The sequence below is a fragment of the Rhea americana genome, unplaced genomic scaffold (genome assembly GCF_003343005.1).
Source record: "Rhea americana isolate MKP2758 unplaced genomic scaffold, rheAme1 scaffold_5, whole genome shotgun sequence".
NCBI classification, from domain to species: domain Eukaryota; kingdom Metazoa; phylum Chordata; class Aves; order Rheiformes; family Rheidae; genus Rhea; species Rhea americana.
The window spans coordinates 5668713-5740801 of NW_028186645.1; the positions used below are offsets into that span (position 1 = coordinate 5668713).

A 72089-nucleotide genomic window follows, 5' to 3' on the forward strand; every position below is an offset into this window, starting at 1 on the left:
AAACAGTTTAAATATGCTAATTTGTGTTGTCTCCATCATAGTGTAGTGAGTGCTAGTGCATTTTTCCCAACTCAGTTTTAGTTTTTTTTCTAGGAGTGTAGTTTTAAAAAGTATTTGAATGTTTGTTCTCTGAAAATCTCACATGGTATGAATCAATGCCACACACTGACATTATGTTCTTAATCTGCGACCAGAAGAAAGAGAAAAACTCAGATTTTTAATCTCATTAATTTATTAGGGCTAGTTTGTTAGCTGGACTCTACAGAAGTCAATGAAACTAGAATAGTTTGTTTCAAATGAGGAGATGGATACAAAACCTTCATAATACTTGCAGAGCAGGTAAGGACAGGAGTTTCTACATCATCACATCACTGCTAGGAGGAGTCTATATTTACCTTAAGCTTAAAACAATGGTGTCTAGTGGTATATTCTGTTCCTAGTTACTGTCTCCCAGGCTGGATGCTTTCAGCATAGTCAACTATCTCTTGGTCTCACTTTTAATGTACTAGCTTTTACTCTTTCTTTTACACTTGACATTGATTTTCAGGATGTTCAACAAAAGCTAGGTAAAGCAAAAATTTTTTATATTACTTCATATCAGGACAGGGAAAAAATCTTTTTTCAGCTTTTAGCAGAAGATGATTTTAAAAATRGTGGGACTTTCCTCCTGTAAGGTATAATATATATATGCTTTTTCAATACTCTCAAAGAAAAGAATTTTGAAGCTATTGTTATGTTAATGAAACCTCACAGTTAATTAGAGATAGCATTTCTTCAGATTTTGTTCAATTCAAACCATAATTCATTACTTAYTGCCACAGGTTCTGATTTAGCAAAGATATTGTTTATCTTTAGTGTGACTACTCACACACTACTCATATGTCTAGAATTACATAACACTTGCACATCTTGTGCAATCAGGTGTCGTATTCGAAAACAATTCCTAGGGCCTGTGTTTTTTCTTGTATACATTAAACAACATACTTGAATGKATCTTGAAATGAATGCTAAGTTCCCCGGCTTGTGTCTGTATCACTAGGCTAAAGTGTCATGTACCCTACGAGTTGATCTTTCTCCAGTCCAATGAAGGTATATGTGTGTTTATATTCATAAATATTGTACATGTGCTTCATAAGTAGATAAAAAGGCACACATTTATATAAATATCTCTTTTATTATTTTTTATTATTTTTTTAAGCAGAATATCCACAGAAGGAAGGCARGAAAATGTGTTTCCCTCCCTTTCTCATCAGCCTTTTGCACCCTGAAGAGTTGATGTTCTCCAACAAAGTGGATGATTCTGGATGGTCTGGTTCTATCAGGTTGAAGCGTGTGCAAGACCTGCGAGTCTCATATCTGTATCAAGTGCTCCTGTGACTAGGTAAGTAAACAAAAGGTTGGTACGTCTGAGTTTAWCAACAAAGCGGTGTGCCCTGTTTTGGTCCTTGAATGAGACAAATATGCCTTATGAGACAAATATGGGACAAAAGTCTTCCTTGCTTTGAAATTGAGGGGAAGATACAATTTGCTTTTTGGTGTTGCCTACAGATGGTGCAGGCAGCACCCCTTCAGCCTGTTCCCATTTGGAGGCATCTGACGCCTCGTGTGTAGTGTTTCGACGCCTGACGTAGCTGCTCCAGGAGCCGGACGCTTGGGAGCCTGAGCAGACTCAGGCTTCTGCACTGGCCTGCCACTGCTTTCCTCCATGTGGTGCAGCAGTTCTCCCTCCAAAAACAGTTTCCCTTATGTGCTAATGCACATAAGCATTGATAATTTAGCATTGATTTACTGGCCAGAGACCAGAGTATTTCCCGGCATTACAGCTCCAGCTATGCCACGCCTTTCGCGGAACAGCACTGGCAGAGGTAGATGGTGAAATTCTTCACAAATACACTCAGAAAAAATAATTATCTTTATCATTTACACTATACTTCTTTTGAAGCTTATATTTGATAAGAACCCCTGCAAGTTGACATTCTCCTGTGGGTAGTTTAGCAATAATTAACAAAGCAAAGACGTGTGCAGGCCACATCCCCCTGACAAGATCCTTTGTGCTTTGTGTTGAATTTTTCTGAAATTTTTTATTTTAACATTCAATTATCTAGATTTGTTTATGAAGAATGAATCTCTKGAGAACAGAGGAAGCAAAGCCTGCAGGAAGGAATGGGCGCATATGGGCTCCCTGTTGGAGAAATTCCTGTTAAAATAGAGACCAGATTTAATGGAAAATGAGAAGCAGCTTTTAGCCTGGTCCTTTAGGAGAACTTACTGTGAACAGGACCAATTAGTGCCATTCAAGGAAACTGTATAAGGCATTGTCAGTATTAATAACTCAAAATTTAACATCTCTGAGAAAATGTAGTCTGTGTTTTCCAGCACATTTTTAACTAACATGAAAAAATCTCCCACTGTCCAATACCTTGACAAGAAAAAAATACTTACAAAAAATGAAGTAAAAGGTAGGACTATAAAAGCAAAACGTCCTGAAACCAGAACAGAACAAATGTTGAATGTCCTGAAAGTTAAGGAAGGAATTATATGCATTATCTTTGCTATATCTAGTTTTTCTGGAATAGTGGAACCAGGAAAATGAAGTGCTCTCTCTGGCTGTATTAGTAACTTGCTGGGCATCATGGCATCCTTGAATTTATATCATGGCATCACTGAATTGTTAGTCCCTGATAGCCAAGTTACAAATTGCACTGAATGGTTTTCTGCTACTGCAATGATACGAACCTTTTCTCCCTCCTTTATTCTTTTTTAGATAATGCCAGAAGATAGCTTGAAACAGATACAACTTCTAGAATCTCTGAGGCTGATAAATGTATTTTTGGTTATAAGATGCAAAAAAAAAAAACAACGAAAAAGGAGCAAAGTTAAAAAAAAAAAAAAATGATTCTCAGCAAAGATTATAGTTACCCATATACCAGGCATGTGTTAGTCTGTTCCAGCCTCTCCCCAACGAGCTGGCTTGATCAGTTCACCTGGATCTCTTCTACTATGTATTTTACAACTTAAATAAATGTCTCTTCCTAAGTTCCTTCCTAGGTTTGTCCTCATAAGTTAAAGCCGCAAGTTTTTACTCAAATTCAGGTGAAAATTCATTTCTGACAAATTTTTTCAAGACTGTGGCTTAAGTGGCCGTAGTTCTCCACAGGGTGACCTGTGTATATTACTAYATGTACATTCTTATCCATTAAATGCTTCTTTAAACATATCTGTGTTTCATGGTGAAACTACCAGTTCKTTGGCTCAGATAATTTAGCGTTGATTTACTGGCCAGGAACTAGAGTATTTCCTGGCATTACAGTTCCAGCTGTCCCATGCCTTTCGCGGAACAGCACCAGCAGAGGTGAATTTCCTGCCAGGTCCCTTTTCCCTGCACACTTTTCTTCTCCCTTTTTCCACTCCACCCCCACACCGCCAAGAGCTACGGGAAGACTTCACCAACTCCCAGAATACCTAGTCACGGGTGGGGGCTGGCAGTAATGAGTCAACAGCTGTATTGGCTGGAAATTGTCTCATTAGGGTGCTAATGCCACGTTTTCGGTTGCTGTTATCGATTAAAGAAACCTGGAAACCGTTTATCAATGAAATACAGTCTGTTCCTCCTAAAATAAAGAAAAGGACACTTAARCGTGGTGTCAAAGGGCGTAATTGTGAAATATGGTAAGGCAGGACGGCTTTATAAATCAGAAGGTGGCTTACCACGTTTAAAGCCCTGACAGAGAGGCTTCGGCTCTGGCCGTGTCCCTGGGCTGCTTATCGAGACGAGCCACGGAGGACGCCTGGCAGGGCGCCGCGCTCCCTCCCCATGCCTGTGCCTGAAGCTTTGTCTCCCGGGCTTGKGCCCGGTAGCGGGTGGCTTTCACTGGCCTTGACGGTGTTCAGCTCCAGTCACCCAGGGTATGGCTCTCCTCGCAGATAGGCACAGCAGGCTTTTGATGTGAATACCAAGCACCACTCCTCTATGCTGATAAGGCTGCATGTCGCGTGGGGCTACTTTTGATTCAGCCCTGGAGCTGCTACGCTCCCAGCTTTGTAAAGGCAGGAAAAAARTGGGGAGAGTTTAGTCAGCCAATACCAATAACGTCTGCAGCTTCCAGCCCCTGTCCCAGGAGGACACACTGAGGAGAATAGATGCTTCAAGGTACAAGTCCTCTAGCTCCAGCTGAGCCCCAGTCACATGCTGTGGCAAGCAGGGAAGTGTCTGCAAACATGGAAACTGTAAAGTACAGACTCAGTTCTTCCCCACTGTCTAGCAGTATTAGTTTGCTTGGGTTGGACAAACTGTCCAGAAAATCTAGTGTCATTACTGTTTGCTGTTCATYCTCACCGGTAGTTTCTGTCTGAATTCATTAATGATTAATGGGTACATGCTGCTTAATCCTGTTTAATGGTCCCAACTAGAACAAGGAGCGGTCAAGAGCAGATGGACGCTGCAGGCTCCTTTTCGTTGCACTGTGAGTACCCTTCTAGTTTTCTCTTGGATCATTTATGCGTTGCTTTTTGGGGAATTACGTTGTTGTCTGGGAAGCGTGCCTTTCAGCATGTAAACAAGGTGATATATCTATTATGCAAAATATCAGGGCATGCCAGGAAGCAGCAAAAACTGGCTGCTAGTAAAGAAGACTCTTTACATAGCTAAATAAATTTTTTTTCAGAAACAATAGAGATCCCTACAGAGAGTTTGCTGCCACAGTGGTCAAATAGTTTATCTTTGAGGAAATTGTACAAGTATTTTGTAATTTTGGCCCTAGACACTATGATCTGTGTTTATATCACATTTTTGTTTAACAGTTTTAACCCTCTAGTTATTTGATCAAGTGATGAAGACTTACAGGGCTGAAGTAGCTCTCATGCAGTGCCAAGTACAAAAACAACATTCACCAGTTTCTCAACTTTTACTGGGAAAAAATGCATAAGCTCCCAGTTATTTGAAAACTTTAAAAAATTCAGTCTTATGCTATTCTTATGTGTTAATATGATTAAAATTACTTCTTTTGAAAGAGCACATATTATACAAATAATTTATCATGAAACAGTTTTCCGGGAATCACTGGCATCAGGAACATGAAATATAAAAATGAGAATTTTCTTGAGCACAGYGTATGTTTTGATAGTGTCATTTTACTCGGCTGGAGTACACACAGATGAAGAAATTAATTTCCATGCTATGTTCTTCTGTATGTCTTCCAGAAACGATTTAACAGAAAATGAAGCCTACTTTGTGTTTTTTGCTGGCTGGACTGTATATTGTTGCCCATTGTAATCAGCGCTCTTATCACCCCAATAAGCAGGATGATCCTAAAGGGACATATTACCCAGGACATCGTTCTCATAGTGAAGGAGTTTATCCAGTTAAAAATAAAAGCTTCTTCAAACTAGCTCCTAGCAATGCTGATTTTGCATTTGCGTTTTACAAGTTGGTCACATCTGAGGCAACCGATCAAAATATTTTCTTTTCACCCATAAGTATCTCTGCTTCCTTTGCAATGCTGGCGCTTGGCGCCAAAGCAACGACACTGATGCAGGTTCTGGAAGGACTTGCCTTTAACCTGAAAAAAACTCAAGAGCAGGAAATACATGAAGGCTTTTGCCAGCTCCTCCACATGCTGAACCGCCCAGAAAGTGAGCTCCAGCTGAGCCTGGGCAGCGCCCTTTTTATAGAAGAGACGCTAAAACCACTACAGAAATTCTTGGATGACGTCAAACGCTTTTATGAATCTGAAGTCTTTTCTATTGACTTTAACAACTCTTCTGGTGCTGTGAATCAGATCAACAGCTATATCAAGGAAAAAACAAATGGGAAAGTTGTTAAGTTACTAGAAGATCTTGATCCTCTCACTGCCATGGTTCTTGTTAACTATGTGTTCTTCAAAGGTGAGAAATGTAGAGTGTGAAGGTTATAACTTAGATACTTACTGCTTATTATTGGGAGTGAAAACCTAAGAGAGAAAAACTGCAGTTCAAATATTTTAAATGGAGAAACCCATGTTCAGTATTTGCAAAATATCCCTGCAAAAGATTCCCATCTATATGTGTTGGCAGTTTCAATGTCTGTGTCCTCCCCTCRTTGAGAAAAAAATAAGATTTTTAGCAAAAAAAAAAACCCTGAATAAATTCTTTAACATGATGATAGGCTCATGCTTAAGTTAAAGATGGTATTTTTGGTTTTATCTCTTTGTGAAGGTCCTTAAGCACCTGAAAAAACAGCTGCCATGCCGTAACACCTGAGGATGTGGTAACTTGAAAAAAAATACTTACTGTAACAAAAGGAAGGTTGTGGAACTAGACCTGTCTTATTCACAATGACATTTACAATTGTATTTAACTGAATTGTATTTCCTTCTGTCATCAGCCCATTGGGAAAAACCCTTCAGTACTTCACATACAGAACAGGAGGACTTTTTTGTGAACAAGAATACATCTGTAAAAGTTGACATGATGTATCAGAAGGGTTACTACAGAAATTACTATGATGAAGAGCTATCCTGTTGGCTGGTACAGATAGCTTACAATGGAAATGCTGCAGCATTATTTATTTTGCCTGATGAAGGGAAGATGAAGCAGGTGGAAGATGCTCTCTTGAGAAGAACTGTGTCTCGATGGGAAAAGTTGCTCCAAGTCAGGTAAGAGGTTTTGCTAAGGTGAGAAATGATCATGTGAAGAGCATTTATCTCACCAAGGCAAAACATTAAAGGTCTGCTTTTTGTGCAGAAGCCCATTCATTTACTGGTCCCTCTCAGTCCAGGGCTTCCTTTTCCTTAGTTGAATGATTAAAAAGAGCAGTGKGTAGTGAATAAATAGGGCACTGAATGTGGGATTCATCTTGAATTAAATCCCTGGCTCAGCCACAAGTCTCTTAGCACCAAGGTGAAGTTAGCACACCCTTGTCTCATAYGGGCATTGTGAAACTAGAGTGGAGCAGCTATTTTTGAAGCATTGGGTATGAGAGTGTTTAAAAGCCAGACRGGATTTACCACATTGTATGCAAAAGAGGAAATTTTACTTTTTCACCAATACAGGGATGACTTCCATGGTAACCTCAGCCTAGTTTATATGAGAGCAGCCATAAGACTGCTGGATATGTTCTTTTGAAGCACACCTGCTACCTGGCAGTAGTGAGTCTCCTTTTGTCCTAGAGTAGGTTTATTTATGTCTTCCTGTCTTTTCCTGCACTTTTGAATACCTCCCCCCCAGCACCGTGGACACATAGAAACAGGGGTGAGCATAGGCTGATAGTGCTCCAACCTTCTACTGCAGATAGCTGTACTGGTCAAACGTGCTGCCAAGCCTGTGAAAGAAGAYTCCTAACATTTAGGAAAGTAAAGGGGAAGTGTCACTAGCCTGAAGCTACTCAGCAGCATTACATGGATGACAATTTGTGTTATTTCTTTGTTACAGAAAAATACATCTGCATATTCCTAGATTTTCTATTTCTGGTACCTATGATGTGAAAAAGATAGCCAAACAAGTGGGTATGATTGATCTATTCACTGAACAAGCTGATCTGTCAGGAATTACTGAGGAGCCTGGACTGATGGTTTCAAAAGTAAGTCAGTACATGCAATGCAGYGTTCACACTGCGTATTTGTCAGTTCCTGAGAACGTGGCACTGATACCATGTAAAAAGTTTATCCCAGTCCCTCTGAAGCAGTAATCAGACATCAACAGATGCCAGTCTGAAGGCAGAGGAAGCCTTATCTTTCCTAAAGATGAAGCTAAGCATACTTACCCTTCCACTTAAAAGGGGTTATACATGCATGCATRGTTTGAGGACAAGTAGGAAGACAAACACATAATTAAATGTTCTTCTGGCTACTAAACAAAATTATCTAAAGGTAGCACATTAATTTTGGTAAAATATCCTCTAATTAACCCTACAGAGGGTAAGAGACTGTTATTCCTGCCCTTCTAGCGCCCTCAAAAAGTTACTTTTCTTTCATTTAGATGATAGGGTTGATTCATGATAATACACAAAGTTGCCAAAGGCAAAACTAAGTCTGGACTAAATTGCAAGGTTTGTTTACTTCCAGAGTTTCCATCAGTCATCCTGAATGCTTCTTGGCTATGTGCTCTTGGAGGGTTGTTCTCTGTGTAATGTTAATACCAGTGGGCAGAGGTGATGTGACAACGTGATTGTGCTGTGGTGTGAAGAGGAGGTGATGGCCCTCCCGAGGCTCACACTGCCACGTCTCACATCAAGCACGCTCACTAGACAGGAGCAAAGAGGGGACCAGCTTACTCTCCTCCTGCTGCAGTACCCTAGGAAAGCCCATGCGGATCCTGATCCAGCAGCCACAAGGTTCATGCTAAAGTAGAATAGCTGCTCTTTTCTTGCCAGGATGATAGGTAGAGGCTGTTTCACTTTGTCTCCTTGCAGGTGATCCATAAAGCCATGCTAAATGTTCATGAGAATGGCACTGAAGCAGCAGGAGTCACGGTGAAGGAAATTATATGGAGATCTGGGGAATTTCCTGCTCCGGGTCGAGTCAGATTCAACAGGCCCTTTCTCGTGATGATTCTGGATAAATTCACCCGCACCATCCTCTTCATAGGGAAAATCATAAACCCTCTGGACTGATTGGCCAGAGGACATGCTGTAGCGCTTGCGCACGGTGCTGGCTCAGTTCCTGTGATCTAGCAAAACATTTACACATACGCCCCGTTAGGTACTAGTGCATTTCTTTCAACCATTATCATTATATATGTTTCTAACCCCTTAAAACACAAACACTGTTTTTCATTACCCAAAAGCTACCGGTATTTCCTCCCTGTCTACAGYTGTGTATAGCCTGTAGTGTTTTAAAAAACATAAGCCACTTTTCCTGTGTTGTAAGAAGCCCTTTCTGCCATGCTCTGGTGGGGTATTGGAGATGATCGAAGGCTCTCGGATGATCTGCCTTGCACTGCGCACTCAGTGTGTGCAGGGAAGGGCAGGGAAAGGGGATCAGGGAGAAGGAAGTGGGAGGCTGCAAGTCCTGTCTGTTCAATCTGCTGACTTTTGACAACTCGTCTCGAACGCAGATTCTGTTAATATTGGAGTGAATTCCCATTCCTTTCTTCGATTTTTTTTTGCCAAGTATGGTGTGAAGGTTCACTGCCTGGGACGTTGTAGGACACCCCARGAAGTGGTTGTCAGTACAGCTCTTCTAGCCTGCCTCCCTCTGCCTCCTCCTCTAGGAAACCCTCCTCAGCAACAAGCTTGTTTTGCCTTGCAAGTGATGTTTCTTCTAAAAACAAAAGAAGCAATACCAGCAAAAAGACTTTTGTTTGTTTTTGTTTTATTTTGCGAATGTAGCTGTGTCAATGCCAGGACTTTTCACTGAGATAAAAGTACGGTGAAGCAGTCCATGCAATAGTACCAGTTTCCTTTTATAGATTTCTTGTCACTGTCATTTGTTATTTCTCCTACTGAGGCTGCCTTCACTATCACATGTTCCAGCTAGGCTGTCAGACTTTGGTAAAACAGAGGAGGAATGAAAAATTATAACTCCAGAACGTTTGTAYTTCCTCCATAGGAAAAACAGAGCTTTCTTAGGGACTGCTAAGATGCTTAAACTCAGAAGATTACCACAGGCACACATACAAAATGCAAGTAATATTTGAAAAGTCACCTTTCAAAATATCAGCCATGGATTATTGCTATGGAATAAAAACATGTTGTGATTAGAAATTTTGGACTTTTTCAGTCCAATTTATTGCTATTGCATTATGTTGTTTTACAGAGACTCTCAGCTGATACCATTTTAAAATACTAGCCACACTAGGCTGTTTTAGGGTTAGGAATGGGAAGAAACACAAATCAATAAATATTTAAATTATTTTATTCTTTTTTTTTCTTTCATTTTGTAAAAGAATGTTCTTAATATATCTTCATAAAATATAGAAAGCCAGTTAAAGCATTTAAATTACTGATTGGTTAGATCATCTTGCTATAGAATAACTAGAATTGGTCAAAAGTAGCAAATTATAAATGGTAGCTTCTTTAATTTTAGGATCTTAAAATGTTTGTGAAAAAAATATAATTTTACAGTGATGATTATTTCTCAAATATAATTATCTTGATTGATTAGGTTCTTACTTTTCTTTGACAGATTAAATTAATATTACTAATATTACCAAACTGTAACTGTAGRTGTCCTTATAAGGAATGTATGATCCTGTCCATGTCTAGCTGCCAGCTTGGTGGCACTAGACATTCATTCTCAGCACCCTCCTCAAAGTCATGTAAACCAAAAGCAATGACAAAACTTCTGTACTGATAACTGCATTTGGTCTGTTTGATGTTTAGTAGTGAATAGTTGACTTCATACCATTAAACATATAAGGACTAGATCTCGGTGTAATACAGATAAACTGATTCTATAGACGGTCACATAAAAGTTAGTGGTGATCCTAGGTCTACTTCAGGATAGTATGTCAAAGTCCAGCTCTATGATGATAAAAGAGTGAATGCCAGGAGACTTTGTTTGTTGTCCCTCAGGGACCCCAGATCAATAGTCTCTGTTTGTTAGTAGGGAAAAAATAAACAACTTTTGCCAATCAGAACTCCCTTTGAGAGGTAAGCTTGGTGCTAAACTTATTTGCAAGTGGGTGGAAAAAATCAAGGTGCATGTAAGAGCATGAGCCAACCTATGTATTGACCTTGACATTTGAAAAAATACTAAGAGCTATTTTGYGAAACTGTAATGGAGTGGGCCCCTTTCCACTATGTTATCTTCACAAGCAAAGATACTTCATATATAAGATACTGAATATGAAATGGCATATAAGTGTATTGTTCTATAAACTACATTATGTATTTTATTGAATTCAGAAAGGCGTATCTCTATCCTCCTCCAGTAAAAAGTGTAATCTTGAAATAGATGTAACCTATTTTCCATATCAGTTAGTTCTTAAATAATGACATGAGTTAGGTACTATGTTATCTCATTCATGACCTAATTAAACTTCACCATAAAATCAAGTTTTTTGGTTTTATCCCTGCTATTTTGATAGTTAGAAACCTTCCTCTAATTTCCAACTTCAGGTTGTTTCAACCCAGTGTTAAATCTAGCATTTCTTATGTCTGTATAGTTTGTATCTGAAATAACTCTTTTTTATTTTTCTGATGTTTATCTCTCTGTAGATGCAGATTTCATMCTTATCTTCCCTTAGGCTATGCTTTTCTATACTTAACAATCCTAGGTGTTGTTCAGCTTCTCATACACGCATGTTCTGAATATCACTTTTTTGCACTTGTTCCAGCTTGAACATATTTTCCTTGAATAAAGAAGGCCAGAATGTTCCAGTCACTTCATATARTACTTTCAATACTTACAGTTCTACYCGTATGTCCTAACAGCATATTTTCCCCCTCAAAGCTCAATTCTTTAATGTTTATGGGCCATTTATTCCACTCTCAGAATCCTTAAAATACTTTAAAATGCCATCTGTCCACATGTACTGGACTCTGTCTTACTCAGGTTTTGAGTTTCGTGTCTCGCTTTCTAGAAATACTAGGCCAGCTTTCAAGACTGGACATAAAAGGTAACCAAAATCCAAATCCTGAACAAACGTATGTCTTGATCATGTTTTATTCTTGGAAAGTATAGCCTCTGAAACTAAAACAGACTTTTGTAAAGCTCTGCCCCACTATCATTATCTTCAGTATTAAATTATTACTGGACTAATAATTAACTGATAAATATCAAAAAACTCTTGTCAGTGGAGAATCATCTTCAAATGGGAATAGGGGCCTTGGTGCGCTCTCTGTTTTGACAAAGATCAAAATGTGCCCCTTATCAAAATGCGCAGCATTTTGATAAGTGGTAATGAGTACTAATGAGTATGGGAGGGTCACAGAGGAGATCAAAGATGGGTCAGCCTTGAGGCTGTCACAAAGCCAGCACAGTCATGGTTTGCTCAGGATAGTGTTTCCTCTTTCGACCTGCTGTTTCATTCCTTCTTCTTTGGGATTTTTGTTTGCTTTCTGTGACTGTGAATTGGTGAATAAGATGTCTCAGTACAGCAGGGCAAAGAGTTTTCTTCCAACTGCTTTCTGCTGTGGTGGTGAAGCCTGGTGGCAGGGCAATGCTGCCTAGCCATGTCCTGTGGGACAGTGTGGCTGCCCCACGTGCCCCTGCAGACTGGCCAGGACCTTCTTAGCCCATGCCAAACTTGTGCTCAGGTGGCCTCCAGAATCCACGTCTGCAACTGCAGAGGATCCTGTAAAGCTGCRGCTGGAAAACTGTCTTTCTGAAAGGCTGGTTTTGAGCAACAGCTGTGGAAGATGAGCTGCCAGTCCAGCAGAAGCAGCACAGACTGAATGTCTATCTGCAGTAAGAGAAGGGATTTGCATTGCAGGAATAACAATAAACTGTATATCTGTTTTCATTACTAGGAAAGAATTATCCATAAAAGTGATCCAAAGAGTAAAGGCATGAATAAGGAACTCAGAAACCAGGATTAATCCATGGAGGAGAAAAATTTAACTTCAATTTACAAACTGCATGAAGTTAAAAGGCGTTGGAAGAGAACCAGCAGCTGCTGTGAGTAATGCTAAAGATCATAAAAGAAGGAGTAAGCAWGAAGGAACAAAATGTATCTTGGTGTGGGGGCACAGAGAAATAATATACTTGAAGTAAATCAAGGAAAATAACATATATCAAGCAGTCAGTGGTCAGTGCCAATGTGCAGGTCCATCSTTCCCAGGGCTGTGCAGCATCAGCTAGGAAAAAACTAAAGGTATGTAACGTAACAACAGCCTTAAACGTCATGTTTTACTATATGCCAATGCACAGCAAAAATAGTATTTCCTTTGTTCCTGAAAATTAAACAGAGTGGGGTAAATTTTTAAAGTTGGAGACATGAAGGTTAGGGGCACCCTTGGCTGCAGTGACCAYGAGATGGTGGATCCTGTTCAAGATCCTGTGTGGCTGCAGTGACCATGAGATGGTGGATCCTGTTCAAGATCCTGTGTGGAGGAAGCAAGGCAATAAGTAGGATCACAACCCTGGACATGAGGARAGCAAACTTTGGCCTCTTCAGGGACCTGCTTGGAAGAATCACATGGGTTAGCACACTATAAGGAAGGCRGGGTCCAAGACAGCTGGTTATTATTGATGCATCACTTTCTCCAAGCTCAAAAGTGGTGCATCCTTATGAGTAAGAARTCAAGCAAAAGGGGCAGGAAACCTGCATGGATGAGCAAGGAGCTCCTGGCAAAATTCAAATAGAAGAAGAAAATATACAGAATATGGAAAAAGGGACAAGCCACTTGGGAGGAATATGAGAATGTTGTCAAAGTGTACAGGGATGCAACGAGGAAGGCTGAGGCCCATTTGGTATTAAATCTGTCAAGGAATGTCAACGACAACAAGAAAGGCTTCAAATATCCAGTAGCAAAAGGAAGACAAGGGAAAATGTGGGCCTGCTGCTGAATGGAGTGGGTGCCCTGGTGAGGAAGGATACAGAGAAGGCAAGTTAATGAATGCCTTCTACTGCCAAGGCCAGTCCTCAGGAATCCCTGACCATGGAGACAGGAGAGAAAGTCTGGAGAAAGGAAGACTTTCCCCTGGTCGAGGAGGATCAGGTTAGAGATCTTTTAKGCAAAAGCTGACACCCCTAAATCTGTGGGTCCTGATGGGATGCACCCATGAGTGCTGAGGGTGCTGGCGGATGTTGTTGCCAAGCTGATCTCCACCATCTCTGAAAGGTCATAGAGAACAGGGGAGGTGCCTCAGGACTGAAAGAAAGCCAGTGTCACTCCAGTCTTCAAAAAGGGCAAGAAGGAGGACCCAGGCAACTATAGGCTGGTCAGCCTCACCTCCATCCCTGGAAAGATGATGCAATAACTCATCCTGGATGTCATCTCCAAGCATGTGGAGGAAAAGAAGGTGATCAGGAGTAGTCAGCATGGATTCACAAAGGGGAAATCATGCTTAACCAGTCTGAGAACCTTCTCTGATAGAATGACTGGCTGGGTAGATGAGGGGAGAGCAGTGGATGTTGTCTACCTTGACTTCRGCAAGGCTTTTGACCATGTTTCCCATAACATTGTCATAGGTAAGCTCAGGAAGTGTGGGCTGGCTGAGTGGACAGTGAGGTGGATTGAGAACTRGCTGAAAGGCAGAGCTCAGAGGGTTGTCATCAGTGGTGCAGTCTAATTGGAGGCTGTAGCTAGTGCTGTCCCCTAAGGGTCAGTATTATGTCCAGTCTTGTTCAATTTATTCATCAGCAACGTGGATGAAGGGACAGRGTGCAACCTCAGCAAGTGTGCTGATGATACCATGCTGGGAGGAGTGGCTGATACACCAGAAGGCTGTGCTGCCATTCAGAGAGACCTGGACAGGCTGGAGATTTGGGTGGAAGGGAACTTCATGAAGTTCAACAAAGGCAAGTGCAGGGTCCTGCACCTAGGGAAGAATAACTCCATTTAACCAGTACAGGCTGGGAGTTAACTTTCTGGAAAGCAGATCTGCAGAGAAGGACCTGGGAGTGCTGGTGGATGACAAGTWGTCCATAAACCAGCAATGTGCACTTGTAACGAAGAAGGCCAATGRTGTCCTGGAGTGTGTTAGAAACGAGTGTTGCCAGAGGTCRAGAGGAGGTGATCCTGCCCCTCTACTCAGCCCTGGGGAGGCCTCATCTYGAGTACTGTGTCCAGTTCTGGGCTCCCCAYGGCAARAGAGACATGGAGAGGAACTGCTGCAAGAACTGGGCCTGTTTCGCCTGGAGAAGAGAAGACTGAGAGGGGATCTTATCAATGTGTACAAATATCTTGAGGGGGGATGGAGATGGGCCAAACTCTTTTCAGTGGTACTATGTGGCAGGACAAGAGACAACAGGCACAAGCTGAAACACAGGAAATTCTACCTGAATATGAGGAAAAGCTTCTTTCCTGTGAGAGTGACAGAGCACTAGAACAGGTTGCCCRGAGAGGTTGTGAAGTTTCCTTCTCTGGAGTYATTCAAAACCCAGCTGGACATAATCCTGTACAACATGCTCTAGGTGACCCTGCTTGAGYRGGGAGGTTGGACTAGATGATCTCCGGAGGTCCCTTCCAACCTYAACCATTCTGTGATTCTGTGATCACCTGCTARTCTTACTAATCCTCAGAAAGCCCTTGTAAGTGATATTTTGTTGAATGCAATGCACTAAGGCAGACTTCACAAAGCACAGGTAACTCAAAATATCAATACATAACTCTGGCATATGCCAGAGCAACCAGCTGCATGATTGCCTTATGTGAGGTATGCTTGGAGAACCATCAGCTCAGAATGGGAGGGCCTGAATGCAGCAAGTTTCATTATTACCACGGACCTTCAAAATGGTTTCTGAAGGSAATTAACTTTAATTGTAGCACTGGCTGCTAAAAGACTGGGAAAGTCAGAACAAAACCTGTCCTTCAGTACGGTGCAAATTGTCCTTCAGCAGTACAAATGAATGATCACACTAATGTTTCCAACTCTTTTTAATGTAAAGCCATAAGGTTAATTGAGTAATTTTGTTATGGGTCAGATTCCTGGCTAGTACTCTGTCATTTGACCAGGAGAAAAAATGTCTGCATGGCAGGATAGAGGGTTTGTGGTTATTCGACTCCTGCAGAGGCTTGGCAAAGAGTTGTATTTCTCTACTTCAAATATAACATGGTTTAGTAATTTTAATCTTATATGTAGCATGATACTTCTTCCCTATTAGGAAAATTTATATGAAGATAACAGTACAGTATTATGATAACTATATATTGATGTACATAGGCAGGTCAAGCACTGGAAATATGATTGCCTTTTACTCTTTTCCTCTCTTGTTTGAAACTTTCCTTCTGTTCATGCTGAAGTTTACCTCGTCCCAGGCTTTGGCTGCAGCTTTTTTCCAAATACAGATTCATGGGAAGCTTTTCCTGAAGATTTGTTTGCTTTCTGAGAACTACTTTGAGTTTATCACCTTAAAGGTTGAAATTATAGAGCTGTCAGAATATCTCACTAACCCTTCCTATTTCACCTTTCCAGGGAAAGCAATATGCTTCAACCTCCAGAAATCAAATGTAGCTGTAAACCGTAAGTCATAAACAAGCTCAGTCAGAAACTATTTCAGTCAGGGAAAAAGGGCTAGTGAAAAACTGAATTTAAAGTGTCCATCAGAAGGAGAAGGCCCTGGAAGCAAACCATTCTTTAGCTAGAGCTGTTGGCTTTCCACTACATTCTTACCATCTCTCATTCCTCAAAAGTAGTTGGTGTTGGCATTTCTTATGAGGTTTCTCTTGTTTAAATGGAAATGTTCTTTACAGATTAAAGAAATGTGTGTCAGACTTTTAACATAATTTCTGCAAAAGCATCTACTGCTGGATACCTGGAATAAAATACTAAAAAAAGAAAAAAGAAAAGAGAGATAGAGAGAGAAAAGAGCTTTCTCAGAAGCAGATTTACAGTGCCCACAACAGTTTTTACCTCTCTACTTAGTTGCCTTGTATTTTATGGGGGGCAAGTAGTAGAACGAAAAGCGGAAGATGAAAATTTGACTCAACAGGCTTCTTTAGACCTCTGTGAGTTTGAGCTAATGCTTGTGCTAGAGCCATTTTTACCTGTGTTAATTATGGTAAAGTTTCTTATTTCACYTGTGCAGAAGGATGGCTTTGACGATGGTAAAGAGAATCACCTTTCTGAAGAGGTGTTCTGTAGGGAGCAGGAAAAATATTTGCCTTTGTGGAGTGGTACGCAAATGGAAATGTCTTGGAGTTTCTGTGAAGAAATATGCCATGTCTTGAAGAGCATGGCTCTTCCCTGGAAAGAAGCAGAAGACTGTGAATTTACTTGCCGGGTCCAGAGCAGTCCTGGGRAGCAGGTGGGAAGAAGAGGGTGTCACCAAGCTGGCCAAAATGTCYTCCGTGCACTGCGAGGTCCAGAGACACAGGCTGAGGTCTCTCCTGCATCTGGCATGAGGCAGTATGTTCCACGGGGACGTAGGAAACGGAGGGCAACCTGGCAGCATGCCTATTTAGCTCATCTGTCTGGGCAAGCCATCGTGCCATGAAGACTGCTAGTCTTTCTAAGGCTTGATTGGAACTTAATTAGTAGATGTTAAAGCTTTTGGTATAAATAAGCCAGAAAATGATGCCAAAGGAAGAATCAAAGGAAGTGATTGCAGGGGAGAAGATTTAACACTGTGCACTTTTCACCTCTGCCAGTTGGATGTCCTTTAATTACAAGGTACAAGCTTAGACCAGTTAGCTGCAGTTTGTCTCAAAGTAGCAGAGCTGGCATATTCAGCCTGCCAGTCGCACTAACACGAGATCCTGCCCTGTGATGATCTGGTGGCAAGGGGAGTGCCATGAGAAGATGCTCACACCAAGATTCCCATTTGCACTTGCAACCACACTGTTGCTTCTCCATTGATGAGTCTCCAAAGGCTAGAAGGGGTTTTTCTCTCACAGGCTGGCCACATAAATTCCTTAAAGCTTTTAACTTTAGGAATAAAGATTCTGGCCCTTCCACTAACTTTCTGAATTTGTATTCCTGTCTCATTTTTATGTGACATTTTCATGCACATTATCTTTTGTTTGTGTATCATATAGCACATCTAAGATCTTGATTTCAAGCTTTTGTCTRTATTTTTGGTATATCCTTGAACCTTTAGGGCAGACTTTCTGAAAGTGTTTCTCAAAGGCAAGTTTGTGCATAGCAGTTAGCAGCTGGTATGACATAACCACTTCTTGTTCCTTCTTTCTTATTTTGGAAGTACATGGGGCTTTCGCTGCACCAAGCTGCAACTTTTGAGCACAGTGGCAAATCTATGTTCTCTTTTGAGACATTAATTATAACTGCTCTAACTGCCAGCAATGCCACCTCAATATCTGCTCAAGAACTACTCTTTGCCAAGCTCTAGGAGGTGATGGCTACCTCTCTCTTTTTGATTTTGTAAATCTGGTATAGTGCAGTTAAACTCAGTTTTTCATTTAGACCCACTTGCATCCAACTAATTCAATAAAGTTCTGTGAATCATAAAATGAAATTCAGAGCTGTTCCAATCTGAGATGACTCATGTTTTGGCCAGTTTTTGGATAGTGTAATGTGGAGGTTGCTTAAAAAAGACAGTTGGGGCTAACATACAGCTTTGATTCTTACGTTTCTTTCAGAAAAAAAAATCCTTTTTGTAGTTGCATTGCTGTACAAACTAAGGTGTAGCACGGGTATACATCTTCATTTAATTCYGCATAGCAAAATGAAAAGAGAAAATCAGTTCAGAGGTGGTAAGGAGTGTCTGGTATGTCCYATCTTTCCATTTTTTTTAACAGTAAAGACTGTATTTGTCCTGTTTTGGTTTTTTAACTGATATTGATCCCCAACTTGGTTCTTCCTRTGATCCCCCAAGAATTCCAGCTCTGTTTTCTTTCCAAAACACTCCAGTTGGATGTGACATGTATGCTTTGGATAGAGGTGGAATTTGGAAGGAGGAAGATGATGAAAGGTCAAGAGAAGTTTAAGGAGAAAACAGCCTCTCTAAACACTTCAGTATTCATGGACTTTGGCAACACTAAACTAACCACTGAGACTTAAGCCTTGTATCTCATTTCTGTGGGCAAAAGTGAAGAATTATTTTTGGCACTGTATGGATTTAATGGGTGTTCCAGTCTTTCTTTAGAAACTACTTCAAAGGCATTAATTAAGCCCCTTGTCTCTCATTGTTTGCTTGCTGGGCTTTGAGCTCAGGCATAGATCTGTACTAGCATAAAATTAACCTCTGTAACAAAATATTGATGGCACTCTGTGGAGGGAAGGGTAATTTTCATTATGAATTCCTATTGAGATGGMAGTTTCATTCGTCTTTGACATTGTAAATGGCAGCCAAGCCAACAAAAGTCCACTATGTGATTATGTTTCACCTTCATGTACTAACTGGTCACCAGTGATTAGTTCAGCTTCAGCGCTGTAAATTGTTTAAACATTTCCCTGGAAAGCAACGAAGTAGTTGAAACTTGGCTCATCTCAAGGTAGCCCTCAGCAACATTGACTTCACATTAGATTTTTACAAGCAGGTCATGGTAGAGGCAGGTRCTGTCAAGAACATTTTCTTCTCTCCTCTGAGCCTCCCCATCGCCTTTGCAATGCTCTCCCTGGGCCCAAAGCAGCCATGCAGAGCTGCACAAAAGCCTCACGTTTAACCTGACAGACCAAGCAGCAGGAGATCTATGAAGCTCTTCCTCCTTTTGAGATGGAAAAGCAAATATTGAAAAGCAGATTAATGCACGGTTCAAATAAGGGAAATTCAGATTAGGAAAAAAATTCTACTGTTAGGGTGGTCAGTTGCCCAGAGAGGCTGTGAAACCTCCACCCTTGGAGGGATGTCCTCAGCAACCTGGTCTGAGTAGGTCTGTTTTGAGCAGAGGATTGAACTAGACAACCTTTTGAGGTCTTCTTCCAGCTTAAATTATGATAATATGATTCTACTGCACAGAGACAAAAATCCTTGGATTTTGTGAACTATATTTTCTTTAAAGGTAAGATATATCATATAGAAGGACATAGTTCCACAAATAGAATGTCTTACTGCCTGACTTTGATCCTCAAATTTTAGTCTTTCTCTGACACATTGATTGATTTGAATGATCCTTCAAGAAACTATTGAAGAATAAAACTGCACAATTTTTTAGTAAGTTTTTTATTAATGAAAAGATACAGGTGTGTTGTTTTAGGAGCACAAGAGTTCTTCCTCCTTTTTTTTCCTTTCTACTTAAAGTCCTTTCCGGCATTCCCAGGTCTCTGTTTCATACTCTCCACAAGGTCTGTTTCCTGTCCTGAGATTGGGTTTCCTCCCATGCATTTTCTCCAGGGAGCCACCCCCTCACTAACCTCCCTTCACACCACCAACATCTAATTCCTGTTCCTATGAAGTTTGCCTCCTTTTTTTTGCAGGATGTTCATAAATCTCTGATGAGTTTTGGTGGGAAACACAAAGAGGCTGCACTAGCCAGTACTGCTGAATATAGGTTTTATTTTTGTCCTCTCACTCTTCAGAGGTCGTCACTGTGTGACTTTAGATTAAACTGTCCATAGCATCTTATCCAGGGAGCAAATAGCAACAAATTCATGTTATAGGACTTTTGCATTGAGATGTCTCTCTTCTCTTCATCATGAGGATGCCCTAAAACTTAGGCACCCTGATCAAACCCTAAATGACATTGCCATGCAATTCAAATAGAAATTTCRAGTTCCAGGAGAATCTGCTATTTCCTTCTACACTAAGAAGCTGTCAATATGAGGATGAAGTTTATGCTGCCATCAGTCTTCACTGAGTTTCCCTCACTGGGCCTCTGAAACTATAGTGAATGTTCCTTGGTGCACACTGGAGCTCTGCTTGCGGGTGTCCTGGTAGGTTGTATCCATCCCTCCCCTCCCTGTTCCGCAGCAGAGCAGGAGGCCTCTCCCCTGCCTTGTCCCCTGATGCAGCAGRCACATGCTCCTCCATGACACCAACAGCAGGGGCCACTGCTTCAATCTAACCCACAGTGGAAAAAATGGGAAACTTTGACTCAGAATTTGAAAATCTCTGTGCAAGGCAATATCTTGCCCTTGTTCTATTACCATCCACGTGAGAACAACAACAACTAAAAATTCAATTCCAAGCTATAAATGAAGTTACTGTAAATTTATACCTGCGGCTGTCTCTGTGCCTTGAGAAGTTTGCTCTCTGCTGCACCCAGGGCTTTTGTACTCTGACACAATGATCTATGCTGGCGATATTATGGGCTTGGCCGTATTGTCCGTGGTTTCTCGGATGATACGAACTTTGACGTACTCAGACAACRAGAATATGAATTTGGTATAGGCATTGCCAATGCTAAGCTTAAAAATAGCCTCTGTCAAAAGTCAAAACAAAGAACATGCTATTCTCATTAACTAGAACCTGCTCTTTAAAATTGGAGGAGGTGGGAATTATATGAGAAAACAACTTGAAAATGAAGATTCTACCACATAATCCTTGAAAAACAAGGAAAACTTGCAAGGAGAGATCTTTATTTCATATGCATACACACATGACATTTACCAGCTGTACTAACAGATACTGTGCCAGCAGCAAACTGTCAGATTAGATTGGGCTAATAAAACATTATTACTTTGTTAGGCATGGCTCATTGAACAGCCACTGCGGTTGCTGTAAAAAAGTCTCTTTTCAGCAAATTATTACCACTCAAAAAACAAGTTAAAGAAGAGTTATTTAGGGTCAGTAAGACTTTCTGGCAGATAAACTTTCTGCTAGCATAACCGTAGTTTTCAAAGTTTTAAAATTGGATTTTTAAAATTACAGTCCTTCTTTAAACCTTGGCAGTTTACCTCAATAAAAAAATGACTTGGCCAGCAAAATATCAAGCAATTCAGTATTTCTTCCAGGTAGCTGCCACGTGTAAGCATGGAGAGCAGATTATTAAGACTTTTTTTCAGATGCATAAACATGGATTTAGAATCCTATTTCCAGCCATTCCAGTGTAAGAAGTTTGCTTTCCATATGAGACAGAAATCTCTAGAAAGTAATAAATTCCACAGTTATTCTCCAATCAATAGATACTGTGCATGCACAGGAAACTTTTAAGAGGCTAATGAATGGAATAAATTGAATTATATCCTTTCTTTACTGAGGTTTTAGAGTTGAAGTATTGTCTTTAAAGCTTTGCAATATCAAAATGGCGACAGAAACTGAGCTCCTGCTTTTTCGTATCTGACATATGAATTTCAGTACTATCTAGATTCAGTGACCTAAGTCACTCTGGATATAGCTAATCTACTCGGGCGTTCATAAAGCTAATTTGCATGTCTATGTTTATATATGCAGTTTATACATAATTCATTTATGGCTTCTCATCCTTGTGCACTTCAGAGCGCTATCACAGAAGTTAGGATTTAGTCTACATCGCTGTGTGTTCTCGTCAGCCTAAGAGTCATTGTGAGGGGAAAAGGCTCCACCATAGCATGAGCCATCAAATCCTTGAGGAAAATCAGAAGTACAGATGTGCAGGTTCCTTCTCTCCCTCTTTGAGTATTTGAGGAACCATCACTAGGATGAGGCTCTGCATCCCTTTAAAGTGGGATTTTGTGGCTTTTTTCTGAAGCCCTACATGGAGTACACTGGCCAGCATATGTATCTCCTCACTACACCAGAGCATGTGTGCATAGGAAACAGAGCTGGGCTCGCTCCTAACTCCAGGGTAAGAGCTGACATACAACCAAACACAGTGATCCAGCTTTCCAGATAACCTCGCTTCAAAAGTGGCTTGTAGCTGATGTCCAGGAACTAGCTAAACAGGTTAAACACACTGCACCAGGATACTTTTCGTTTCCCCATAGACTTTTAGCTCAAAGGCTGTCTGAAACAGAGAATGTATTTATATTTATAAATTCTTTGTGGATTTTCCTTCGGTGACTTCATCCAGTTGCTAGCAGAAGCCGTATCATCCTTTACTCTTTGTAATGCCCCCAGCAAGGACTTGTGTGAAATTCTGTTTTTTTTTTTTTTTTTTTTTAAATATGATACACTTGTCATTAGGTGCTTTTCAGAGTTATGTTGGAAAATGGTGCTCAGCCCTTTTCTATTCATTTTTGTGGATTGTAATTTTAAACACATTAACATACACCCCCTTAGTCATCTTTTTTTTTCAAGGCTTGAATTATAATCTATTCAATAGTTCCTCATACTGCAATGATTTCATTTTTTGTCTTTGTTGTTGTCCTTCAGTGTACCTTTTCCAGTTGTAATCTACCCTTTCTGAAATGGGGGAGTAAAAGCTGCACACAGAATTCAAGATGTAAGCACACCTTGCAGYTGTAGAGTGGTATAATGATGCTTCCCCCCCATTTCTTCACTGATCATAAATTTCTAGCATTGAAATTGCTTTTTTAAACACTGATGAACAGAAATCTGACCTTTTCAATAAAATTATTTGAACACTAAGATCTTTTTCTTGACATCGCTCAATAGAAAGATCATAGCAATTTACTGTCCATGTAAAATYAGTATCATTTTCCCCCATGAGTCTCATTTTACATTTCTCGACATCTTACCTTTTATTGCCCTGTCAGTCAGTACTGTGAAATCCTTCTGCAATTGCTAACATCTGACTCTTGCCTTTGCTGCTCCAAATAACTTCATATCATGAGTAAAATTTGTCAGTTTTCTAGATTAGTTATGAATGTATTGAAAAACACAGATCCCACAGCACTTCCCTTTTGATTCTACTAGTTATCTCCCTTCACTGTGAAACTAAGAATTTATATATTTTTTTTTAATTTCCCATCTTTTAATCAGCTATTTATGTACATAAGAACATTCTCTTTTATTCCATGGAACTGTAATTTCATTAAGAGACTTTGGTGAGGGCTATGTCAGATGTCCCTTGTAAGTAAGTCAGCTACATCAACTGGATAAACATTGTTAGGTCACCCACTGATTCATTAAAAAAAAGAAGAAAGAAAAAAACCCTCCAAGATACTTGTAAGACAGGACTTGTTTTGTAAAACTGCGTTAATTCTTCCCTAATCTGTCCAAGTATTCCCTAATTCTATTCTTCCAAACATTATCCATCGATTTCTTTCAAACATTATCTACCAGTTAGCTCAGTATTGAGCTGAGATTTACTGGTCTGTCATTTCCCAGACACACACCAAAGTCCTTCGGACAGTTAGAAGGTTCTCAGCAATATACCTTACAGATTTTTGCGCTCCACTGGTTCCCTCTCATCCCAATTTCAGGTTCTCACTGTTTCAGATAAGATTTAGTTCAGATTAAATTTTGTACTGTTTTTACTGAGTTTGCCTTGCATGCTGGTTGAATTCGAGGTTGTTATAGATTATTAATGTATATAAAGTACAAATAAAGTACTACTCTAGAGTAATAATGTGTGAATATGGTCATTCTTATCCTCTATTTCTGGTATTTTTCATCTCCTGTTGAAATGCATATTACTTCCAACACCAGCTGGGTTAGTAATCATGCTTTTTGTGGCTCACCAAAAATATGCTATCCTTGGGAAAAAGAAGAGATGTATCTGTCTGAAGAAACAAGCTGTAAATATTGTTTTCACAAATATAGCAAGCAAAGAATGCATATCAAGAATGATTTGTACACAAAAGAACTGTGAAACAATATATTACAGATGACAAGGTGGAAGACCATAATGTAGCAAGCTGTGATGCAGAGAAGACTTACATTTCATAAAGATAACCAAGGGAATATGATCAAACTAAAGGAGTTAGCATTACCTCTGACTAAATAAACAAAACCAAACCCAGTATTAAGGTATCACCTCCCTTTATGTCAACAAGGAGGTGACTGCTGACCTTCAAGTGAGAAAGGATACTTAAACCAGCATGCCTAGGAATCATCTGAATTGTATTTTTCCTTGGAAAGCACAGAGACAAGGAGAGAATTTAGGACTATAGTCTATTTAAATTATTGTCAAGAACTTTAGAGATTTTAATGAACTCAGCAGAGTAAAGCTATATGATACCTGAAATCCCTTAAATTCTTAACACACTGCAATAACTGGAGTTAGAAGCTAGAGATATTTCTAAGTAATTTAGGGACTGAGTTTCAGTGCAGATTTATTAAACATAGTAAGCGATACAGCAAGGTTCTACTCATTTGATATATTATTTCAAGATTGTCCATCTTTCTAGAAGGTTAATTTAATTTCAGCATATTTGGGGCCTGTTATAGGAACTACTGAATGAAATTCTAAAGTACTTTTCCATAGATAYGTTGATCTCTCTGATTATGCAGAGCTTGGTCCAGGGCACAGAAGCAAAAGAGAATTCTGTGTTATATAGTCCTCACCATTGCATGGAATGGTTGTTTTTCTTTCTCATTAGTTTCTTTCTCTACTGTTTGATAGAAATCTGCTGTAAAAGAAATCATAATCTGAATTCCATTAGAATATTTCTTGTGTCTTAGATGAGTTCAAGCACTGGACATGTGACAGGATAAAAAGAAAGGACAATGCTTTTCAAGGGAGAATCCCWTTAGCACTGCCAATAGTTTTAGTGAGCACGGCCCGTGCCCCTCCTCTGAGATTTCTCTCTCTGATGCACAGGGAGGACTGGGCTCGTGATCTCAGTGTACGCCTGCGTGTTGTGGGATTATCAGAGTTCTGCTGGAATACCCCTGGCCAGATGCACAAAATCCCTTCGAGGCAGAGTCCGTAGGCTGGGCAGCGTGGCTGATCTYGGATTGCACTCCCGTCGGCTCCCTCACCTGGGCTGCCTGTTCAGCCCTGCCATCACAGGTTAGTGCCAGGTGAAACTGTGTGTCTTCGGCTGAATRTTCATCTCTGTCCTCAGGTAGCATATAGAGTAAAGTAACTGGTCTTGACACCATTATCTTATTTCCAATAAATATTTGTTTAATAAAGGTTGCATATGCTTAGGGACACAACACTACATAGACCCAGCTACTGACCAGCTTGACCCCATGGTCTTTGCTCTTGGTTTGGAGTGAACAGTTGTGGACACATGAATTTGATGCCCGGGAAAWTTTGCTTCATCAGCATTCAGCTGTGTCCTCCTAGATAATCTGTATTTGAAGCCATGTAATGTTTAACAGAAGAAAACAGCAGTATAAGTAAAGAAGCAAGAAACAGCACAACTCAGATGAGAGCAGAACCCTTCTGAATGTAATGTAAGTACCCAGTTACCTTTACCTTAAAGATTTTGATGTAACTTTATGGCAATTAGCTAGTGAGCCATGAAGCACATCTGCTTTGCAGAGTAAGACCTGGTCTCTATGCACTCAAGTGACAGTAGAACTTAGTTTCAAGAAATATTGAATAGAAAGTTGTGGAGATACATTATAGCAGCTCTACAGAGTATGACCTTGCTCAGAACATTTTTCCTGAATAGCTCCTTTACCTCAAAAGAAACCTGCTTCATTAAAAGGGGGGAAATATTCTGACTTTCCAACCACCAATCTTACCTGTGATCTTTACTGAGATCCCCTAGAGCTGTACTGCCTATTACAACCAGGCTGCCAAGACTCTGGCATAAATAGGACACCTTGCTTACGCCAGCATCATCCTGACAGGATTCACAAAGCTGATTTTTGCTGTACCAATCTCCCCCTATGTCCTAATCTGCTTGCATTTCACAGAGCAAAGCTTCCCTCACAGAGAAGGACTAACTGGCTCCCTTTTCACCCAAATCTTAGTGGTTACTGTGCTGACATAGTGTGAGAAAAATTCCAATTAATATGTCATCATCTTCTCCTGGGCCACATCTGAGTGCTTAACAGTCAGCTTTAGGGTTTGAGCAGATAACTCATTTGATCTTCTTCCTTGAAGCTTCTTCCACTTTAAACAGCATGGTGAAGACTGTTTTGAATTGCATTTCTAGTTACTAATAAGATTTTCAACTGCCACAGATGTTATCAATTTTCTGAAAATTTGAACATCCTAGATGCTACCAGTAATCCCTATGAATTCTTAGGCTAATGAGTGAAAAAAAGGAAAGCAAAAATGAAGAATACCCAGTTATCAGAAATGGCCAAGATGCCATAATACAGGCTTTTTGCTGGGTGCTGCTCTGGCCGTGGGACTATATCTCCCCTGTGAAATTACCTTCCTGCTAATACAAAATTTGAATAAATAGGAGAGGCTGAGACCACATCAATAACCTAACCCTCCTGTGAGAGGGTAGACATAAATAGAGATCCATTTGGAAGATATTCGTCAAATGAGGAAGCTGTTTAAAATAAAGCAACATATTCTGATCTAATCAGAACAAGTATTGAGGAAAGAAAATGCTACTAGCTCCCCTTTTACTCACTTTTATGTTAAAGTGAGTCAGGAATGAGAGAAAAACAGTATATTTGAGAGCTGCAGTATGATATTAAATGTTTTCTGTTAACATAACTATGTCATTTGACACAAGCCTCATTTAATCACTAATAGCATAAAAACTGTCAGAGTTCTTAGAGGTAAACATAAGAGAATTAAAAATTGCTCCCGATGTTCTGTCTCACCATAAAAAAGGGATCTACACGCAGATCAAAATCAGTTTGTCTCATTTGTTCTTTTCCTCTGGCTCCTAACACGGCATATTTTTCTTTAATACTCACTTACTTCTCTCTTCACAAACATCCTTTAACGAGGGACTTCTATAGCTGGAGGAAGGCAGAACTAAAATGGTTAGGAATTACACATAAACTCAGAAGCAGGAGTATTTCAAACACTTCCGTAGTAAGGGCACTAGTCACGAAAGAACAATGATTGCCAAAGAGCTGCTGAATCTAGAAATGGATAGAAATAAAAGATGAAAGGTTGACACGACTCTGACTGTTTTGTTCCTTGTTCATGCAGTAGCTGCAAAAGGAGATGAGGGCCACCCTCTCCCTGTGTTTGCTGGTGGCCGCGCTTCACCCTGCTGTCCACAGCTTGCCCCAGCCTGGCCACCACGATGGCCAGCACAAAGTGACTTACCCTCAGGAGCAGCATCCCTGCGGGGAAGAGCCTGGAGGATCCTGCCACAGGATAGTCCCCAGCAACACTGACTTTGCCTTCAGGTTTTACAGACAAGCGACCACGGAGGACCCTGTCAGGAACGTTTTTTTCTCTCCAGTCAGCATCTCCGCTGGCTTTGCCCTGCTGGCCCTGGGCTCCAGATCCTCTACTCAGGCTCAGATTCTGAAAGGACTCGCCTTTAACCTCACCAAGATCCGGGAGGAGGAGGTACATGACGGCTTTCGTCATCTCCTCCTCAAGCTGAACCGCCCTGACAGCCAGATGCAGCTGGCTATGGGGAACATCCTGTTCACAGATGAACAACTCAAGCCACTGAAAACATTTCTGAAGGACAGCAAAAAATTGTATAAAGCAAAAGTTATATCTAGTAACTTTCAGAATTCCACTGAAGCTGAAAAAGAGATCAATGATTACATAAAGAACAAAACCCATGGGAAGGTAAAGCAAATAGTTGAAGACCTTGATCCAGACACTATAATGGTTCTTATTAATTATATTTACTTCAAAGGTAAGTTAAGTTATATAGATGTTATCTACTGCAGTGTCTTAATCTGACCTGGACTAAAACAGAAATACCCTTAATTATGTCTGAATTATTTTTAAAAGAAATGCCAGTAGATTGTGCCATTGTGATGAGAAACATTGAAAGTTCTCATCTTCAGACATCTTCCACATCTAAGTTTTTCTAGTATATGTTTAGGCTCTTAGGAATAAGAGTTCATTTATTTGCAAGCTCTAAGACTTGTGGAATTGCCAGAGCACAACAGATTTAGGTATTTGTAAATGATCATATCAAGGTTTTTCTACTTATTCTTTCAAATATTATTCTGCAGTATTTTAATATGCTGTATGAACCAGAAAAAAATATTCCAAAGGTAAAAATTGCCAAACACTTTAATCTGCTCACACATGCATTGAATGAATGGATACCTATGGAGTCAGGATCTCAATGTTCTACAGCTTGTCATTACATTATTCATATCCCAAGAGGTACTTGGGAATGTTTCTGTTTTGGCAATGATTAATAACCTCTTAGATTTTATATCCATTTGTAGCAGCACGCAGGATGTAAATGGAATTTACCACACAGAAATGAATGTGTGGAAACTGAAAACCACTCAGCAGAACGTTTTTTTGTTTCAAGTGCTCTGCTAAATTTGGGTACTGTAGCCTCAGATCTGTTCCTTTATGATGTTAGAGTATATTATTCTACTTGTTGGGAGAAAAATAAACTCAGCTTCAGAAAGTAATCAAAGTACTGTGGAGTTTACATTCTATTATTTATTATTTCTGTGGGGTTTTTTATTATTTCTATTGAATAGTCAAAAACCTAGAGATATACTTTTACAACTTGTCAAGCTGTGGTCTGTATGTATTTGTTCAATGAACGACCTGATTTAATACAAATAAAATATCAGAAAATATTCAGTTGAATAAACATCAAGAGAAACCCATTCTGAAGATTAAAGCCCCATTCTATTTACCATAATGGAGTTATAATCGGGTCAGAAAGTTTTGGTTGTTCTTGCATAGGAGTTTGCTTTAGTACTACAAGATGAATAACATGAAAAAACGTGAAAGGAGCTTAACATGTTACYTATTAGAAAGCGATCATCTGCTGAGGAATTGGCTTTACAGGCAATACTCTCAAATGAGAAAATAACTGTCTGATTCCTGTTCAGCTTTTATTTTCTTCAGATCAGATATGAGMTAGTATGATGAAGTTACTCCATTCCATTTATCTGCCTTATGAAGGCATTATACAAGTCCATGTCAAGTTTATTCTGCAATACTTGGTTGTTACTGGAAACATTACAATGAAGATGTYAGAGAACAAGATCTTTAACAAATTTTGAATATGTTTGATCTTCAAGTACGAGTGCAAATCCAAAGATATGGGTTTTTTTGTTTGGTGTTAATTAGCCTGGACTATACTAATATATCCTCTTTGAAGTAAGCATTAAATTGCACTCTCTCTTTTGATTTTAAGCCTACTGGGAAAATCCTTTCAATATCAAGGGGACTCGTAAGGATTATTTCTATGTGAATGAGAAGACTTCAGTTGAAGTGGAGATGATGAATCGAGATGGGTTTTATCAAAGCTACTCTGACAGAAAGCTTTCTTGTGAGGTGGTGCAGATTCCTTACAAGGGAGATGTGGTGGCACTATTTATCCTGCCCAACAAAGGAAAAATGAAACGATTGGAGGATGCCCTTACAAAAGACACTGTGTCTAAATGGGAAAAATCATTTGAAAGACGGTAAATATAAAATGCTGATTTGATGCTTCCCAGTGGGTTATATTCCAAAATCTGAATGATATGATTAGACTTTATAATTTTGCTATTTTTACCACTTTTGCTGTCGACTGAAGATTTAAGTGTTGAAATGGATATGAAAGGGTCGACCAAATGATTTCATACTTACTTTCAGCAAGAAGTGGATCAGTATTGCCCTATAATGAGGGACAAGACCTGTGAATTTGGAAATCAGATTTTTCTCCTCAAGTAATTTATAGTTGTTCTTAAGTGTCTCTAGTTCCCATCTCCAGTACAATGTGCTAAGTGTGGTAATACTGTGACATAGCAGCCAGATTCCTTAGTGGGAACAGAGTGTGAAATCCAAAAGAAAAATATTTTGGGCTAGTAAGTGAATGCAAACGTTATGCCAAATGTGATGGCATGACATTTGTTTTCTGTGCAGTAGAGTGACTGTTGCAGTATTGTACAACAAAGCTCAGCTAAGTCTTTCGCCTCTTCCATCCTCCAAATCACTGAATTGTTGTTTTCAGCCCTCTTTTTTGTTGCTATTTCTTCTAAATTTGAAGACCTGGTTTCTGGGTTTCTTTTCTTTTCTTTCTTTCTTTTCTTTTTTCTTTTTCTTTTTTTCTTTTTTTTCTTTTTCTTTTTTGACAGAAGAGCAAACATCCAGTTGGGAGACTTTAGTCCAAGATGTGATTTGGTTGCAATAACTACCATTTCTTTTGAATTTAACAGGAGGATGGAAGTGTATATTCCAAAACTATCTATTTATGGCACCTATGACTTAAAGAAGATGTTCATGAATCTCGGTGTAACTGATGTGTTTTCTGACCATGCTGATCTATCTGGAATCATGGAAACACCTGATATAAAGATTTCAAAAGTAAGTTTGTCAACAGAAATGATGACCTGTGGATTCCTCAGTGCCCAGTTGCCTTGCCTAGGCTATACTGGGGAAGTGGGTTTTTTTGTTTGTTTTTTTTTTGTTTGTTTTTTTTAGGGCCGTTTGTTATTCAGTGAACTAGAACATTCAGCTAATAAAGTGGTAGCCTTAAATTCTCTCAGACTTGTCCAACATCTGGGGCTAAGAGAAGTATAAATGTATTTTCACACTACTATCTTCCTTCTGGCAGGCTGAGATGTGGCACAGGTTGGGAGAGGTAGAGCATTTGTCCCAGGGACTAAACAAGATCCAGTTTCTCCATGTGAAAAGATTCTCCATATCTGTGCTGGGGATGTTTTGCATCAGGATATTTAGAAGAGAAAGTTATCCTTTTTATATCATGTGCATCCTATAATTTTAGAGGATTTTAAAACTTCTGCTGTCATTGAAGATATTGACAAGTGCTAGTCACTTAAAATGGACCAGATTAGGGAAAGCATCATTTCCTGGAAATAAGAGATAATGTTGAGATGATAAACATTAACTTTCTTACAGCTATTGTGAAAGGAGTAATTACTGTGTTTTAACAATTGGGGGCTAGTAAAATAAAATGATTAAAGAAAAATAATCTACAATAATTTTAAAAATTGTCATATGGAGTTTAAATTTGTGATGAAAGTGCTATTAAGGATGCATAGAGAGTGGTCCTAGATTCCAGCTTCCATTCCCTCAGAAATTATCATTTCTTTTGAGTTTACTTGAATGTTCTATTTTCAGTTAATACCACAAAATGTGCAGCTGGTGGGGTCTGTTAGATAYGCCCATGGTGAGCAGTACTGAACGGGAGTGCAGTCACGAGATGCACAGTCACTGGAGTCTGTTAGATACACTGACAGTGAGCAATGCTGAATGGGAGAACACTTTTTTACAGAGATCACACTGCTAACAAATCATTGCTAACACAGCTGTAGTGGTTTTCTGCCTACTTGTTGGCTTCGCAGCAATTTTTGTAAAAGGCAATAATTGAACGGATTTAGTGCTAATTTTAGTTTCTCCCCCTAGTCTTCTCCAGATACGTTAATATTTACTATATTTTATTGTAGGCTGTCCACAAGGCCCTGCTGAATATCCACGAGAATGGCACAGAGGCTGCAGGAGGCACTTATACAGAATTCCTTCCTCATTCTGTTCCTCCTGTTGTTAAATTCAATCGTCCATTTTTGCTGTTGATTGTTGATCGATATTCTCAGAGCGTCCTCTTCATGGGAAAAATTGTAAACCCTACTGAAAAATGACCAGTCTGGTTGAAAAGAATTGCATTCTTCATGCAATTATATTTCTATGTGATTAAAATTGTATCAAACCTGTTACTAACAATTTTCTAGTTTTGAAAAAAAATGAAGCAAGTATGTGATCATTCTTGAAAACATTGTTTTTTTCCTTCCTCCACTAGAAAGTAATCCTTGAACTATACCTTTTAGTGAATTATGGATGGGCTTAGAAATCAGGCTTTTAATGACCAATGTCTGCCATCTTTGAAAAACTAGGTGAATATCCAGCCTGAAGGAAGCATGTTAAAACATTTTAAGTAAATATATATTGAACAAAATGGCTGCTCCTGAGTTGTGAACAGGAAACAAAGAAGCTGTTGAACCGAYTTGCTCCAGCAATTGCAAGGTCTTAGCAAGTGCTGGTCCAGTGGCAGGCTGATATATTTCAGATCACAATATAAATGCAGAACAACCTCCAGTTGTTCTCTTCCACCTGGACATACTGTGTTTCCRCGTGAAAATGATTGTCCCCACTATCCGAGGATGTCTGTGTCAATTTGATATCACTGTTCTGAGGCAGTCTCATAGATCCAGGGTAGTACCAAAATCTAGACACAAGTCCAAGCGCCTGTGAAGATGTGGAGCACCAGGGAAAGCAGAGGTCTGCTGACAGAAATGCAGTCACTCTGGGTATGGTGTCAGCCTAATTTCCTCTCTCTTCTGGCTTTTGGGTTCAATAGAATTATTTACTCCAGATCCAGTGATTACACCAGTCAATGTCAAGATTCTACCATTTCAGCAGGGTCATATTCCCCCTTAAAACAGGGGAAAGGGTTATAACATGCAGGACACGCTTATACCAGAGAGATTCACTGTAGGAGTAGCATAAACTAGGTGAAAAAATGACCCTTCTCTGTTTGTTGTAAATGTGTTGTTAATTTTGTTTCAAGGTGCAGGGTTGGGTGACAAGGAATTTAATTTTTAGGATCAAGATTTAATTTTTAGGGTCATGTATAATACCCTAAAATCCAGGTAGGTCAGGCTGGCCACTGTGAGTGGAGTGCTGCTATTGCATTTTAACGCTAAAGATCTTGGATCTGGCATTCTAATAATCATATTTTCCAGGAAGGTAGAAGCCCAAGTCTGCCTTTCCCTGGAGAGAATGGTTTGAGTGTGGGTTTGGCAAAGCCCRGTGAATGCTCTGCAAACTATGCTGTTGAGTGAAGTGGTGGCTCAAGGAATGTTATTTTGTGACATTGATGGAGCTCCTAGGAAAAGGGGGAAGCATAGCTAGAGATCACAAGTTCAGGGAATTACTCTCCTTTCAGAGAAGCTTTAGGTGCTTCCTTTGAAAGAAAACTCTCTTGCCGTACTTGGTTTGCCAGCATTCACAGCTGATGACATCCACCCACTTTGTGTTGGCTTTTTTGACCTCCTTTTAGAGTCTCAAATTCTCCAAGAACATCCTATGGGGAAACAGGGGCTAAATCAGAGCTTGGGCATATTTTAATCAGCCAGATACCCGAAAGATGTTACTTGTATTGCTTTGCAGATTTGATCATTGCTTCATCAAGAGGCATCCATCTTAACACTCCAGTAGGAAGCCAAAAAGAGATAGGGTGTGAATAGCTGCGAGGGCTAAAATCAACACTGAAATTAATCATACTCACAGAACTTACGTCTACGCAAGTAAATAAAGCGCTTCAACGTCTCTGTAGTCCTGAGATCAATCGGCTTGTCCCAGCTCATATCCACACTGCTTGACTCTCTGCCTCTGCAAAACATCCAAGTAGCTTATTGGAAATAATTCTCTGACTTGTGCTAATCCCTAAAATATGCCCAGGGCTTATTTGGAAGAATTTAACTGGAATGGGCAATGCCTGTGTCAGGAAACATACTAAAAATGTATGAATATGAGTGATTGCAGGATAATGCCAGGCCTGTGCCCCAGCATGAGTTAGTGTACTAGCACAGAGGTGCAGGATGAGTGAGTGAGGCGTGGAAGCTGCTATTTTGTCATTCAGCCCTGCAGTCTCCTGCTCTGCTGGTGATCTCCATTTATTGCATACCACTAAGGTCCAAGTCGYGTTGCTAGCCCCTGAGCTCCTTTTTCCTTCTACAGGAAATAAACTTAGGACATTCAGGAAGTAAACATCAAAACTATTGCAAGGCAAAAATCGTGAGACTCTCAAATGTCTGTCATTGCTGTGTTGTAGTGGTTTCTTTTGATCAGCCACATGCATTTGCTATCACAGTAATTGTGTATGTATATTTTCGAAAGACTGCTCCCCACTGAGGATTTATGGAGGTCTTCAGATAACATGGCAATGGTTTGGTGATACAAATACCTAAAAACACTTCACGGCTGAGTACACAAACTGTCATGTGTGAAATGAAGAGTAAAATATGCAAGTTTAATTGTATTATGTGCTATCATAAATGGACTAAGATATAGTTTAAAATGGGATATACAACGTATTGTGGAGTCATAGTCACTGTACTTTGCTGCACTTAAAAAATCTTAAAAACAAGGAYTGTGGTACAAACCAGAAAGTCTGTCTTTGGTTTGGATACTGTATTCTACCTTTTGGAAAATTGTGCAAGCTGTTTGCTGGGTGCTGCCCCAGCTCTGTAAGTTAGGTGGAGCTCACAGAAAATGGCCTTTGGAGAGTTAGTGGTCTTAGGAGCTGGACCCTKCTATCCAGAAAGGCTCAACAGCCGAAGCCGATGTCATGCAGCTCTCTTGCCAGCACTGGTGCGGAGGCATGCAGAGACGGAGGTGATTAGGTGCACAGCTCTCCATTCCTTAAATCTGACAGTGATTTTAAATAGCACAGACCATGGATTGCTCCAATACCTCTGCCAAGCTGGTGCTGAAACAGATATAATCAGATCCCTCAGGATCATTTCATTCTCACAAGTAGGGGAAACACGTATTTTTCGATTGCTAAAAATTTTTAGAAGTGGTTTTAGTGAGAAACCAGAAAGACAAATGTTACTATAACCCCCAAAGGTAATAACCATAAAAGTTCTCAAAGGGCCAGGTGAACAAATTAAGGAGTTGTTTCTGGCACAGTACATGGCAATGAAATCTATTTACAGTTAGATCAAGAAATGTATTTGCTTTGCTCTGTACTGATGCCTTCCAGCACTCCCCTTCGTTGTACTTCAGCCTGCTGTTCCTGGCTATCCTCAGTCCAATCTCCACAAGTAGTATAAGAAAACTACACGTCCCAGCAGCAGCATCACTGTGGGGAAGATCCTAGTGGATCCCTGTAGGAAAGTCCCCAGCAACGTTGACTTTGTCTGCAGGTTTTACAGGCAAGTGACTGCAGAAGCCCCTGGCAGGAACGTTTCCTTCCCTCTGGTGAGCATCTCTGCTGGCTTCGCCCTGCTGGCCCTGGGCTCTAGATCCACTACTCAGGTGCTGGAAGGGCTCACATTTAACTTCACCAAGATCCAGGAGGAGGACTGACCACTTCCCTTTACTGACAGCTATTCTAGCTGCTACATGTATATATATATATATATGTTTATATGTGTGTGTATGTATATATATATATGTATATATGTATGTATATTTAATTCTGGGAGTTAATGCATGCCATCTCTAAGTTCTTATATTGTGATAATAGTTAAGGTTTTTAGTCAGTAGTCCTAGCCACTTGAGTATGATGATGCATTGTTTTGAAAAAAGATATTCAAGCTACAATTCAATTTGGGAAAAAATGTACAGTCTTGTAGAGTTTCTCCACTGTTCCTTTCTATTTCTCCCTTTTCTATTCTAGTGATTTTTTGAAACTTATAGCACCTATTTTTGAAAAGCTTCAGCATACTCATGCAGAGCTTCAATTTCAATGTYTTCATTCATCCGAGAACTTGATAGAAAATATATCAGTAAAACCTCAGATGAGCTCTCATTGAGAGATACCTGTCTTGAACTTCAAAATTCTGGCTCATTGACTCCAATRGAATTCACACCAGGCCTTAAATTTCTGTGTATTCTTAGAAACACACTCTGAGGACTAGGATTTCAGGTGTAAACAMAGCAGAACAATAACACTAAAATATTTGTTTTCTGCAAACATGTGAAAGTAATCATCTGAGGTAAAACATCTGTTATGAGAAATAGAATCACAGTCTGGTAATGAAATAACTTTATTTGCTTCTAAGATATAACACAGAAAAAAATAACAAGATTATTTGAGTTCCTTTAAATGGCTTTCATCTGGAGAGCTATGAGGTTGTATGAAATTTCACTTCAGAGAGTCCAATTGCAGTTGTGAAAGAGGCTGAAAACATGGCAGAAAAGAATCCCATTATGAAACTATGTTCAAAGTACCATCAGTCCATACAAGGAGTTTTACGACACATGAGTTCTTCAGGTTTACATTAATACTTCCTTGACCACAAGATATTCATGTACTCTCTCTTAGTGTTATCAAAAAACAAAAACAAAAAAGCCTTTCTTTTCTTGTTGCACACACCCATGCAGATGACTTTTGTCGATGGAAACAGTCCAGTTGCTGGACAGATCATGAATACAGAACTAAGTGGTAAAACCYTGTGCTAACAGGAAGCTGATGCATGCTGTGGTGCTGACACCTCTCCAGGGAGCTTTGCTGCAGCATTTGGCACCTGCCAGATGCAAAGAAAGTGAAGTAGGCAGAGGATAATCTGGCCAAAGACATTGCATCTAAAGGGCAAAAACCTCTTTTGAAGAAGGGTATGTATTTACTTAAACCTAATTATACCACTGTTATCTTGCATTGGCCGTGCTAGCTTTTCCTGGCAGGAGTTTTAAATGATAGCTAAAGGCAGGCAGAACTGTATAGTTTTAATTGCCCTCATCATTTTTTGCTGAGGGCACCAAGCTGCTCTCCTCCTCACAGGCATGGCAGMAGCCAGAGCACTGGCAGTCACAGCCCAGCTGTAGCAGTGGCACAGTGTGTTAAAATTGCAGCTTTGAGCTTATTTACTTCAGCATTTAGGACATGACCTGATTGTTATCATAGTTACAGTAATTTTTCAGCGGTCTTGACCCCCTTATTTTAATGGAGTTGCTTCTATCAGAAGGTATATTTATATGAACTTTTGCAGATGGACCTTGAGTGGATACCTCTTTCTAAGGCAAATGAAACGGTGGCATGAGGATTTATCATTCTAAGTACACATTCTCTTGCCCAATTCTTATTGACTTGCCGACATTTTACTTTCACAACCAAAAACCCTTTGCTCTGGGAAACCCAGAAATATAGCTTGCAAAGTTGGCACATCATAATTTGACAACCAAGCAAAGGCAGGACTAACTTAATGATATGGAATGAAACTGCCCCTCTGAGGATGAACTGAGCTTGCCTCACATCGCACAACTGAGCAAACACTCATTGCCAAACAGGAGTGAAAGAGAATTAATTAACCCACAGAAAAGGTCCATATAGGCCATTATCAGGCCAACGGAAAAGCATTTCTGTCAATCCTTTGTATGACTTCGCAAATGGCAAAAGATACCCTGGCTCCTGGGGCAGGAGTGCCTCCATCCCAGGCATTGCTCATCTAGAAATACCCAAGTGCTCTGTGAATTTGCACTGCGTGGGCTTGGGCTTCCTTCCTCCAAAACTCTGCACATCCCAATTTACTCTCATGTTATTGCAGTGACAGTTGTTCTGTGGGCAAGGTTTTCTAAACAGCCATTTACACAAACAGGAAAACACATACACAAGAAATAAACAGCTTCATGTTCACTGGGATCTCACAGACAYTGCCATCTATCAGGTACACTGGTGTTATCCTTATGTGATGATTCACCCTTATTTTGCATTGTATTCAGCAGGAGAGACTCATATTTTCCAGAGTCTCTACTTTTGGCATTTATAACTTGAGGGAGACTTTCAAAAAACTGTGTGACTAATTCATTCATCATGCTGATCTATCTGGAATCACAGAGGAATTGATGGCTTCAAAGCTTGTGAGCAGAAACATTTGTTTGTGGGTTTGATGTAACTGCAAGCCTTACCCTTGACTAGGCTCACACATGGGCCAGGGTCAGAGGAATCGGTGTCCTGGCGTAAATGACCAGTTACTCCGCTCACAGACGTGCTGAGTGCTCCAGCATGGCCGAGGAGGAAAGAAAACTATTGCTGAAGAAACTGCACTGTTCCCCACAGTTCCTCCCTGAAAACAGTAGCATCCTTCGGATKGTTAGTCAAGGATTAGGGCTGGGTTGAAAGATTCATACTATCTACGTAGGCAGGCCTAGACTTGAGAAAAACAGTTTGTCTTTTCTAGAGTTAAGCAACAGCATACTAACTCATGGTAAACCTTGGTAGTTTAATGTAGTGCTGTGATAAACTTTCTGTATACTTACATGCATCATGGGGAAAGGGCTATCTGTGAAAACATTTTCTAACCATTTCTGGCTACTAGAAGATAGTAATTAAACAATAACAGCTATGATAGATTGCTATATGTAGATAAATTGTAGATTTACCTAGAGTGAAATCATGTACATTCAATGGAAATAATTAGTCAATACTAATAATACTCAGGATGAGTGCCATGCATCTCATCCTTAAATAACCTTATAAATAGCTAATAGTTCMTGTTGCTCTCAAGTGGAAGAGAGCCTGGCATGATTCATACGTAACATGTGCATAAATCACACCATGTGGAAGCAGTGAGGTTTGAGAAGACATTGTCTCTTCTCCCTCGCTAATATTTTGCCATGATGAAGATTGCCTGTTCTTTCTCCTATTTGTTTTCTAGGTTTGGCTATTTCTCAAGCCATGTCGATATTCTACTTTTCTCCTATTCTTTTATTAATTTCTAAACTAAACTCATCAAAGGCTTTCTGTAAATCTAACCAGTATCCCCTGATYATCTTTTATGTAAGAATTTAATGAGACCTTCAAAGAATACCAGTTAGGGTATGGCTGATTGCACTTTCCAGGGCGACATGGAGAGACTGCGATCTTCCTGAACAAAACTTGCTTCTGTCTTGCCTACACGATTAGGCAGCATCCTTGCTGCAGAATGTCCCATGCAGAAAGCTTGGCAAGACAYATCATCCTTTTATACCCAGAGGTAGGCCCTGTCTTGGTTTCTACCGCTTCTAGTGTTTGGTTTTCTAATGCATTTATAACAGTTATGTCACATTACCTTGCAAAACTTTTYTGTTCACAGTTTAGTTCAAGCCCCAAAGCAGCAAGGTCCCTGCTTATGCTGCTCTATTGGAGCCCCAGGTACTGGCAGTGTTTTGCCTCTGTAACGGGAAAGTAGGTTTATAATGTTTGATGTCTAGGAAAAAAATACCTTACTCAGTGTTTGCTTTGCAAATAAATCTTAYTTGCTCTGTTTAATATTTACCAGTGGACATTAACTTAATCCTACCCAGTAAAATAAAAAATAGAGAAGGAGTGTTGTAAAAGAGAGATGCAGTAGACTGTCAAATACACTGTAAGTACCATATTATACTTTCTTAAGAGAATGAATTCGTGTTTTCTGGGATCTCTGCTGTTTATTATACAATATTTCATTCTGAGATGAGTTTATTTTGTAGCAGCAACTGGAAATAATCTTAGCCTTCTGGAAGCATGTTCTAAATGCCAGGAGGAGGATTCAGGCAGTGGTCAAGCTCCTAGTACAATAGCCGGATGACTGGAAGATGACATCTGTAGTAAATACTTCACTGTCATCAACACTTAGGTGAAACATAAAACTTTGTGTCTGCTTCCAGAGGAGCAAATTCAGTTGTAATCTCAAGTACCCTTTACAAACCAGAGGTCTGACATAGTGTCAGGCTGTTGAAGTCTCAGAGGAATGTGTTGCACATAAGTAACAGTACAGCAGTATAGTAGGCTGCCTCCTCTTAGTTACTGCTGAGAAATGGTAAATATGGAAATTTTCACTTTAAAATATTTTGTCATTATAACAAAATATTTGCATTTCTTATAATTTCCAGATTCTGGGGTTGCGAGATTTGCTGGATGTTAGAAAATCTTGTTAAAAATTTTGATAAAGTATCACTTGACCAAGATCTCTTACATATGTCTGAAGCTGGACAGGGTGGAGTCACATCTCTTGTCAAAATTGTAGTTCCCTGGTGACTTTAGAATCTTGTTTCTACATTACATGTAGGCAGAGCAAGTAACATATTCTGGAACTGACCAGCATTGCCTGCTTATTATTGGTGAACTGCTTTCTGTCATTAATATCTTTATCAAACTTTCTTATTCGGGCAATATTTTTATATTTTTTCTGTTTAAMGATCAAATTCCAATTTTTATAATTTATTTGTTGAACACTTCAGTTAAATGCATCCATCTACTTCCAAGAAGCTTGTGTCCTAAAAAACAAAGCAAAGAAAGAGAGTACCAGCTTTTGATGAACTTATCTTTGTGAGCGCCATCATCTCCATTTTTTGGAGGAGAGAGCCAAGATTTGGCAGAGAAGCAACCCTCATATCAGAGACCTCTATGAAAGTCTGTCAAAAACAATTAATAAGCCCCTAATAAAAGCCAGGATGCACATTTATCGATATTGTAATAGATTAGAAAATAAAATCYCTGATGATTTCATTATCTGAGCATGCCTAAGCCTCTCAACTCCCACCAGAGTCCTACCATCTCCACTGGAGGAATGACTGTGGCACAGCTCAGGACTATCACAAGGACACCAGATATTCCTTATAATTGCTCCTGGCTACTCGAGGCTGGTACAGAGCAGATGCCAGAGCAGAGGGTAGAGTCCCTGAACCTGCAGTGCTCCCAGGGATGCAGCTACTGGCACTGAGGCAGCCAGGGCGAGAAACCGATCTATCTCAAAGTAGATCTGGGSAATTAAGAAAAGAGTACTCATGAGCTCAAAATGAATTGCTTCTATTTAGAATAACATTTTCTTTTCAGAAGCTATTGTTTTATCTCAARTTTTAGGCAAGCTAAGCACTTACACTCAGCACTGCCACAGCTCAAATCTTCAGTGTCTTTTCTGGGCAGCCAGAGGGAAACCAGAATTAACAACTGCCCACGAAATTTTGATATAAGAATTATACCTGGCATTGGACACAGCCTGAGGCAGAATCCAGTGCTCTAGAATAACTAATCAGCTGCCGTGAACAACATTAACATCTYTCTTTTCCTGTACTCCATTGCCTCCTTCATATTTTTGAGCTTCCAAATTTTGAGGCGAATTAGGTGAGGGCCCCTGTGAAGGACATACTTCTCCAGTATATTTCATGGTTCATTCCCTGAAAAAGATGGAAGAGAGACTGTGGAATTACGTAATCAAAGCTTATCAAATTATGCAGACACACACACTGCAGGGCTGAATTTCAGCTATGCAGGCAACTTCCACTGTAACTTATCCTAAACTCCTGAGTGTTTGGCTTTGCAACTTTACGGATATTTTATGCGCAATAGAGACAACYGGTAAACTTTTTTAGTTCATCCTTATTCTACTGAAACACCTAGGATTATATTTGGAAATAATACAGTTTGTGAGTTCAGAATTGCTGCATAAGAGAGAGAATGATGTAAAAAGTTTAAAGGGTGAGCCTACAGGTGGATTTTGCTCAGTCTTGTGACATTACATTTGTGTCAYTGCAGTGCTTGAGAACCTTGAGCCATAACGAGCCCTTGGGCACTACAAAAGCACGTTAGCAAAAGCCACTTTGTTTACCAAAGCACCCACTGAACACATGTGGGGTACAAGGTGAGCTCCATCGGGCACCCAAAGGTGCGTAGGAGGGCACTGAGACCATGCTAGCCAGCCTGATAGGCAGCAGGCTGAATACACCCGCTGCTGAACGAAGATTGACAACTATATGAATTGCTATAGTACTGTTGCTTCATTTTATGGAAATCCCACCAGAGMCTTGCAGATTTGGCATACTAAACAACAGGGATAAGAAATTAATTCTGAGGCAAGAACTACTTCACACGTGATACCTTACGAAAGGGTACACACTCCCGCATGATGTTTCATTAATATCTTTCTTTCTTTGTTAACTGCCCAGCTGACTGGAAACTGATGGGACTGAATAGAAACGTAATGTACTAGGTAGAAGGCCAAGTAGAAGAGTATTAAAAATTAACATCTGAAAATTATTATCTAAAATACAAGAACCACTTTTATGCAGGAAACATAAAATGTTCTAGATCTAAAAGTAACTCTATTCTTTCTTAACAGAACTAATCAGAAAAAAAATGAAGTCTGCTTTGTTTTTGTGTTTGTTGCTTCTTGGGCTTCACGTCCAGGGTCACCATGAGCCCAGCCACAATGATGAACAAGAGGAACAAAAAACAGTTCATTCTCCAGGAGACCATTCTCATGTTGAAGGTGAAAACCTGGCTCATCTCAAGATAGCTCCAAGCAATGCTGACTTTGCATTTAAATTTTACAAGCAGGTTGCAGCAGAGGCAGGTGACAAGAACATTTTCTTCTCTCCTCTGAGCCTCTCAACTGCCTTTGCAATGCTCTCCCTGGGGGCCAGAGCGACCACGCGCCATCAACTGCATAAAGGTCTTGCCTTCAACCTGACGGAGATGGAGGAGCGGGAGGTCCATGAAGGCTTTCAGCGCCTCCTCCAGCTACTGAATGACTCTCACAGAGAAGTCCAGCTRAGCATGGGCAATGTCCTGTTCATAGATGACCAGCTGACACTGCTCCAAAAATTTGTGGATGATCTCTCAAATTTTTATCATTCTGAAGCTATTTCTAGTAACTTCCAGAATACTTCAGAGGCTAGAAAGGAAATTAATGATTACATAGAAATTAAAACCCATGGGAAATTCATTAACTTACTCAAGAATCTTGATTCAGACACTGTGATGGTTCTAGTTAACTACATTTTCTTTAAAGGTGAGTAACATGACAAATGTGGGTAGAGGTTATCCACTATGCTCYGGAATTCTGATCCCAATCTAAAAACATAATTTATTCATGATGTCAGCCTATGCTATTGCCTATTTGAATATATGCCTTTCTTCCTTTAAATGATGAAATCTAGCATCATTTCTATATATGTTAAAAAAATTCATTTTAAGTCAAGTTCAGAGAAGAAACTATGCAGAACAGTGAAGGGATGAGCTTGGCAACTCACAGTCATTAGTAGAGAGAGRCAGCTCTTTGTGCAGGACGTGGTCAAAGTGACAAACCAATGAGGACACCTTTGTGGAAGGAATAGGCCTGGAGCCTGCATTGTGGAAGTCAGTGGAAGTTTCACCACTGCCTTAAGCAGACAAAAGCGGAGGGTGGAGGTCTTTTCCACAGCAATCCTTGGTCTATATTTCACTTGTGTGATTAGAATTTATTAGAACTGTTGAAACAACATAAAGCTTCTGTCCATGGCAACAGGGCAAGCATCATATAAAATGGAAATCAGCTTGCTGTGGACCCTACTGCTCAAATTATATTATTTTGAGCATCATCTATTCTGGTATTCCCTAATTAGTCCTCTTTTCAGTTTTTTTAACTCTATATTCATTCTTTTGTCACAAGGCTACTGGGAACAACCTTTCAGCAGTTTGCTCACCAGTGATGATGAATTCTTCATGGATGCCAAGAAGTCTGTTAAGGTCAAAATGATGTATCGAAACAAACCTTATAATATCCATAGGGATGAGAAGTTGTCTTGCTGGGTAGTAGAAATCCCATATAAAGGAAATGTTGCTGCGTTGTTTGTTCTGCCTGATGAAGGGGCAATGAAGCAGGTGGAGGATGCTTTGCTGACAGAAACTGTGTCTAACTGGGCAAAATCACTTAAAAACAGGTAATCTGAATTTTTCTCTGGATATATTAAAAACCTGCCTGGATGCAACCCTGTCTAACATGCTCTAGGTGACCATGCTTGAGCAGGGAGGTTGGACTAGATGATCTCCAGAGGTCCCTTCCAACCTCACCCATTCTGTGATTCTGTAGTCCTTTAACTGTTCTTTTACTCAGGTATATTTAAACGTAGAATGGTCCATAACTGYTCATCTAGGCAAGGTATAATTTAGGAGCCCACACTGAGTTGCTAAGCCCAGCTCTGAGGAACCAGGCATTACACAATCCACTTAGATCTAAGGAGGCATCAGGAGGTTTCATCCATGCTCAGCTCCCTCAGCCAAAGCAATAGGARTGCTGCCAGCCATGGAGTACATGGCAGGTACATGGCCCTTGGGAGTCAAACTGGAGAAGGGAGAATCCACTTCAAAAGAACATGCCTTTTCCTTTTCTCCATCCTAGATGACACTGTCTACCCTAGTCACTTTCCAAAGCACCGTGCCCCTGCACAACTGACCAAACTGTGGCTAGTGGAGCTGGTAACTCAATTTCTGCTTCTGTAACGTGAGACTTATCACTTTCTTAGAAAGACAGGCCTCAAGAGGTCAGCACCACAGATACCGGGGATGGATGTATACCTGCAAGAGTTGTTCATGTCAAAGCATATTTCAATAATAAACCCACATTTTTATTTTCTTTCTGAAAAGAAAAATCTACCTATACCTTCCAAAATTCTCCATCTCTGGATCCTACGATGTCAAGAACCTGTTCAAGAAAATGGGTGTGACAGAGGTGTTCAGTGACCAAGCTGATCTCTCCGGAATGACAGAAAATACTCGGTTGAAGGTTTCCAAAGTAAGTATGCAAGCAGAAATAGAGATCATGAGACTTGTCTGCCCCCATTACATACAGATTTTTATCTTTGCAAATAGCCTGATCCTACTTCAGGTATATATTCATGACTCACTGATAGTAACAAGGGAAGGAGAAGTTGAGGGATTCAATGGCTGTTGTTCCAAGAATTCAACATTGAATTGTYGTATAGCAACCCTACAAACTCACCTGAAACTTTTTGAAGAAGAAAACAGATCTGAAAGACAGAAAATAAATAATAGGAGATAATTTCACAACAAGCTAACATAAAACAATTAATATAATATGACAAGAGTCATACAGTTATAGCATAAATTTGGGAATAATTATTCAATGTATATGCCTTTCATTATTACATTATCCAAGCACCTCAGAATTTGTTAGAACAACAAACCTGTGAARCAGGAATAGCCCTATTTCACAAATAAGAAACTGGTGCACAGAAAATTAAGTGATTGCCTAGTGTCCCAGAGAAGGTACATGTCGGGTCACAAGGGAAGTGATATTCCCCCTCTGCCCTGCAGTACTGAGATCACCTCTGCTGTACTGCATTCAATTCTGGGTTTCCCAGTGCAAGAGAGATGTGGACATACAGGAGCAGAGTGAGTCCAGCAGAGGATTTAAGGATGATCAGGGTGCTGGAGCACAGGAGATAAGAGGAGAGATGGAGAGAGCTGGGTTTGCTCAGCCTGGAGAAGAGAAGGTAAGGGGGAGAGGGGTCTCAGTGCTGTCAGCTACCTACCAGGACAGTGCAAAGAAGATGGAAGCAGACTCTTCTTGCTKGTGCACAGTAATAGAACAAGAGGCAATGGACACAAATTAGAACATGGGAAATTCTGATTGGAAATTATGAAAGAAAAATTCTACCATGAGGGTGATCAAACACTAGGACAAGTTACTTAGAGAAGCTATTAAATTTCCATCCTTAGAGATATTCAAAACCTGACCAGATAAGACCCTGCACAACCTGATCTAACCTAAGTTGACTTTGTGTTGGATGGTTGGTTGCATTGGATGACCTCTAGAGGTCCTTCTAACCTGTATTATTTAATMATTTTGTGACTCCTAACAGTGAATAATACCTTTTTGCGCGTGTAAACACTTGAATTAGGGATATAGGATCAGTGAATAGAGGAAGAGCAGCAGAACCACACAATAGGAAATTCCAGATGTGTTATGGGCAATGAAGAAAGAGCACCAAAGGCTGGCGAAAGACAATGAAATAAGATCACATTTGGGTTCAGAAGTATGAATTTGCTGTACCTACCACAGAGAACACTATAAAGTAAAGCCATATCAGTGTGTTAGCTGCCTTCAGGAAAGACATCTGATAAAGCTTGTCACTAGTGTGTCTTCACAGAAAGATTTTTGCAYACAGATTTATGTAAAGTGAAAACATTCTTTTGTGATGTTAAATATTAAACAAAGAAATCTTACTCTGAGAARCAACATAACAAGAAATGTCTTCCATTCTGCTCAGCCTGTGCAAACAGCAGAGTTTGAYTCTGCCAGACTAGTGAAGAATTCTCTCGCTAAGCTCAGAGCAAGCTTTGCTCTCCTTGGAAAGGGTGGACATGAGTATCTTCTCCATAACCAGTAATACACTCATTCTGTGCTCCCTTTTACAAATTACCTTATGGTGTTTAAGCAAGCAAGCTTGTCCCCAGTTGCTTTTCACTCTTCTGTGTCTACATTTTACTCTTTGCTTCCCTTGTAGGCAATTCACAAGGCAAAGGTGGATGTTAATGAGAACGGCACAGAGGCTGCTTCAGTGACTGTGCTAGAAATAATACCAACRTCTCTTCAGATTCCTCCTCCTCCTGTTATCAAATTCAATAGGCCCTTCCTGATGATGATTTTTGACAAAATCTCCCACAGCATCCTCTTTCAGGGGAAAATTGTGAATCCAGCTGCCAGTGAAGACTAGGTCAGAGCACCTGCGCTCAGCACAGAAATTCTGGAGAGTTTGTGCACATTCCAGGGATTTCTTTGCAAAAAGCGATTGGAATTGATCTCTAATTAACAAATAAATAAACATTAAATGTAGTTATTCTTCATTTGCAAACAGAGAGCCAGGGCCATGTTTACAAAATGTTTCAGGCAATATAGGCAGCCATGGGGTCTTCAGCATACATTCCCCGACTTTGCTTGTTCATCACTGGTTCCATGGTCTGCTGCATGAGGATAAACTGAGAATCTGCCTGTCTCCCATGCTCTGCTGAGTCCTCAGCTCAGAGACACGGACTCCAGAGACGTCCCCTTCAGCTGAGAAACTATCATTTCCCTCTCTCTCATTCCACTGAATCCCAGAACAACTTCCTTTAGCTCTGAAACCCTTCCAGTGCTCAATGGCTAAGGAAGGAAATAGAAACATAACCCACTGAAGCCTTTCCTCTCCTAGAGGATGGATGCTCCTACGTTCAGGATAATTCTTTTCTGACCATCCTGACTACTGCCTCATACCAGCTCAGACCCCTTGCTCCCATCTTCATTCCTCTCTAGTTGCTCCAGAGTAAGGCGTCCAACCTTTCTGACTGGACAAGAATTTAGCTTCCATGTCAGGAAAGCTGCACTGTGCAAGTGGTATCATGCATGTACAATATTGCCCATGTTCCCTGGGAGAGTTWGATTTGCTGGTCATGCACCAGACAGGTGTCATCTGCAAGCACACAGCTAATGTCATTTTTACTCCAGGGTTTCCTGTATTGGAAAAACTATGTCCTGCTAAAATAATGTGTAGAGCCTGCTCTTTGCAGCTATCTTCTCCCAGGAAAGCACAAGCAATGGGTGGCAGGCCACAAGAAATGGTTGGCATTAAAGGACCCCATATCTGACTTTCCATTTTCCTGGGGTCATTGAGTCCTTCTGTYTCATGTGACTTCCTCACATCAGTGACATGGGAACAGCTGAGGGGATTTGAACAAGATTTTGTGATCCAACAAYTCTGATTTTTTGGTGCCTAAATTGAACAGTGTATCTTCTTTTCTRCTTCACTCTTTCATGACTCAGGTGCCGTTTCATGCTTGTCATCATCAGCTACCTCCCCTGAGAACTTTGTTTCCRTCAAAAGCTACTTCTTTTGGATGCCACGTAGCTGGTCATTCCCCAGAACTTCTTACGAAAAATCAAATTCTCCTTGCCCTGCCAAACTGCTTGTCTACAAATGACATTAGGTCTAATTTAATTTTTCACCCACTAATATGGTTGACTGAATGATTTGGAAGGTGACTGATTGATTGACTTCCCAATGATTAATCTCTCTAAATGTTTCAGGTATCCATTAAATTGATCTCTTTCATGCCTCTGAAAAGGCTAAGGATGAGCTCAAACACAAGTAGTGCTAAAAATAACTTTAAGTTCACTAATGTTAATAATGCTTAATTGACACATAGAACATTTTCATAGCACTGGTTATTAATGAATTGTCATGAGTTGCCATTATTATTAACTTATCCCCTATCCCATCACAGAATCAGTAACTGATGGGCCACTAAGTGCTTTATCAATACAGACCAAAATAAGCAGCAATATCTCCAAAACCAAAAGGTTTCCAATCTAAGCTTTGTTTCCCACGTGAGGAGGGACAGCAGTCAAAATTTTAGCTGACAGGGCTTCCACCTCCTAGCCATTGCGAGAAGATGTTTGTGGGGTGGCTGCTCAGCTTCTGGAAAGGCTGGGTCAGAATGAGAATAAATACTATTTCTGTGGTGGCTCAGTTTGGGAAAGTCCTGACAGGTCATAATGGTTTGTATAGGAGAAAACAGGAATTTGCRTATTTGTAGGGAGATACTCAAGCTTTTCACATGGACAAGCACAAACRTTTCCCTAGACTTACAGGCAAAGAAAAGCCCTAGTCAACCTATTCACACAGTCCTAGAGATTCRTTTATTGAAAATATTTTCTCTATAATCCCTGTGTTGTCTTCAGATCTTAAAGATAAAAAAATGACAGTTGGAAAAATTCTATACAGAATACCTTAGTCAGCTATACATATTTAACTCACTTTTCCACTCAGTRGATTAAACTCAGTTGTTCTGACAATGCTTGAAAGGACAAACCTCCTTTGCTGGAGCCAAGTCAAGGATTTCAGCTCTGCAGAGGACTGCCAGACCACAGTGCCTAATGCTCAATTACTAATGCAGCTACGCAGTCACTGCTCTGTCCCTTTGGGAGCGGTGGGATTTAGGTGAGCGGTATCTGTGCTGTTTCGGACAGGTTAGAGTGAAGGCAGGAACATGAGAAGTGGAAAACTGTTAGCATTACCTCACTTCTCTCCCCCTCCTCTGCCCACTTCTGAGAAACGAAAACCAAGAACAATTCTTTTATATATATATATATATATATATATATATATATGGTTGTAAATATTAGATAGAGGAAATAGAGACCTTTGCAAAAATTCATGATTCTCCTGTTATGAGAGTCATGAGATTCTCTTACAGAAAATAGTGCAAGTTTACTTGGTGCCATATGGGTACAAGTTGCTATTTGAGGATGGAAAATTTATTTCAGCAGAGAGGATAGTTCCCAGCAATGCTTATGCAACTTCCCTACAACAGCACACGGTAGGAACTATCACTCCCAAAACTTTCAAAAGTGCAGCCCAGTGACTTCTCAAGTAAACAGTTTACTTAAGATTTTGTTGAAGATTTAAAATGGTTTTGAAAAGACAGTCAGAGAGCTGGAAGAGATCAGGAGTGCTCTGAACTGATTTGCTCAGGAATGTCAGTTCCGCGGTGAAACTAAAGGGATAGAGCAAGCGTGAGATCATATAACAGAAAAAGGGAAAAACCTTTACAGATGTTCTGAAAGCCTGCCACAGAAGCGTCGTCCCCACTGCAGCATCCTGAAGCTCACTGCACTTGAGCAGAGCGGCGCAAGGGGAGGAAGCCGGGAGCCGGCGCAAGGAACGGCCCTGGGAACGTGCAGTGCGGTCCCGGGGAGGGGTGACCGGCACCGCCGGGACACCTTCACGGATAATGCGTGTTCAGTACTGTCATGCCACCACGGTCCACATGCGGTAAATATCAGTGTTTAGGCTTTTGGTTAGAGATGGCTTTTAGGGCACTCGTGAGGGCAAAAGATCTGTTATAAGTTAGAAGGGGATATGAAAAGAAAAAAAAATCTTTTCTAATAGTTGGCTGCATAATTTCAAGCTGCAAAAAATGAAAGGGAACTAGCTTCTATTTCAGTCTTTCTGAAATCCAGGCATAAAACTTTTTACACATGAAAATTAAATTAGCTGTGGATTGGAGCTTACACTTTTTGGTATYGATATTTAGCAAGTTTCTGCAACACATGCTAGTTCGCTTATGAAACTAAGTGATCATTCCTACAACTACTGAGGTAAGAATAAAAGTTATAATTCTACAATCTTTAAGAAACTGAAAGAGCTAGAATTTTAACACAAATCCTAATTTCCAAATCAAAACTTCTGGAGCATGGTCTCATGTGTTACTGAATCTCTCAGAACATACAAGCTATTTCCAGTCTTTTTTTCCTGCCTCCTAGTCAATAACATTTAYGTTCTGCTGAAAAAAAAGAACACACGTCTGAAGGGAAAGTGCTTGATGAAATCAAAATGTGAAGTCRGGTGGTTGAGAGTTAGTGTACTCCACTGGATGAAATCCCTTCTCCTTTTTTCCTTTGATATGAAGAAGATTTTTTTTATGCACAATTGGACTCAATTCTTTTCTGCACTTTACCTTCCAATGAAGTCACTTAGCCTAAACTCTGGCACATATTGTTCCAATTTTGATATTAAAGAAACCTGTGGCCCCATTCTTTAGCACACTGTAAAATAAATATAATTCAATCTTCTCTTTCTCCATCATGCCTTGCTTTGTCATCTCATAAGAATATAAATCTTACAGACAGCAATACTTACCTTATGTGCAAAGGTAAATCAGAAAACATTAAAAATCCTCTCACCACCAAGGTAATTGTCTCATGGGGTGAGCATYAGCTGGGAGTAGTGGCTGTGCTGGTGAATATATTTTGACACGGGTAGAAAATTGGAATAGACCAAGAAAGATTTGAGTGGACAAAGACTGGCCACTCTTACTACTGGCTGAGGAACTGAGCCCACAAACCTCTACCAGTTYAGTTACTCACCTCATCTCACGTGCAGCCCAATTCTGAGGTTTGGTGAGTTTTCAGTATGAAAAACTCCCTTTTCTGCCTTTCATTTATATTGCTTTGGTTAACTGAAAGAAGATGTACTACTAGTATTAYGGCCTACAGGTTGCAGGGAAGAGGGACCCTTGAACTTCTAAGAGGCAGAAGCAGGAAAAAAAACACAGCTGTAGCAAAAAAATGGAAGACAGAGAAATTTTCTGCTGCATTTCTTGTACTCATGACCACTAGTGACAAACTATTTCAAAGGAAATTTTCAAAGGAAAATTTACAGTGATTCCTTTGTTAGCGGTGGGTATCCAGCTGTTGCCATGATCCCAATGCAGAAAAATATACCTTCCTTGTAGCAGGATTGGCTAAAAAAAAGCAGTGTCACTGGTGAAATCATCACCTACAGTTAGCCCCAGCAACACTGACTTTGCATTAGTTTTCACAAGCAAGTCATGATCAGAGGCAGGTGCTGACAAGAAGGTTTTCTCTGCTGCCTTTGCAATGCTCTCCCCGGGGGCCAGGCCTCACCACCAGCCTGACAGAGAAGCAGGAGATCGCTTCTTGTTTTATTCCTGCTAAACCTGCAAAGATTTTCTTTCAACTTGCAAAACAGCCATCAGATTGAACATGAAGTAGTGGCAGGGTGGAAATGCTACGGCTCCAGGAGGGGGTGGCCTGCGGAGGCAGCTGGCGAAGGGAAYAGCTGCACTGTCCTTTTCCTGGAGGAGGAGGAGGAAACAATGCAGGTGGAGGGAGTTTAAAATCACTTGCAAATGTGTCATTTTCAATTGCTATGGATGAAGAAGTCACACTGGGACAGAACATTGCGTTCAGTCCCCTGCCACCAAGAATGGCAGTCAAACACTTGTAGAAAGACCAAGCAAAGGAAGCAGCCAGGAGAAGATGCAAAAAGGGCTCTGGGTCATGAAGTACGACAAGAATGAGTCATTCTGAGGGATTGCAGATGATCTTTTTCATTCAGACGTAGAMGACGACACTAAGAATTTGGCTTCTTTTTCCAGATCTGTTTTTAAAAATTCTCTCATGGAGTTGGTCAGTACTGAAATGAACTAGGAAAAATTCGGTATTTGCTCCCAAAATTGGTACTGGGAGCTATATGCCAGCCAGGCAGAGCAGAATAGGATGAAGCCATTCATATAGAGAAATACAACGAAGATAGATTCTGGTGGAGAAGTAGGAGTGAGAAGGTATCCCTTCTCTATCCTACTTCTAGAGTAAAAGACACAGCGATGTAGGCTGTGAGGACCGTACTTTMTTTGTGAGGATGGAAGTGCCAAGTGTTATAAGCTACTTCAGTGAGTAAAGTTGTCTGTGTTGAGGGGTGGTAGTGGTGGTGGAAATCAGTTGAAGGTAATGCATTGCTATACACATCAGCACAGATTAGACTAAATTTCCAGTCTGTGATAAGAGGTCACCTGTACCTTTAGGCAGGTCCCCAAGTCAAGGGCATGAGTAGCGTAGTGCCCTGCAGGCAGAAACTGAGGCTCTAGAGGCCTTGGAGCTTAAGTTTCTCTCTCGTGAGGGAAGTAACTCGCTTTTCACCTGTTCTGAGTAGCCAGGTGGATGAAAATTCTGGGTAATTCTGTACTTTCCTCAGCCAGAAATGAGGTATATGGATTTTGACCCTTGATTGCTTTCATGTCAGCTGAAAGAGAAGTATTCCCGCTTTTGTACAGGAAATTCAGAGAATCCAGGGAATTTCTGGAATCTGAAAAGACAATATGGATTTAATCTGCCATGTATTACCCTTACAACACCTTTTATCCATTTTTTCCTGGCTCTTGACAGACATCTTTCTTTACCTTTACAAGCCAGTCATCTTTACTATTTTTGGTGTCAAGATACCATCTAAGAAAATGGGCATTATTGATGTGCTCAGTAACAGCACTGGTCTCACTGGAATCACAGGACAGTCTGACCTGGCAGTCCCTAGAGTGAGCTGTAGGTTGGGGCTGAGATCATCCTAGCAGTGACTGTGCTTTACCCTTGCAAACAACCTGACCTGCCATCCAGTGAAATGAGAGGTTATGAGCAACAATAAGRTTGAAGGCTGCAGATTGGTGTATTTGAAAAATAACATCCTTGTCTTCAAAGTTATTGTGAACTCACTTGATTTCTTTGAAATGTACCTATTGAAATAAGTATCATAAATAGTAATGGAAGRTCCAGAAAAAAATTCATAATTTATCCTCTGGCCACAAAATTGTATATGCTGAAAACATACCACAAGAGCCTGTTACTTTAGACCCTTTTTCTTTTAGGGATATTTTAAATTCCCCTTTTCTGTAGCATTGGACCACCTCCCAGTTTACCGGGGCATTGCCTTTACAACTGCCTTWCAAGATACGGAATTCATTTTCGACTAGTACTGGAGGTGCAGGTAGGTTAAATGATTTCCATGAGGTTGTTGAGATGTCAGCACACCCTCATTTCTTGTGGGTAGAGCCATGTCCCGGGGAGAGCCTGCTCAAGGCAAGCAGTGGGGCTCAATTGCTATGAGAAGAAAAAAAATCAGAGCCTCACTACAAACAGGTGTAYAAAAATACCTCCCTCACATGTGCCCTTAGGGAACCAAGATGTGCCTGTGAAGCGAGAATCTTGAGCACACCTYGAAATAAAGCACCCCAAAATATAAACACATTGTCTCCACATCAACACCCATCCTGGGGTCCCAGAGGCTGAATCACGGATTTTGGTTCCTATAAAGAGCCTGCTGAGTCTAAGCCRGCAAAAACTCACCTTTGCTTCTGATGGGTTTATAAGCCAGGGCTGAGTCAGCAGTCTCCACTGATGCTGGGTTATTTCCTTACCAAACTCTGCACTTGCTGTGAGTAGGCTCATGGTTGTGTCCCACAGGCCAGATCACRCAGCCAGCTGTCACTGTACCACAATTAAAGCATTTTCCCATGCAAATTGAAGATGAGAGTGTTCCCATTTCCCCTGCAAGCACTCCATTGCTGCAAGGGAGACTCATGTTCATGGGAAGCTGTGGCCTGACTGGTGACATTACATATTGCTCTTTCCCCAGCTCTGCCCATGGATGCAGAAAAACCACAGTGTCATCTTTGGCCATGTAAACCYGGGGCACTAGCTCAGCTGTAACATGGAGCACATTAGTGCAATGCTACACAAATCTGACAGTGATGCTTCCAGAGATGGTCTGAAGCCAGCAGCTGGCTTCTGCTCTCAGACAGTAAAGCGGGTCAGGGTTTGTTGCAGCTCATGGCTGACATGGGACCCCAGCACAGAGACATACCATCTGTGCTCAGATCCAGCCAGGTTTGCAGACCTGTTACGGAAAGCAGACCCTCCCTAGTGCAGCATCTGAGACCATAGCTGTGCCTAGGATCCTGCTGCAGGGCTCCCGGGTGACACTGCTGCCCGACCACAGGCACCTCAGCTATCTGTGCTGCAGCCTCCAGCTCTTCACTCCAACCAGATGTGCTTGACCTCTGTCTGCACAGGTCTCAGGAGGAGTTTGGAAAAAGAATAATCCTTCCTATAATGACTGTAAGTGGGGAAAAATGATTAATACCCACAGTGGAAGATRGGGAAGCTGCTGAGTAATAATTTGAATTGAGGGCAGGGCTGGGTTTTCTTTAACTGAGACAAATTATGATATGCTGTTTAAGGGAAAGTGCCAGAGAAGAATGAAGAGCTAAGGGGAAGGCAAGACACTGAGGGATCAGGCATGGGTAAGTGCAGCATGAAAGAGACCAGATGAGACATTTTGACTGACAGATAACAAGGATGAAGCAGCTGTGGAAAGRGAAGTAAATGAGGAGTGAGGATATAGTGGAAGGTATTTTTTAATATTTTTTGTTGTTGTTGAAATGTTGATGCTCTGAGTGGAGAAGGGAAGTCACAATGTCAGTGAGAAACAGTCCTTAAACAGTCTTATAATTTGTTCTTTCAGTATTAGGTCTTTCCTGTTTACTCCTGAATTGCAGGASTTATTTGTATTTGTTTTCACTCACATAATGGTTATAGATCATCGCACAATTTATAGATTATAACAMAGTTGCTACATGTTTCTCAGATGAGACATTCAGACCGTTTGAAGAAAGACCAGGAGAATCCAGCTGTCTCTGGCCCAGGTGGGCTGAAGGGAATAAGAACAACTCTTAAATGGTCCTAAGTGCCAAGGAGCAGCTACCCTGACTAGTCTAACTTCAATTTCACTTTAGAAAATGTTATAGATTCACTGGTTAGTCCTGCTTGGGCTTTACACTGCAAATTTGATAATGGCCTTCAGGTGCAAGCTTGAAGTACTGAAAGGGCAGAGAACAAAATACAGTGTGAAGCAGCAGGAACGCATATTATTTGCCATTATAGGCGAGACAAGCTAGTAAATGACTAAGGAACCAAATGCTTCATTTCTTGTTATTGATTTCATTTTTTCAAGGCTTCCCCCATTCCACTTCAAGGCCATCTGTTCAGCTGACATCAAGGGAGGAGCCAAATGGCTCCAAGCACTGCTCTGCCAGAGCATGGCACCCTTTTAATTCTCATTCCTATTCTTCTGCAGTTAGTGGGGAAGGAGGGGAGCTTTTGTTTTGGAAGTCCAGATGTTGCTAGGAGTCTCAAGGGTAGCACTGTTCGTGCGTGTATCATTAGCAGGAGAGTTGGACATCACTTAAGTTACTTAAGTTTCAGGCCTTAGGTAACAGAGAAATGTGATTGATTTTTCTTGTCTATTCCTATAACAAATGACGCCTACTTTTTGAGAAAAAAAAAAGAAAATAATTTGAATCTTGCTTCTAACTATCAGCTCGACAGCTRATCTGAAAGTTGTCCCAGCGATGAGCCCAGTTTCTCAGAACAGGCCCCAGCGGCTTAAATTTGCCTTTAGGGTCTGAAAAATGGTCACAAAAGGGGTAGATAACAAAAATATTTTTGATGCACCTTTGAGCTTTCTTACTGCTTTTGTAATCTCAAAATCTTGTAAAAAGTACTAAATCTATCTCTTGGAGTCACACACACTAAGGTCTTGCCTTCAGCCTGACAGAGGTTAAGGGGTGGCAGGTCCATGACAACATTTGGTGGATGCCCCAGTTAGAAAACCTGAAAGCAAGGTCCAGCTGAGCATGAAGAATAAACCAACCGGAACTGCTACAATTTTTTTTTTGGATGATATCAGAAGTTTTTTGGCAACTCAGAAGTTACTTCTAGTAACATCTGGAGCTCTTTGGTGGCTGAGATGAATGCTTGAAAAAACTGCTGACTTAGCTGATAGCTATCACACACACAGTCAGACAGATTTTCTTGCCAGCCACATTTCTTTAAATGGCAGCATAGCTAATGTTTGGGGAGGGGAGGAAAGTTTATAATGAAGAGACACAAACAGGTTTCTAGTCCTGATTCCTAGTTTAAGAGAGACATGGAGCTACTGGAGGGAGTCCAGCACAGGGCTATGAGGATGATCAGAGGGCTGGAGCATCTGACCTGTGAGGAGCGGCTGTGAGAGCTGGGCCTGTTTAGCCTGGGGAAGAGAAGACTGAGGGGGGATCTYATCAATGTGTACAAGTACCTTGAGGCAGATGTAAAGGGGATGGCAMCAAACTCTTTTCAGTGGTGCCCAGTGACAAGACAAGAGGCAATGGGCACAAACTGAAACACAGGGAGTTCTGCCTGAACATAAGAAAAGCTTCTTTCCTGCGAGAGCGACAGAGCACTGGAACAAGTTACCCAGAGAGATTGTGGAGTCTCCTTCTCTGSAGGTATTCAAGGCCCGCCTAGACCTGATCCTATCTAACATGCTCTAGGTGACCCTGCTTGAGCAGGGAGGTTGGACTAGATGATCTCCAGCAGTCCCTTCCAACCTCAACCATTCTGTGATTCCTATAGAACTAGGACTGAATAAAATCTCTTCACTAACTCTGTTAAAGCTTTCTATGAAACTTAATAATTTACATCTGTAAATCTGTGTCTCTGTAGGCAAGTATATCCCATTTATGTAAGTGACTCATCAAGCACTTTGCCTTCCTACATGTTGTTTTGAAGTCACTGGGAGCTATAGGTATGTATCACCTGTCTCTATTGCAGGTTGGGTTGATTTTCCCATTTCAATATGGCACTAAAAAAGGAAACAAATGCACAGCCTCTGCATAGTTTAGGAATAGGGACATTTTTTCCACAGCTCTGCAGGGCCTGAGACACTCACTGCATTTGCACACTGCACACCTTTGCAAACCTTTTTGCTCGACTCTTATTCAGGAGCAAAGTACCCAAAACTGAGTGCCACCTATTCTATTCWATGAGGGATTTTTGCAAGCATGGAAATTTTCCTTAAGACAAAAAAGAAAAAAGAAAATACAATAACTTAACTGTTTTGGGCCCCAAAGCAGGGGCCATGTGTGCACATGGTGGGGAAGGGAGAAAGTAACATCAGAATGAGTTTCCCCTCACAGGATCAACTTTGAACAATTTAATTTCCTATCTTACAGGCAGTATAGCGTAAAAATGTTTGGTAGTGCGCAACAGTCATGGGCAGGGGTTGAGTTGAGTGAAAGTCCATTAAGTTTTAAGATCAGCTGGATGACATCAACAGTTCTGAAATTGGGGGGGAAAAGGTTGAAAGCCTTTGAAAGGCTGTCACTTTCCGATCTAGGCCCTTATCCCTTGCATTCCCTGTGCTATTACAGAAGAAAAGTAGATTAGATGTAAGATAAGTGCAAGGCAGCTCTGTCTCTGGGGCACAGCCATTGAACCATTTTCGCAAGGGTTCAGGAGAATCCTTACAGTTCACCAAAGGAATAAGGGTGTTATTTGTTTCTGTGTGTTTCTAAAATGAAACAGTTTGATCTGGAACTGATCTGAAACAGGTGCATGGCCTCAGCTTAATAACAGAAAAACAATTTAGAAAACTTTGATTTGCTTTAAATCTGCGGTTTTAGGAAAGACTGTTTCCATTCATTTCACATGCTTACCTTTCAYCAGGAGTATTACTAGCTAATAAAACTTTCAGTGCATCAGTAATTATGGGCATTGTTTGATGGCTCCAGCCGGCTGGTTACAGAGTAGATATTCCATTGCAAAAAATAAGATTTCTATGGTCCCAAAACTTAAGTAATGACCTAATCAGATATTCATCACATAATGATTTCTTTTTCTTCTTTCAATTTCATTTTCCAGTTTCACAGAAGCCTTATGAATGACACATTTTGTTGTAAGATGACTCAGGATCATTTGTTTTTTCCTGATGGAAAAATATCAATAAAACCTAAACAAACCCCAAATGATTGYCACCCAGGCAGGCAGCTACTCAGTGCTCACAGGGCTCACTATATTTTCTGCTGAGTTTAGTCAAGTCCCATAGACACAGTAGCATTCTCTTGCTTGCTCCACAGAAGGGAAAAAGCAGCAGGCAGAGAACACTCATTGCAATACAAACATGGGAAAATTTTCACCAGGGTACAAAACCTGATCAGCTGCTGTGTTCACATACACTTAATGGCAGAATAGCTTAGAAATGTTTCACCTAGGCAGTACAAGCATAGCATAGTCTCTTGCTTTTGGTACAAGACTGAGGGGAAAATTTCTCTCTCTCCTCAGCAGAGGGCATCAGCACAGGGAGATGTGCTTCCYTCCTAATTTTGTACAGAGCCAGATGGCACAGGCAGGAATGGAGGTATTCCCCTTCCTGGTATTTGCAGTCACCTACAAGTGATAACATCAGGTCCCYCACACTGTCACACAGCTGGTGAGAAGGTAGGGGAAAAAATCACCCTTTGGCATCTTCCCCTGAGCAGTCATGTTGAAGGAACCATTTAACTCCAATAAGAATAAGGCCATTTCTTGCTCTCTACACCAGATCAGAATACCCAAATATCATGCTGTCCCCCAAACCAGCAGTGTTGTATGTCATAGATAGGTGATATTTACTATAAATATTGGAAAAATATTMTACAACTAGCCTTCTAGCACATGGAGAGGTTCAGTTAATTAATATTTGAGACCATGGGATGGTTTCACAGGATTGTAGTRTATTTGGTATCTAGCAACATGGACTTAATTCACTTATATTTATTTTTTTTTTTWAAACAGAATTGCCTTCCAATACTTGCTATTTTGGGAACCTATGAAGCAAGACCATCCTTGGAAAAAGGATATAGCTCACATGTTTAAGAGCTCCTCTGACATTTCTAGAATTACTGGAAGACTGGGCTGGTAGTTTCCAAAGCAAGTCTGAACTGAGAGTGTGAACAAAAGATTTGGTTGCATCATTGACCTGATCTGTTCAGATGACCTGGTCTGAGAAGGTTCTYGCTCAAGGAGATCAAACAACAAGAGAATCACAAAATTGTACTCTCCCTTTCCTACGGGGAATCATTATCACTGTCAATTAAGGGATATTCTGAACTCACTAGCTCATTTGAGACACTGCTGTAGAAATAAGTGTTATCCAAGAAAGAGATGAAAAGGTAGGTAGAGTATGCAATATCAGTTAGAGCTAAGATAAAATTAAGGACTTAGGAAAAGACATTGAGTTAAGTACATACATGGGTATTTACTGCAGTATGCAAACATCCAAYGACCTGTCTTCACCCTCACAAGCATATCATAAGGGAGCCTATCATTTTTATAGGTGGAAAGCTAAGACAGARATAGGCAAATTCCCTGTAATCACATGGAAGATCACTAGCACCATTTTAATTTGTACCTTGCTCCAAGGCAGCTGCCTCAGGCAGGTATCCTATGATTTCTGAATAAGTAGAAAGAAACACTTTACTGCCCCATGAACTTCTTGCCTCTTGCACTCAGGCTCACCACCCATGTAAGTACACTTCACTGCAGTGCTTTACTGCCACCTGTACCCCCACCACACTTGCACTCACTGATCTTCCTCTGCAAAAATGCTGCAATTGCCCAAAAACAGAGCAGGAGCCTGAAGAGCAAAAATCACAGCAAGTAAGTAGTAGCCTCCTTCAAAGTAAGCAGTTGATTAAAACCCAGAACCCCCTCATTTTCCATAGCAATTTAATCGTTGAACATCTCCACAAAGTAGTACCAACTGTGAGAGAGAAAACAATAAACACAATGGGTGCAATTTAGGGATCAGACCTGCTTGGGTCTTCAGGAGATTCTTAGCTTCTTCTGCACTATCAGGAGCATCCAAATGCTTATCCATAAGCATTCAAATATATATACACAGCATGTATCAATCAAGCTGGGTGAGTCAGGCAATCAGCCTGCTAACTGCRAGAAGAGCACTCAGCTGAACACAAACCTGCTCATCTAAAGCTCTTACATCATCGTCTTAGCACAGCTCCATCTACAAACATGTGGCATGTGTGCACCCAGGTTTCCAGATCATGCGTTTCTCACACYATTCAAATGACTGATTGCAGCAATATCAACCCGTTATTACTGAAGCACATTAGGCAACTGAGTTGTACCAGAAACCTCTAGACAATCGTTCACACATTTTTAATTTTTACCAAGCCTATTACATTACCAAAGGCCTACATTATTAACTGCCTCAGAAGGATTTGTATAAAATCTAGTTTTCCAGAGGAGAGTTTTTTTTCTTGAATGGATTCCATAATGCTTATTTAGGGAAGTACAGTGCATGACAGAATTACAGATGTTTCGCTAGATTAACTCCTTGGTGCCTAAAAAGACTGTAAAGCAGATTTTTTGCTCTGCACCCATCTCATTAATTTTGCTTRCTCCATGAGCACTGAGCTTTCTGCTGTTAAAGGAATGTGAGTAACAACACACAGAACACCACACTCACTGAAACACAGTAACTTGAATGCAGTTCAGTCCTGCTGGGTACACTGCAAACTCTGCTATATTTTGTTTAGGAAAAGTGTGGATATGGAGGTTTGTTTACCGAGTTGTTTTGCTCCGGTGTGGCTGACAGTATTGACAGTACTGTCCCCTTCAAAGGCCTTCACACCAGCTCAGATAGGGACCGCGCTGGGGGAATTCTTGTTCTAGCTCAAAAACGTAGAGAGATGAGGTAAGTGTGAATCAAGTGCAGATTCCTAGTGGAGGGCTTGACCACAGACCCTCGACCAGTTCAGCACAGGGCCAGAAAGCAGGGAAGTGGCTCGAGTTGATGCCCAGAGGATTTCATAAACATGTGTTGGCAGCTCAGCTCTCATCTGCTAAATACCATCTAACTCCCTCTCACTCCACTTTCTCCATAAACATCACCCCAAAGCAAATGGTCCTACTTCTTCCCGTTGGTGGTGCTGGAGAGGAGAGATCTCAGTGGTACAAAATGAGCAAATCTGGAATGAAGCTCACGTGCTTTTCTGTGCAGGTGACTGACAGAGGTGGATGGGGAATGGGGGAGAGGAAGGGGAGGGAAAAAGACCAGTAARGGGATAAGAAATAAGTGGTGGCAAAAAGATGATGATAATGGCAAAATGAGACAACACCAGAACTTAATCACTTGGAAAACACATACGCAGATTCTCATATCTGATGTAACTTGCATTCTTTTCAGAAGACAATAGTTCCAAAAGAAGACAAAAACAATTCTCTTTCTGAGTGTGTTACTGACTGGGCCTCGTGTTGCAGTCCGGTGTCAGCCCATGCCAGGCCACCCTGATGATCAGAAAGAGCAAGAGTCGCAAGATGAAGGTGGGACCACACAATAAAACCTGGCTTATCTCAGGATGACATGTGTCATGGAGGATGGAAGGGCACCTCCACTAGGTTTGGGAGGGTTTTCCTCCCAGGGTCACGAGGAGGCTGGGAGTACAGTCACAGGAGCAAACAGCTCTGGCAGGAGGGCACGTGGTATGAGGGGTTTGTAAGCAGTGGAAGTCCTGTGACCCCAGACTCTGCCTGCAATGTGGCCACACTTGGTTAGCTGAAGGAGACCCCAGGAATTATTAGGCTGCTCAGGAAAACAAGCTCTTCTCTTGGACAGAACTGTGAATGAACAAGAAATTAGATCCTCTGTAAAAATACTAGTTCAGGTTTCCACAAGGCTTTCTGGGAAAATCCTGAGGCCTAGCAACCTCAGAAAGTCTAGATGGACTTGAGCAGTTCATTTCTTTCTTCCACGTGCCTGTTACTAATCATCTGAGATAACAGTCACTTGAGAGGTAATGAAGGACATCCCTGCCCAGTGTCGAAGACCTGCCACTTTGAACAACAGCTTGCTGAAAGCAGCTTCGTTCATTTCTGAAACCACTGTGGCCCACAACCCTTCGATTTAAGAGACAAGAAATCATGTGCCATGCTCAGCCTTTCCCTGCACTATGCTGCTAGAATCAGATTTGTCTATTTGCTTTTGGCGCAAAAGATCTAGCACTAGAGCCTGCCCACAACTTCCCTTGTCTATGTCTCTGCCTCCGGATGCCTGACAGATGCCGCAGCTAGAGACAGAAGGCAGCTGCAGCCTGTGTTTGCCCTCGGAGTGAGCGTCAGAGAAGCATAGACCATGCTGTGTGTGACAGTCTCTGTCTCTCATGGTTAGCTTTAGGCATAGGCAAAATAGAAAACCGCAGGATGGCTAAATAGCACCACTAATGGACATCCACAGTGCTCTTCTCTGTACAGATCCTGCTAAATGTTTGGCTGCTKATCATTTTCCTTGGCTATCTGAGTGCAATATAAGAAGGTCCAAGGCTCAAATGTGCTGCTACTGCAAGAACAAGTCAGCAYTGCATGAGCTGCAATCTCTCTTTTCCTCCTCTCTCTACTGCTTGCAGCTCACAGACTGCAGGAGCACTACCAGCTGGACATTTCCAGGGGAAAATTTAGACATCCTCTAGATCTATGTGAAATATCTTCACAGTAACTTACATTCTTTGAAATTTACCTCTTCCTTCTGTACAAAAGTAGTGCAAGTGACAGCAAAGGGAAATTCAGCCTTACAAAGCTGGGACTGTTTCAGCCCCTGAGGGATCATTGTGAAAGCCAGTGATCCTGCTTTGTGGAGCACCTCAGCGATATGACASACTGCCGCTGAGAGGCATGGTGTTACCCACGCAGCTGAGCTCCACTCATGCCAGGCTAACTCATGCTAACCCCCTCAGTTTTAGATCCAAAGCTGATCTCGTCTGGGCACAGTGCTCTGAACAGAGCGGGTCTCCTGCAAATAGTAGCAAGGGAGTTGGGGATGCTTACCTGCTCCAGCTGACTGTGCACAATCATCCCAATCCAGTACTCACAGTGCCTGAGCAATTCCCACCATTCATCTGCTTGGGCTCTGCCATCATGGACCCGTTCAGACATGTAGCAAAGGCTGTCTAATATGGTAACCTGTCAGCCAGTCCCAAATCAAGTGAATTTTTTCAGTGTTGCAGAGACGGAGCCAGAACAACTCCAGTGCTTTTGCTTTGTCTGCACTAGAAGGAGTAAGGATCTTAAAAAAAAAGCATTGTGTTTCAGTTCTAAAGATATAATGCATCATTGAAAGATGAGTTAAATACTGTGTGCTTTAGACGCTGAAGTTCATCATCTCATGGGCAATCTGCGGTCCCTAATTTGTTTTCTTTCACTTTTGCTTTACTGAAAACTTCCCTCCTTGACCCCATTCAGAATTACAGCCCTCTTCCTACAGCTCCCACACTGGTTTTGCAGATGTGAGTTGAATTTAGTGAGCAAATAACTGCACATTTCACCTTGCTAGATCAACTTCTTCTGTTTATGCTACTGAGTCCAAAATATTCAAGACCTCCTCTGACTGAGAAGCTGATTGATTTCCACCTCAGGCCTGGGACCACCTGCTCTCTCACAGTCATAAATATTGGTCTCCTCAAAACCACCTGAAAGAAGCAGAAGAAGCAGAAATTAAACAGATTTTTTGAGAGTAATGGTATTAGTAATATTTCATGGTAATTGATTATGAAAAGTTTCCCATGCATCATTACTGTCATCTGTTCTTTGCATTACCACAGGGTTTAGGAGATTCAGTCACCACAAGCAGGACTGGCAAAGCCGGCACAGCTGCTGCTCAGATGTGTATGCGTGGGATGACTGCCTGTCCCCTTGGAAGCAGGCTGATGCACATCCCARATCCTCCAAACCGTTCCCTAATCCCCCCCGGGTGTCATCCGCAGAACAAACCAAACACCACACCAGAGCAGTGCTAACAACCAGTTTCAAATTCGCCTTCTGAATGAAAAACACTGTCAGAAAATCGCTTTCCATTTCCTCAGGAAAAAAGCAAAAAGGTTCTACAATCTATCAGCATATGTTGTCTGAACCTAACTGAAAAGCTGTGCATTATTGACAGTCAGGGAAGTGTTATGAGGGTCAGATGAGATTAAAAGTGAAACTTTTATTTATACTTTTTGAGCTCAAAGATGTCTAAACTAAATGTTTTAATGTTGTCATTTAAAAATTATTTGGGAAGAAACTGCTARGTGGGTTCAGCACAGATTTCAGGAATTGCTTTGGGCAACCCAAAACAACCTGTTTGGATGAACAGAAATGTTGACAGAAAATTTTCACTTAGTCAGAAGCCCCTCTCTTTTTACTATGCAGCTGACCTCTGCATCTGTAAATGGCAGATCCCTAAGCATTTGTGAAAAAAGAATAGCAAACAGCATCTACATTATTTGCTCTTCTTCAGGAGGGATTACTCATGTCTGGTCTGGTTAATGTTTATGATATAATCTGGGCTTATAGCACTGCTCAACTGCGGAATCAGTTGACAAAGCAGAAAAGTAGAACAGACTGAAAGAACACTGCCGCTCTGACTGTCTGCCTGTGGACTTGGAATAGTTGGCTAGAGCACAAATAAATATCTCCTACAAATTAGAAGATGTATAAACAGCTACTGAGCACCAACTCTTCCATAAAGTGAAATCCTTAAGGGCTCAAAGTAGCCACTGGTAGCAAAGCTCAGACATTTCTACCTAACTTGCATTCTCCAGTCACTTCCACGGTCAACATCACCCAAACAGCTGAGTGCCTTTACTCATTTTCAAATGAATAAAGAGAGATTCTCAGATTTTTTAAAGAAAGGTAGTAAGCCAAAAGTCATGAAGCAAAACAAAACAATACAAATCTTTGTATTACAGGAAAAAAAGGTTAAAAAAGAAGGTAGGCAGGAAAACAAGGTGCTTTTATTGGTTAAGACACATTTCAAGCTGTTCCTCTTCACCTACAGACCTGAAATAACTCTCACCTGGTAATACCAGTGCACACTAGACACTCTTCAGCTAGACTGTGCTGGCTGTATCCTTGCATGCCCAGATTACTAGTGGAAATGGTCAAGACCAACCAGCTTTATTTGCTATACATCTGTAAACACTATTTTGTAAACAGTAGCAAACAAAATACAGTCAATGAAAGCCAAAACAGAGCTAAATCAATGCTGAAGTTGCATAATGGACTGCTTMGGTATTAGGAAACACAGAAGTTAATGAAGTACTAACAACCTGGTCTCAGGTCCCCCTGTGCAGACATTCTATGTTACTATTTTACATTTGGGTTTTCTTGAGAGTCCATCTTGTTTTTACCTTGAAGAAGTGCTGAATATCACTTATCTTAAATATATGAATATCTAGGACCAGAGGTGAGACTGAGTTCACAGAGAGTGGGATTTTTTTGCAGCTTGATCCATWAACTTAAAGTCACAGTGGAAAGCCAAAACCTATGGGTTGCATAAGCAGCTGGTAATCGGGCAGAGCAATGTACAGATGGCRGAATTGCAGCTGAATAGAAACTTAAGAAGGATTTTTCCCCAGGTGCTGGCAGGCACCCAGCCAACACAAAAAGTCCTCTCTAGAGGAGGGTGAATTCCCTCCRCTCTGTAGTGGGACCAGAGCAAACAAGGAGAAGCAAAGTCACATCTCCAGGAAACCAGCTTTCCCTCCTGGCCATCCCTGACCTGAGGACAAGTGCATGYTCAGAAGAGCAGTCTGCCCCTCTGACATCTCTAGAGTCTCACAGCTTCTTCATACAAAGGGGGGAAGAAAGAAGAGGGGGTTGTGTCATGCTACCCTACACAYGCACACGCACACACAAACACAYGCACGTATTGATAACACTGAAAACTTTTACGTTACTCATCTGACTAACTTCCTCTTCCTTCAATACTGTCAGAATTCCCTACCCTTGCAAGGGTCTTGAAAAGAGTCCTAAAAAGTTTTAGCTCATCAAGACCCACTTCGAATCTCATTGTGAGTAACATTTTCTGTGAACAATTATTCCTTGGCTGGAAGAAGACAAGCTGGGATCAGTAAAAGGTCTACTGAGACCAAAGCCTCTTTAAAGGTAATTGGTTGCAAAGAAGGGATTTTGCTTAACACAGAATATGATTTATGTTACTTTTTAGACAAGAYGATGCTTTTACAAAAAGCAACTAAGATTCAGTTGTATCTGTGCTACTCTTTTGCTTCATGTGATAGTTCACAGCTGTCATCCCTCTTGCCCAGGAACTGTAGTGAGTATGAAGATCACAAACACACAGACTAGTAAAACAGAATGTAAATCAAAAAAGAACATCTTCTGAAACATTTTCTACTCCCAACAGCATTTCCACCACTTTTGCACTGTTGGCATTGGRTAAGAGATCTACCATGCTAAGTTGAAAAATGAAATGTTTTGCCTTTAACCTGTTAGAGAGTTGACAAGAAGGAGGTAGGCAAAAAGCTCATGTCATCTCATTAAGATGCTAAATTATTCAGACAATGCCCAGATAAAGTTAAATATGGGAAACATGGTGTTCATAGATAAGTGGATGTAGCTGCTACAGATGTTTTTTTAGCTGTTGCCAAAAACATTCATGAAGCAGAAGCTTTCTTTAGTGACCTTTAGCACTTCACCAAGACTGAGAAGCAGATCAACAGCTCCAAAAAGCACATGAGATAATCACTAACAATGTCAAAAGTCTTGATCCCTCAGACATACCAATGCTTTTTGTCAACATTTTTCTCAACTGTAGGAAACAATGCCAGTTTAGTAGGTAAATATCTGCCAGATCTCACTTGTTCATTCAGCCCACCACTCCCATGCCCTGAGGCTCATTTTAACATCAAAAATCTTCTCAATTGTCTAAAGATACTTGAAGTAGGAAATTTTTTTCAGGTGAATAACATCTGTATTTCTAATGGCTGATCACCCATTTCAATCCTATTATAGAGCAAATAGTATTATAATTAACTTGTAAAGATGGAATTATAGTGTTTAAAAAATGTTGAAAAATTCATTGAGGAACTATTGAAGAGTGCATGGGCATTTCACTGTGAGATACTTGCACAAGAAGACCTAGCAGGGGTTAWACGGGGGACTTCCCAAGAGATTTCATAGCACATGGTCATCATGAAGATTTTAGAACTGCCTTGCATACATCCAGTAAAATTATATTTTTATATTGTATACATATATTGTCTATAGTATGTAACATGTACAGTAGCAACAAATATTCCAGTTGGTACTTCTGTTGAGGAGAATTTAGAACAAATACAAGGATATCAGCAAAATATTGTTCTAATATAATAAAAGAAGATCATTCTAAATTGTAGCTGCTTCATTTTTTCAGAATGCCCTTATTTTCAGATAGTCCAGAAAACTTGTCCAAAAGAAGCCCCATTAGGAAAATAACATTCACATTTGCGTAACCCTCTGCAGGAAAAAAGTAATTTCACAATACGTAACCCTTAAACTGCTTCTCTTTCAGTGGATATTTTAYATAGACATAAAACACTGAATTATGCAACATAGTTTACTCTTCTCTTGACTGGAGGACTAAGTGATAAATTAAACAAAACCACTCAGGAATGTGAGATGACTTTAGGGTACGAATAGCAGCTCCGGGACATCAGCGTCTCAGTTGTGCTTCAGCACCTTGGAAGCGCATCTCCTGGTGCCCTCACTGCATCTGGTGAGCCTCACGGCATGCCTTGGAGCACGGGAACTGGGCTCCTTCTGGGTGAGACTGGACTGGGCAATGCCTTCAGGAGCAGCTCGTATGTCTGCTCCCCACCACCATGCTAGAWTTAGTCCTAAGGGAAATTCCTCTGAAATACGTCTAGTGGAGACACCAGGCTCTCAGCAAAACCAAAGGTTTTGCTGCCCTGTCATTAAATAGCTTCCTATAATGCTAGGCTTATTAAACAAAAAGGATAAAATAAGGCTAACTTATCCGGAAAAAACAGTTTTAAAAACCTAGGTAAGCTCTTGCTGAATGCTCTAGATCATCCAGTTCCCCCCCTTCCCAAAGATCTCCCTTTTTTTYCTGCAACTTAGGTACTGAGGGAAGTACTGTGCACAGTGAAGAAAAGGAGTAGGTAATAATATTCAGTCATTGATCTTGGTTATTTATATTTTCAGTAAGTGTTTATGTTGAATCTTTTTCACACCAATTTTCACCGAAGATATTCACACCTCTTTCCTTGCTATTTTTCCCCACTCTCTCTGATATGTTCTTCTGTATTTTCTGTGAGTTTAATACAAAACACACAATATATTTTAGACTTGAAGTTTATAAGTTATATTGTACAAATCTCTAGAGCAGAGGGGTGATTATGTAGTGTGTGTAAGTTGATACTGGTTTGAGCACGTTGTATACATGCAGATCTGAAACCAAATCTGTGCCAAAATCTTCTCTCAGTTGCCCTAATTATCCACACATGTGCCAAATACTGCCATCAGTCTCCTTAACAACACAAGTGGTTGTTTGTGCTTTTAGTGTTCATGAACGAAGGCTTTGTGTAATACGTGTATATGTGCATGCAAAGTTTTTACTTTGAACATATGGTCGCTTAAATGCTTTAATCTTTATTGTAGGTTTTCTTTTCCTGAACTGTGGCAAATGTTTGTATATCCCAAGATTGTCCATGTGCTTGCATTGACATGCTCAAGGAAAACGAATGGGATCAAAGTATTCACCAAAGCACCCCAGATTTGGGGGGAATTATTGGGAAATGAAACTGTGATTCCAGGCAGGCATGCAAAGCCTGGATGTGCCTACATGCCTGAGGTGCTTGGGGAAGGGCCTGCCTGCGAACTAGGTATTTTATCAGCCCTGATCCAGGCTTAGGAGCAACTCTTTCTTATTTTCATGGAAAAAAAATGTGAATAAGGTATTTTTCCTAGCTAAGGACCTTCATATGCTCCACAGAGATGATGGCGACTCTTTGCTTTCTGCCTGGGCTGATACCAGGACCAGCTTGGCCCCCAAYGCAAGTTGGGTTGAACAAGGCAATTCCCGCTCTGCTGTGACCTCTCAACCAACAGCGCCACCTCATGGATCACTGGTATTAGGTCAAGGTTAGACACTTTGCCAGCCAGTAAACCTCATTTATTTAATTTTGGTTTTTTTCAACTACAGACAAGAGTGGACAGCTATGCTTTAGAGAAAGGCCAACCATTCTGCTTGGACCTCTGAAGGAGCAACTTCAGCACACATGGGACAGGCAGCTGCTGAGATTGCTCTCCTGCACCCAGGGCCTAGGGCTTTTTTCTGAACATAAGTTTTCCCAGCATTTTGCCCACATTGCTGATGTTATTTACTACTAAACTAGAGAAGGAAATCCTTCCTCTGCCTAGCGACACACCTCAGGATAGTGAAGAATAAAAGTCACCTCCAGCTGCCTCTGGAGGAGAGACGGGATCATGAGAAGATGGAAAAAATCCATGAGGTTTAGAGGGAACTCTGCCTGCACACAGGTGGGGAGCCAGTACTGTTGTTGCCACATTGGCCTAAAGACTGTTTCTCGGGAGATCCTTATTCTGTCACAGACTTTTGCTGAAATTTTGACTTGGAGTTTAGCCTTGCCATGGCTTGATTTTCCCTCTGTTACTTTACAGTTATCACATTTCACATGGGCCTTGTGTGCACTGAAAATAATGATGTGCAGTGATACTCAGTGACGAATACTTTCCAAGGTTCCAGTTTTTCATTTTTCACATATCAGGATCTCAGTTAAACTGATTTCCAATTGAATACTAGGAAAAGAGAGTTTTGCATAAAGAAAGCAGAACTTGCAGGCTTTCATTCTTTTTCCCGTCCCTGAAGAAAAAGCCTTCTTCAACTCCAGATGTCTAGAAGTTACTACAAATACTGACTTCATGTAAGCACTCACTTGAGTTACAGAATATTGGAAAAGTTTGTTGCTCCCTTCTAAACACCTGGCTGTATGCCCTTGCAAAGCAGACCTCTCCTGTCGTAATTCTCAGTGCAACTCTGCCGAAAGCATGAGAGATGGATTTAACCTTGAATTCTCAAGACCCACAGTTGGGGATTTCTACCTAAAAAAAGCACAATGACTACAATTGCTCCTGCAGTTCACTACACTCTTTCTGCAATAGTACTGGGAGACAGTTTGCTGTATGGAAACTGCAAAATCAGTCCTGTGTGCTCCATAAAAGCCATTCGTGATTTGTCTGTTCAATGGCAAATTCTCTTATGAGCAGTTCAGACCTACAAAGATTTCTTTATAAACTCATATGTCTCATAATTGAGAGGAAACAATTACTTCTTGTTATTTCATTGCAAAATGTTCCTAAGGCTGTGCTTAGTGAGAAAGCCATTGCTGCAGGAGATCCTAACATGCATGCAGGACCAGAGGTAACTCCCTCTTCAGTGCATTGATCATCCTCTTCCTCCCACTGCCTGTTAATAGGCCTACCAATAGCATTCTCATTCTGGGAAAAACAATGAATCTCTTGGCAAAATACATACTTGGCAATTCATATTGTTTGTCTTTGATGTACTAATTCCAGAGGGGCTATAAAACTTGTTCACATCAAGAGAAGACACCTATAAGGTATGTTTCCATAATGRTTGCTTTGTTACTAATTAAAAGCCTTCAACTATTAAAATAGTTGGAGGCGTTAACACTGCCAGCATTGACTATAATGTGTTCTACATAATCAGGCATAATTTCATCTTTATCCTTGTGTGTAATTTGTAGTCAAGCAGTAGCTTGGAGAAGGGGAAGGGGTGCACCCTCAGACACATCTCTTTTTACAACTTTTTTGTGCTCCTTACCTCCAAACTGTAACTGTTTTGAGCTCCTCAAATCCCACCAAACCCCCAGAAAGGGGTAGACGAGGCTGTTTGGAAAACAAGACAACATTGAAAAAAAAGAAGATGAAGAACAATRATTTTTCAGAGTATTGGAAAAGGATAAAAAGTATCGTTGTTCAGAAAAAGGAGGAAAAGAAGAATTAGGGAAGTACAGGCCGCTCAGACCAATTCACATTCTTGGAAAAATGCTGGAAATATTAATAAGAATAAAAACCATTGTAAGCATCTAGAAAATAACAAGATGATAAATAACAAAAAAAGAAAAACACAAGATGTCAAAAACGTTTTTTTTTTCAAAAACAAACCACATCAAACCAACCTAATCCCCTCCTATGACAGAATAACAAGCCTTGTCATTAGGAAGTAGTTGAGCTAAAGTACAGCTTAGCTAAGCAATGGCTAGGTTATATTTAGTTTTAGTAAGGCTTTATTGTCTACATGACATATTTTTAGATTGGGTACAGGAATATGTACTGAAAGATTGATGTGAGATTGGAAACCATATTCAAAGTTTTTAATGGTCCGATGTTAACCAGAAATTGGGCTTCCTCAGAAGGGTGTTCTGGGTCTGGAATGGTTCAATATTTTCATCATTGGTATAAAACCCTTTGGTGTGACCCCACAAACAGCTGTGGCAGCAGCAAGAGGCCAAGTGCAGCACAGGGCAAGATGAGGCAGCTGGGTACAGAGAATGGGGGGACCTCTGGTTTGGCCRCTGGAGAAATGCAATGTCAAAGCAGTCTGAGCAGACCTCCAGCAGTCCTCTGTCTCTGCTCCAAAAGCACCTCAAAGCCACCTTAATCCTGACATTTCCTAACTGCTTGAGTTCACAACAAATGTGTCCCACAGAGGAGTCTGGTACATGATAGTCCGTCCTCACCCCACTCCTGCTCGTCCTCCCCTGGGGCATTGACTCCAGCAGAATGTAGTATCAACCCAAGAGACCCAAATTTTATCATTGGCAGTACCTGGTACTACCTGTTTCTTGGGCATCTAAGGACATGATAATCAAGACAGATGATAAATGTGACAAAGAATGAAATTCTGATGRAAGAAAAGACACAGCAAACACTGGGACAGTCAGCCTAATGCACAGGAGACAACAGGAAGACTTACAGGGTTTAAACTCAAGCCAAAGAATAAGCTAGCTTTCAGTCTGCTGGAACAGCTATATCCGCAAGCTGCCAAAGTCTAAATTCCTAGCCTTTGAAAGAGACCTAAAGGCATCTTGGCAGAGGTGAGGTGCATTTTAAGGAGAGATTTGAAAGAGGGAGTGTTTCTACTGAGCATGTGCAGGCCACTAAACCTGGCACCCTCTGGGCAGCTGCCAGGGTTTAAATCTCCATGTCTCACAGAGAGGGGCAAGAGGCGGAAGGAAATTTTAAGCCTACAGAAGCCTATGGCTTTTCTTTCCTCAAAGAACCAGTCATGATCATAATAAAGATATAACTCT

At 40.8% G+C, this 72089-nt stretch overlaps 2 protein-coding genes and 1 pseudogene across 2 annotated transcripts; all 3 read left to right on the forward strand.

Moving 5' to 3' along the window:
- Positions 1–5153: 5153 nt before the first annotated feature.
- Positions 5154–8587, forward strand: LOC146588714 (alpha-1-antitrypsin-like; annotated as a pseudogene).
- Positions 8588–27319: 18732 nt separating this feature from the next.
- Positions 27320–31926, forward strand: LOC146588715 (alpha-1-antitrypsin-like). The gene is made up of 4 exons (XM_085317648.1): positions 27320–27995; positions 29478–29748; positions 30484–30631; positions 31735–31926. Exons 1-4 carry the CDS (start codon positions 27341–27343, stop codon positions 31924–31926), a joined length of 1266 nt encoding a protein of 421 aa, XP_085173774.1. The 5' UTR covers positions 27320–27340.
- Positions 31927–42098: 10172 nt separating this feature from the next.
- LOC146588716 (alpha-1-antitrypsin-like) lies at positions 42099–46465 on the forward strand. Its single transcript, XM_085317649.1, has 4 exons — positions 42099–42759; positions 43399–43669; positions 44373–44520; positions 46256–46465. Exons 1-4 carry the CDS (start codon positions 42105–42107, stop codon positions 46463–46465), a joined length of 1284 nt encoding a protein of 427 aa, XP_085173775.1. The 5' UTR covers positions 42099–42104.
- The last annotated feature ends 25624 nt before the right edge of the window (positions 46466–72089 follow it).

Coding starts and splice junctions, on each gene's coding strand:
- LOC146588715 (XM_085317648.1), top strand. CDS start 27,341: ATGAGGGCCACCCTCTCCCTGTGTTTGCTGGTGGCCGCGCTTCACCCT. Junction 27,996..29,477: donor TAATTATATTTACTTCAAAG/GTAAGTTAAGTT, acceptor TTTGATTTTAAG/CCTACTGGGAAAATCCTTTC. Junction 30,632..31,734: donor CTGATATAAAGATTTCAAAA/GTAAGTTTGTCA, acceptor ATTTTATTGTAG/GCTGTCCACAAGGCCCTGCT.